The following is a 72,089-nucleotide window of genomic DNA, read 5'->3' as shown; positions in this document are numbered from 1 at the left end:
TGGCCAGCCTAGCTGCCACAGCCAGCAGATTTTTTTGGGAGATGTTTGTAAACAACCCTAGATTTTGTCTTTTAGTCGACTTTGTTCAGTTTATATGTTGTAAATATTTCTAAACTGTATTTTGGGATCCCAAGTGTTAAACTCTTATGATTTTCAATGAAATGAATTTACTTCTAAAAGTTCTTCCTCTGTTTATGGCTTAGTTACACTGTTTGATCTAAAACCTCGATTAGCGAGTTAAATGCACGTTTTAAACTCACTTAGTAACGACTCTAAGGAAGTAGGGCGTTACACCGGGTCACCATACCCATCAAAGTTCAGAAGCGTAGGCATCTTAAACTTGCTAGGAGTTTCTGCCATAGCTATCCTCTGGACGAAACGAGTGCCTTTTCTCCTATCATGGTCGATAAGATGTTCTTCCCCCGACCAGCTGCTGCACTGCCTGGTTGAGGGCATCTATCTGGGCATGCACGGCGCCAGGAATCATCGTGGCCTCTGGTCATACTCATCGTGCTGCTCGTGGCGATCGTTGAGTACATCTCTCAAATCCTCGTCTCTCCTCCGCTGCTCGCTAGCTCCGAGCCGGTTGAAGACGCTATTTTGCTTGGGCTGCCCCCCAGCGTCCTGTCTGTCGAGTTGGTTATCCCTAGGTGGCTTGCTTCGGCCTCCACCTCTCTCCTCATTCCTCCGATCGGAATTTGCTCTGCCTGAGTCGGCCTCGTTATAACCATGGCCATCTCTGAATCTGGATTGGCTATGGTGGGATCGACTGTTCCCTCGGTTGCCTTCCCGGGCTGGAACCTCTTGAGCATTAGAGGGTGGCCTGCGTTGGTTGGTAGGTCCCCGTGCATTATCATGCTGTGGGGGGCCTCGGACCGCAGAGCCTAACTCTGAGTTCCTCCTGTTACCAGGTGGACGCTGTCCTCTGCTCGGAGGGTTTGGCTCGTCGCCCCTGTGGCATCTAGGACTGCGAGGCGGCTGCCCGACCTTATTCTGCCTCTGCTGTGGGGGATTTCCGCGACCATCTTGGGATAGAGGCTGTGCCTCAGGGTCCATCAACGGGATATCGTCCTGAGGTGCCGGTGGATGCTCGGGCCTTTGTGGGTTCGAGGGTTGGATAGGTGGGCTAGGATTGGGACCCCTGTGGGGTGGCCCATTCGCAGGTTGATCAGGCTGCGAGGCATGTGCAGCCTAATTCCTAGCCAGTTGTAGGGCTGCCTTGAGGGCTGCTATGGCCTCCCTCTGGCGACGGTCCATCTCCGCCTGTCTTTCACTCAGCTCTAGGCGCTGCCGTTCAATTTCTTGTTGTTGCCGCGCCATGATTTCGGCAGCACTTTCTTGGCCGGCCCTCAGATTGGCTAGTTCCTCCTGCAATACCCCTAGGGTATTCTTCAGCGTTTCGGAGTCCATTTCTTCCTCATCAAATTCCAAATTTGGCTCATCATCAGCCACGTTTGGAGGAGGAGGAGGCGGCCGAGATGGTGCAGCGCCGGCTGCCTGTCCAGTTTTCTTGGTAGTTTTCGCTATTAATATTTCAACGATAATGTATCAAGCTCTCAATGAAAGCACCAGAATGTTGACCCAGAATTTGGCCAACTGACACGGAGTCAAATTTGCTTGATGTGGACAAACACGTTGGAAAGAATGTGATGACGAAATAATAAAGAACACAAGAGTTTATAGTGGTTCGGCCCCAGAATCTGGTAATAACCTACGTCCACTCGAATTATTATTGATATAGAATTCAAAGGAGTGATCAAAGAACTAGGGTTCAATGAGTTTCACCTACCTCTGAAGAACAAGACAATATATAAAATGATCAGAAAGCGAAAAAGAAGAAGCAGATCCTTTCCCTTGAGCTATCTTTCTCTATTTATAGGCTCAAGGAGGATTTACATTAATTTGTTACAGATATTGTTTCCTAGATAATCGGATACTCAGGAAATCATGGGAGATAATTTCGGATACTATCATAACTGCATAAGATCTTCTCCGCGTATAGCATGCGTACGACCAAGCTGGCCGTATGAAGAGATCGAACGTTTCGAAAATAGATGTCTTCCTGGTCGATAGTCGAGCACGACTTCTGCCAGATGTCAGCCATGTGTATTAAATGTTTTCCATGTCATTCATACCTGTTTTTTGGATAACAATACCGAAGACAATTTTTCGCACTAGGTACAGGCATTATGAGTTTTTGGTGATGTCATTTGGATTGACTAATGCCCCAGCAACATTTGTGGATCTGATGAACAGAATGTTCAAGGATTACCTGGATCAGTTTGTGATTGTCTTTATCGATGATATATTGATATACTCTCAGACAGAGACAGAGCACCAGCATTACCTCAGATTGGTATTACAATGGTTGAGAGAGCACAAGTTGTATGCGAAGTTCAAGAAGTACGAGTCTTGGTTGCCACGGGTGACTTTCTTGGGTCACATAGTCAGTAAAGATGGTATTAAGGTAGATCCAGCAAAGATTGAAGCGGTCAGAGATTGGCCAAGACCGAAGAACACTTCAGAGAAAAGAAGTTTCTTGGGTTTGGCAGATTATTACAAGCGCTTTGTGGAAGTGTTCTCCAAGGTTGCATCATCAATGACAGAGTTGACACGCAAGAATAAGAGATTTGTTTGGTCGGATAAGTGTGAAGACAATTTTCAGAAGCTCAAGGAGAGTTTGATCACCGCACCAGTTTTGAGCCTTCACTACTACAAAATCCCCATTTTGTGTCAGTCAAACGTGTCAATCAAAGTCGTTGACTAACACGATTGACTCAGTTTGAGCATTTGTGTCAGTTGGGAAATGACACAAATAAAAGGGCATTTGCGTCATTAATAAGACTGACGCTGTTAAAAATAGCATTTGTGTCAGTTTGTAATTGACGCAAACAAGTTCATTTGTGTTAGTTTTGCACTGACACAAATGAACTTGTTTGCGTCAGTTTAATGCTATTTTTAATTTTTTTTAATGTTTAACTAAATATGGGCCCATACCCTATCAGCCCAAAACCTTAATTCTAACATCTTTTTCCCTTCCTTTCTCTACCAGCCGCTCCTATGTCCTCTCTCTCTCTCTCTCTTAGCCTCTCCCTCTTGTGGTCTCTCTCCATGATCACTCTTTTTTTTCTCTCTCTCTCTCTCTCTCTCTCTCAGCCTTTCCCTCTAGTGGTCTCTCTCCATGGTCACTCTCTTTTTTGATTTCTCTCATCTCACTCTTTCCTTTGTTTTTTCAGCTTTGATGGTGGTGGGTTTCGATAGAGGCTTGACTAGGGACAAGGCTGGGTTTGAGGTTGTGAGGCTGGGGTTATGAGGCTCGGGTCGCGGGGCTGGGTGTGTGCGGGGGTTGGGAGTGCGCGGGGGTGTCGAGGGGCTGGGTTGCGGGGCTGTGAGCGTGCGGGGGTTGGATGTATGAGGGGGTGGGGGTTCGCGGGGCCGGGTGTGTGCGGGATGGGTGCGCGAAGTGGGGGCTGGGGTCGCGAGGCTGGGTGCGCACAAGGGTTGGGTCGCGGGGTTGAGTTGGGCTCGGCAGTTTGGTTCGTAGGTCTCTTTCTCTCTTTATCTCATTTTCATTTTTTTTTCTTTCTAATATCATTTCCATTGCAGGTGGTGGTCATGGTTATGGCTCATGATTTGGGTGGTTGTGGTGGGTGCTCGGTAGAGCTAATTAGTGGAGAAATTTTTCTGTTTTGTTTGTGTAAACTCTTGATATTTGAAAAAAAAATGTAAAAATTATGAGGTATTGAGACTTGTAATATTTATGGGAATATCTTATTTTTGTATAAATTGTCATTTTCTTAGAGTTTGTAAATTTTTTTTGTATTTTGTATTCAATCGATTTTGAGTTTGATATTGTATTTTTTTATATTATAAGTTTGGTTTTGAAATAAATAAATATAGTCTTGTTTGCTGGTGGTTTTTAAATTTTTTTTAATGTATCATTTGCGTCAATGCCCCATTGACGCAAATGCCAGCCTAGTTTGCGTCATGAGATTCCACGTCACATATAAAAATGACGCAAAAACTCAATTGTGGCTGTTAGAAATTGACGCAAATAACTTTTTTTGTTGTAGTGCTTCCTACAGATCAAGGTAAATTTGTGGTTTCTTGTGACGCTTCAAGACAGGGTCTGGGTTGTGTACTTATGTAGAATGGGAAGGTGAATGCCTATGCATCACGTCAGTTGAAGGATTATGAGAAGAGATATCCCACACATGATTTAGAGTTGGCAACGGTATTTTTTTCACTGAAGGTGTGGCGACATTACTAGTATGGTGAGAAGTGTGAGATATACACTGATCACAAGAGCCTGAAGTACTTTTTCACTCAGAAAGATCCGAGCATGAGGCAGAGACGTTGGTTGGAGCTAGTAAAGGATTATGATTGTGAGATCCACTAACACCCTGGAAAGGGCAACGTGGTAGTAGATTCCTTGAGCCGGAAGGGGCTGGGACAGATATATAATGCCAGACAGGTATCAAGGAAGTTGGCTGATGAGATGACTCGAGCGGGGATAGAGTTAGTGGTGGGCCGGTTGGCCAATATCACTTTACAGTCGACTCTCTTGGAGAGAATCAAGCAGAGACAATTGGATGATCCACAGTTGGGGCAGGTTAGGGAGAACGTCCTAGCTAGAGTAGCTAAGGACTATTCAGTGTCGAGTATGGGTTTACTAAGTTTTAAGGGTCGGATTTGTGTTTCGATGGACACCGAGATCAGACAAGAGATTCTGGATGAATCTCACACCACCCCATATTCTCTTCATCCAGGCACCACGAAGATGTACTAGGACCTGAGAGTTTTATATTGGTGGCCTAGGATGAAGAGGGATGTGACAGAGTATGTAGCGAGGTTCCTGACCTATTAGCAGGCCAAGGTTAAGCATCAGAGGCCGACAGAACTGTTACAGCCTCTGGATATCCCAGAGTGGAAGTGGGAAGATATTACGATGGATTTCGTGGTAGGCTTGCCCAGAACAGTGGGCCAGCATGATTCTATTTGGGTCATTATGGATCGATACATGAAGTCAGCTTATATTCTACCAGTGAGGACGAATTATAAAGTTGACCAATATGCAGATCTCTATGTGAGAGAGATGATTCACCTTTATGGGACGCCGAGGTCTATCGTGTCTGATAGGGATCCTATCTTTTCTTCCAAGTTTTGTGGGAGTTTGCAAAGGGCAATGGGTACACAACTGAAGTTCAACACAACTTATTATCCTTAGACCGATGGTCAGTCTGAGAGGACTATCCAAATATTGGAGGACATACTGATAGCGTGTGTATTGGAATTTGAAGGGTCCTGGAGTAAGTATTTGTCTCTTATAGAATTTTCTTATGACAACAGTTATCATTCTACCATCGAAGTGGCACCTTATGAGATGCTATATGGTAGGAAATGTAGATCGCCCATTCACTAGGATGAGATGTGTGAGAGGAAATATCTTGTTACGGATGCAGTCCAGAGGACCCTTGAGGCTATCGAGAAGATTAGAGCTCGAATGCTCGCTTCTCAGAGTAGGCAGAAGAGCTATTCTAACCTAAGACGAAGGAACGTGGAGTTCCAGGTGGGAGACTATGTATTCCTTAGGGTTTCACCTCTGAGAGGGGTGAAGAAGTTCTGGAAGAAGAGCAAGTTGAGCCCTAGATTTGTGGCACCGTTTGAGATCTTGGAGAGGATCGGGCAGGTGGCCTATAGGTTGGCCTCACCCCTGCATTGTCTAGCGTACATAATGTATTCCATATTTCCATGTTGAGGAAATATGTGTCAGATGGAACTCATGTACTGAGTTATGAGGACCTAGAATTGGAAGCAGACTTGTCTTATGAGGAACAACCACTTCAGATTCTTGACAGGAAGGACAAGGTCTTGAGGAACAATACTATACCTTTGGTTAAGGTATTATGGAGGAACAGCAGGGTCGAGGAAGCGACCTGGGAGCTGGAGGCAGATATGCGTGCTCAGTTTCCCGAGCTGTTCAGGTAAAATTTTGAGGACGAAATTTCTGTAAGGAGGGGATAGTTGTAACATCCCAAAATTACCTAATAAGGCTTAGGGCCTTGATTAGGGGGCCGAGATGACAACATATGAAATTACGTGTTTAATTTCTATACTAATTGTTAATATGTGGATTATGTGATAATATGATTAAATGCGCATATTTAGGGATGTTAAATATGTGTGTGGGCCGCCTCTTATTAGAAGGGTGACTTTGGTAATTTGGCTCGTTGTGGGCATAAATGTGTATTTATGTGCACATATGTGATATATGTGGAAGACCACATTATTATGTAGGTTTATTTGAACTATTTGACATGAGGCGATCCTAGGGAGCAAGTTAGCGGGAAAGTCACAACGGGACCCAATAATCGACTCAGGATGAGTCAAGGGGTATTTTGGGTTTTGGATAATTAATCGGGTTATCGAATTATGAAAATAATATTTTGAGATATATTTGAAGTTCGGGAGTTTAGGAGGGAATGTTGGGGAAATTTACCATTTTGCCATCAGGGACGTTTTTTGTAACGTCCTACTCCCTTAGAGTCGTTACTAAGTGAGTTTAAAACGTGCAATTAAGTCGCTAATCAAGGTTTTAGGTTAAAAGTGTGGCTAAACTGTAGTAAAATTCATTTAATTTGACAATGTAGTCATTCATTGAAATTATAAAGCGTTATACATTTGGGATCCCAAAAATAATGTTTAGAAAATACTTTACATCTCAAAATACATTTAAGGTCGACTAGGCGACAAATTAAGGTCTATACATTGCATTTTCCCAAAATAACCCTGGCCGTGGCAGCCAGGTAGGCCAAGCATGTACACGTTGCTTCACGCTCTCCGTACTCATGGTTAGTCGACCTTTCCCTTGCCTTTACCTACACCATAGAGCACCCATGAGCCGATGCCCAGAAAGAAAACTCAACACAAATAATAAACTTATGCATATCTATCAATGAGCATATAACAAAGTTGCCAACAGGCTAAACATATAGCGGCCATGCCATCCCAGGCGCTTTACCAGGCCCTGGGTTTGCAGTCTACACCGTGAGGATGACTCATGCATCTGTGAAGGGTCTCACCTTAGTGGTTTGCACTGTATGTGCTCAACGCCGTTCCCGGCCCTTGCCATACTCAGCCTTGCACTCCACGTGCTTAACACTGTTCCCGGCCCCTTGTCGTACCCGGCTTCCTACCATTCTTGGCCTTCACCATTCCTGACCTTTGCCGTTCATTCACAAGTATGCAATACATAACATAGAATCAAGAAATACTTAAACAAATACAGAACATAAATAATAGGGTTACGCCCTGCAATTCAATCACATAGGGTCGTGCCCTGCAATACAAACTATAGGGCCACGCCTTGCTCTACGGGTACAACAATTTTCTTACCTGTGTCCCGAGCTTCTTGAGCACCGAAATTTCAAGCACAGTCCTCTAACCCAAGCCTCGCTGAAAGCCTAGTCACAACACACAAGTAACACTCTTGTTACTAACCAATTCATAATTGTACCCTGGAACCAATCCCGTGCTCTCGGGACCTCATGTTTCTCCACACAAGGTGGTGACAGCGTCCCCTAAGCCCCCTGGGCCAAGGCCCTAAAAACACAAAATCCAACACCTTGAAAATGGCCTAGCACCATGGCACAGCCCTACAAGGGTCGCGACGCCCAACATGGGCTCCTTATCCAGACTCGTCCCAGCGCCGTGGCACAGAAGAACAGGGCAACGACGCTCATACGCGAACCCAAAAAACTAGGTTTTTCCTGAGCCAAAGCTTACCTAAATCGTTACTCAACTACACCCAAGTTCCAATTCGACCCAAAAATCCAAATGAACAACATCACAACACATGAACACCAAAAAACTAACTCATACACTCATCCAATCTCAAAATCACCTAGTGGTTTAAAACTCCACAGCACTTAAACCACACCAAAAAATTCACTTCAGAAATCAATGAAATTCTTACCTTGAGTAAAAATTCAACCCTGCGCTGCTTTCAAATCCAGTTCCAAGCTTAAATCACCAGACTCTTAAGCTTAACCTTGCCAAAACTTCATCCTAACAACCCACAAAATAAAACACAAATCATCTCCCAACCACATCATTTCCCAGCACAATTCAACCAAGAGCTGAATTAAAAACTTACCCTTGATGCTAACTAAGCCTCTGAACTCTTGAATTTCTGGCCTAAGATCCTTAAAAAAGTCAACACCATGGAGAGAGAGAGAACCGAATGGAAGAGAGAGCTGAGAGAAATTTGGTTCTTTTCCTTCCTTTTCTCTATTTTGCCTAAGTGTTTCTAGAGTCCCCAGCTCCCAACTGAGTATATCCACTTGCCAAAAGTCAAGATTTCCCCTCAAATTACTCTAAGTCCTCAAATACCACCAAGGGTAATTTAGTCATTTGCCAAATCTTGCTAATTCCTCGAGTGTTCCCATAAATCCTCGTTTAATCCCAACATGTCCAAATATTACAAAACTAATACCCATTACCCAATAAATCTCGAACACCTATTACATTCCCAAAATACCCCAAGGCTCCTCCCTAGCCGGGTATTCGACCCCGTTGTGACTTTCTAGCTAAACTGCTTCCTAGGACTGTCTCGGATCGTGCATCACAGATATATCACCACTCACTCATGGTGTCAATCACAATATTCATAAATATAGCATTTACGGCCTTCAGTGGGCTAAAATTACAAATATACCCCTGACAACCGAATGGGGCCCACATGCATATTTAATTCACCTAAACATGCCGTTCTAATCACATACTCATCAAATTCACATATTAACATAATAACTCAATTATTGCCCTCCAGACACGCTAATCAAGGCCCTAAGCCTTATTAGTAAATTTGGGACGCTACATTTTTGGTACCCCAAGCCTTGAGACTAGCCTAAGTTAGATAAGCTTAATTAATTAAAGACAAAAACAACAGATATACTAGGAACTACTACCAAAATCGACTTTTCTCTCTCTCCCTTTCTCACTCTTTGTTTCTCAAGTTATTCTCAAGGGTCTTCTTCTTCAACTGAGGTAAACATCTGAACTTCATTTAATGGTTTAATTTATATAGAATGCATGGTTTCTTGATGTGTTTTTGAATCTCTTAACTCAAGGATTGAATTGGAGTTTTGATGAGGTTTTAAGCTAGCTTTTTGTTGGGTTTTGCTACTAGGAACATATTAGAGTGTTTGTGATGATTTAGTCATGTTGTTGGGATGATTTTGGGTTAAATTGTATGAGATTTGGCTATTGAAATGGAAGTTTTTTTTGGTTCGAAGGGGTCGGGTCACGGCTATGTTCTTGGTGTGCTGTGGCCCTCTAGAGCAGATGGGAGCCAGGGAAGGAGGGCGGGTCGCGGCGCCACTATGGTTGGACTGCGACGCGTGTCTGCTGGTTGGGGACGCTGGGCCTTTGGTTGGAAGTGGGCCATGGCATATGGGCATAGGGCCGTGGCTCTTAAGGGGTTTTTGGACCCCTAGAAGGTTTTGTGCGCAGGAACTTAACCTTAGGGGCTCAGGATTGTTTCCACTACCCGATTTGGTGGAACCCGAAGTCCCGGAGGCTAGGACTTGGTCCGGAAGCCTTTGATCGCTCGATATTAATAGAATCCTATTTTATGGTTGTGACTTAGGCTATCGCTAAGGGCTCGAAATTAGGATCGCGCTCGAGGGCCGTTCTTATTTTCGCTTGCTTGGACCTAAGGTAAGAAAACTGCACCCAGAACGTGTTGCATGTGATTAGGGCTTGGCCCGTCTATTGTATATCAATGTGATTAGGGCTTGGGCCCCAGGATTGGTTATGTTAGGTTATTGTTTTCTATGCTTCTTGTTAGATGCCTAGGTGCTTATATTCGTTATGTGAATTCTATGGTTAGGGCAAGTGGCCTTGTTATATGAATGTGCTTAGTATTATGAAAATGGTTATCCAATGGGATTGTATGATTAGCATGAATATGTGCTTAATTTTCGGGATGTGCCTATCCACATCTGTTTCCTATAAGTAAGGTATGTAATTCTGGATTAGGGCTTGACTTATAAGTCAAGGACGGCAATAGCACGCTGTGCGTTGGTCGAGAGACATTGGCTTAAACTAGCAATGTACTATTACGTTGATCGACTCTAAGGTCGAAGATGAACCACAGGGGTTGGGCTAGCTCTATGGCTAGTGAGACAGAGCTAGGGGCGAGGCCCCAGGTGACTCTATGGTCATGTAGCTAGGGCATAGGCTCGAGGGTTGGCTTAAAAGCCAACTGGATAGGGCAACGGCCCCAGGTCGATCCAATGATCGTGTGATCGAACTAAATGACATTGGCTATGGATTAATGTTGTTGATTATTATTGAATAGTTATTTAAAGTTATATTCTTTATTATTGTACGTTTTGTTTTCTTGTTGAGCATCGGCTCACATGTGCTTTGTGGTGTAGGTAAGGGAAAGGGAAAGCTTGACCAGCCATGAGTTGGAGAGCTTTGGTGGCGACGTATACATATGCGGCTGCTCGACCATCACAACCGGGGATATCTCAGAGGAACTAGGGCTATTGCCCTGTTTTGTCGCTTAGGTTGACTGATGTAACTTATGATATGTAATTACTCTTTTAACAGTTGAGTTGTAATATTTTGGGATCCCATGTTATATAAAACATTTTGGAATAAAAGTCAATGGTTCTTTGACAAATTTTTTTAACCCTAACCCTTGTCACTAACCTTAGTTACACGTTTTAAGCCAAATGACCTGATTAGCAGGCCTGGCATAATCTTAAGTATACAGTGTAACTGTCCTTGGATTAGGAGGGTGTTACAATGTTAATTATGATTAATGGGATAGGTGGGAAAGGAAAATTATGCCATTGGGTGGATTTGAGAGATTAGAATGGCCCTAGGGCCAATTTGGTCATTTTGACCATTGGATATGTTTAACCAAAGGAAGGTTGTGGAATAGACTAAGGAAAAACAGAGTTATCTTCTCATCTCATCTCTCTCTCATTCTCGGGTTGGAATTTTGAAGCTAAACTAGAATATTAAACTTGAGGATTTAAGGCTTGAGAGTTTTGGATCGTAATCAGTAACTGAAAGGGGTTCAATTCGTAACTGAGGTAAGGTTTTCAGCTGGAAATCTCTGGTTTTACTCTGTTTTTAAGGTGGTTTGTAAGTTGAGAGTTTGATTGTATAATTGGGTATTTGATGGTGTTTTAGGTGTTGAGAGGCTTAGGTTTTATAGCTAGATTGGTGATAATGTGATTTTGATGTTTGGTTTTGGTATTAGGATATTTTGGTTGAAGATTTGACAGAGTTAGAATTGAATAAAATCCATGGGAGATGGGTTAGAGTGGTCAAGTTGCGATCAAATTCATGCAAGTTGTGACTTGAATGAACCCTAAAGCCTCATCTGGGCTCTATCTGGTAGGCGCGCTACGACCCTCAGGGGCAAGTCGCAACCCTCCCTTAGCACCCAGACAGGGGGCTCTCAATCTTGGGGGCGCGCTGTGGCCCTTGGGGCGAAGGTCGCAGCTCGCCTGTCCTTTTTGTGCCAGGTTGGGTTTTGTTTAATTTTAGGTGCGGGTTTCAAATTTCAAGGCTCGAGATTGAGTCTACTAACTGTTTTAGTAGGATTCGAGGTCCCGGAAGCTGGGTTTTAGTCCACGAACCTTTTATTACTCAGTTTATTGATGGGATTTTTTTATTTGGTTATGATTAGGTGACTGCTAAGGGGCCTAAGGACAGGATCGTTCTCAAGGGTCGTTCTTTATTTATTTTACGCTCGAACCTAAGGTATGAAAACTGCACCCAGTGTGTGACATACATGATTATTGATGAGGCATGTTGAATGCTATATATATGGAAATTGGTTGCATTGTAAATGCCTGGAAGGATTGATTACCTGTGAATGGCGCCGACTTATTAGTCAGAAATGTCAATGGTGTTTAGTACTGGTTGTGAAGCTCTGACTTATCAATCATCATCGGCAATGGTACTGAGCGCTGGTCGTATGGAATTGACCTATGAGTCAAGAGCGACATTAGCGTATTTAACGTAGGCCGAAATGGTTAGATCTAATCAACATGAGCATTAAATGCTTAATCGACCTATTGGTTGAAGAAAACTAAATCGCTTGGCTAGTCTATGACTAGTTACTCAGAGCCAGGGTCAAAAAGGTTCAGGTGACTTGATAGTCACATGGCTAAGGGTGCAAGACCCCAGAGAGACTCATTAGTCATCTATTCAGGGCCCAGGACCCCAGGATGCCTCATTAGTCATCTATTCAGGGTGCAGGACCCTAGAATGACTCATCAATCATCTATTGATGGCGCAGTACCCCAGGATTGACTTGTTAGTCATCATCTGATTAGATTTGTAGCTCCAAAATGATTTTGTTACACCCAGATTTCGAGCCATAAGACTTGTGATCTTGAAAGCTGGATTCGTAATGAATGGGCTCGTAATGTCTGAAACGTGTCCGCAACCCAGGCACCGAGCCTGCGAAGCAGAGATGACTTCGAAGATGGTAGCCTCGAGATCCTCACAAGCTCGAAGGACAGACATCGAAGTATGTCTGTTCTCGGGATGGCCTCGGATCAGGGACTCCGAGCCTGACACAGGTATAAGCTCGAAGTCACATGATCTCGGGAAGATGCTATAGCTCGAAAGTCAATAAGAGACCTGGGTGAATATGGCATTGGCGATATAAGATAATAACTTTGAATATCTTAGTGAATCATCAATGAGAGACGCAGTCTACATTGATTGCTATAAATCCCCTATAATTAAGGGATATTAATTGTTCAGTTATGCGCCCCCTGATCTTCAGGGGACGTTTCCTTGTATATAGGATTACAGGCTTTTAATGCCATTAAATTTATTTGCATATAAAGAATAACTTCCCGAAATATGTGGGATAGTATTCCGAAACCTCCTCTATAAATAGAGAGGTTATGCACCATTGTAAATGACCGAATTTTTGTGATCTTAAGAGAGAACTCTGGAGAATTCATTCTTGAAGAATTTTCAGAGATCATCTTGAGTTTAATAACAAAGACTCGTGGACTAGGCAGAGTTAACTGCTGAACCACGTAAAAATCCCATTTGTGCTATCATATTTCTTTTGGCCATAACCAATTATTGTTTTCGTGCTATTGTTTCACTGTTGACGAAAAACGGCGTCAACATTTTGGTGCTTTCATTGAGAGCCTTAAGCATTCAGTCCCTGAACAAGTTATGGCCGCTAATAATCAGAACGTTCCTGAAGAAAATTATCCGAGACGTCCTGGGAAACAGCCGATGGAAAACCCAGATGTTGAAGAGAGAAGCGGATCCTCCGATTCTCGGGGACCACCTGCTCCACCAAGAGAAGAGGATATGTATTACAATCCTGAGCGATATGTTCCCATTGTGGAACTTGAGAACCGGCAGTTGAAACAGTAGTTGGCAGAAGCCAACAAGCGGAATGAGGAGTTTGCAAGGATAGCTGCCGAGGCGCAGGCGGCTCAGCCCCCGCCTCCGCGCGAAAATCAAACCCCTCCTCTGAGGGACGTGCATGTTCCTCCCCGTAGACCCCGTGGGCGTCCACGGAAGAATGCTGACACAAGAAGGCTGGAGCAACCTCCTGCACCTATAGATCAGTCAGCCCCTTCTAGGCCCCAGAGAAGTACTCGGGCTAGGGCCCCGGTTAATCCACCTGCGGAAGTACCTGTGGGAACTGAGAATAATCGAGCCCCTGCAGAGACTCAGTCCCTGGGAGCGCACCCAATGCAACCAACCCATCTCGGGCAAACTCCGGACCATCTAGGCCACGAAATGGGTGGCAGCCACCGTCACCCATACGGTTCCCTCCATCGCCTATAAGATATCCTTCACCTCCTCGCAGGAATGCTCAACCAGTTCGTGATCAGGACGAAAGGCGTGCGGGGAAAAGACAAGGAAACAGGGAAGCTTTCCAGGAGCGGAGAGGTCCCCTATCTGAAAGAAGTCAAACATCTCGGTCTCGCATGGCAGAAACGAGGCGGCATGGAAAAGACCCATCTCGAAATAACCATACGAAAAGTTTTACTAGTGATGACTCTGGAGATACCAAATCGGTAAGCATGCACGATCGAGGTCGATAGAATACTGGGAGCCGCAGGAATCGCTCCGACCTACGAGAACACTTGAATCAAAGTCGGGGTAATATTAACCCGATAAACCCGGACCTGAGGGATCGCTTGAATAGGCGTATAGACCCCCTACGGAGGCACGAGCTTGGAATTGTGATCGACGACAACCGATTCCAGACAGTACCCCTCGCGGACCCAGTCCAGGAAAGAATTGATCAGTTGGAAAAGGCCTTTAGGCTTTTGGAAAACGAGCAAGGTCAGGATCGATATGAAGATTCTGATGAGGAGCTTGAACCGTTTGCTCCCCATATTTCTAACACTCCATTTCCCTAAGGATTTCGGATCCCTCACATCCCAACGTTTGAGGGAAAGTCCGACCCATACAACCAGTTGAGTACGTTCAACACCATAATGAGAGCAAGCAATGTGGGTTACGAGCTCAGTTCCGTGTTATTTCCAGCATTATTGACAGGACCAGCCAAAAGCTGGTTCGAAAAATATAAAAGACACTCAATAACTTCTTGGGAGCAGCTGTCTAAATACTTCAAGAAGCAGTTCAGAGCCATGATGGGGGTTAGACCTGAGGCGTCAATCCTGACTAACGTTCGGCAGCAGCCAGGAGAAACATTGAAAAGTTACCTTACAAGGTTCAACTTGGAAGTTGCCCGAGCTCGGAACGTGGATGACAGCGGTCACCTAATGGCTGTCCAAGCTGGAGTTATGCCAGGGAGTGCTCTCTGGGACGACATGCAGAGGAAACCTGTGAGGTCCCTAACCGAGTTTAACAAACGGGCACAGAGGTTTGTCAATGTAGAGGAAGCGAGGTTGACACTTAATGTGACTTTCTAGCCCGCAACTACAACAATAAACGTAAACTCTGCCTCAACCTCGGCGGACCCACCAGCTTCAAAGCTTGCCGCGGAAAACCCATCCAAGAGAAAAAAGAACGAAGGGAGTAACCCCGAGGCCGACGGAGGAAAGAAAAAGAAGGGGGAAAGATATTTCTCTGTGTACAGAGTGTACACCGAGCTCAACGAGTCTCGGGAAAACATATACCTGGCTAATGAAAACCAGGTTCCTTTCAGGCGTTCAGACCCAATGAGAAATCAGAAGTCCAAGAGGAACTCTAGCAAATATTGCCGATTTCACAGAGACACCGGGCATACTACCGATGAATGTCGACAGCTGAAAGACGAGATCGAAGGATTGATCTCGAGGGGTTACTTCAGACAATATGTCAAGAACCAAAGTACTAAGCAAGCGACTGCGAGCCAGAGAACAGCCGCGCCGCAGCCCACACAGAACAAAAATTCCCGAGCTAGGGAAGAGGATAGGCCCCCATCGATAGATGGAGAAGACGTGATAACCATCTCGGGAGGGCCTCATCCCGCGGGCATGGGCGGAAATGCCCAAAAGAGATACGTTAACGAGCTGAAGACTGGGGATGGCTCTCCATATGAACCTGAACCTAGAGCTCCAAAAAGTCAAAGGGTTGAATCTCAACCAATAACATTCACTGAGGAAGACGCGTCCCATGTTCAGTTTCCTCACCATGATCCGCTGGTCATCACTCTCCAGCTGGCAAACAAAAGGGTCCACCGATAACTCATAGACAATGGGAGCTCAGTTAACATTCTCTATAAAGAAACCCTTGAAAAGATGGGACTCTCCCTTCGTGACCTGAAAACTTGTGCGACTACGCTATATGGCTTTTCAGGAGAAGGAACCGCCTGCATGGGGTCCATCGAACTCCCCGTGACCTTGGGAGACTACCTAGTCTCAACAACCAAGATGATGGAGTTCGTGGTAGTAGACCTGCCTTCGGCCTACAACGTGCTGCTCGGAAGACTCGCCCTGGTTGGGCTGGGGACAGTCTCGTCCGTGAGGCATCTGGCCGTTAAGTTCCCGACCCCTAGTGGCGTCGGAACATTGAAGGGAGATCAGTTAGCTGGGATGGAATGCTACAACATTTCCTTAAGAGGAAAGAAACAGACGAGCGCACAGGCACTCGTCATTATTCAGAATAAAGACGGGACGGTCTTAGAGATTGATGAAGGGATCGATCCAAGGGTTGAGGAGAAAGTTGACCTCGAACCCTTAGAAGAGCTCGAAGAGATTCAGCTCGAGGAGTCAGATCCTTCGAAAAAGGTAAAGGTTGGAAAACACCTCCAGGAAGAGACAAAATAGCAACTAATTTTATTTTTAAAGAAAAACCAGGACGTCTTCGCATGGTCACATTCAGACATGGTAGGGATAAGTCCGAATATAGCAAGCCACGCACTAAATATAGACAAAAGCTTCCCTCCGAAGCAACAAAAGCAAAGACAGCTGGATGACGGCAGCAATAAGGCACTAAAGGAGGAGATCGATAGGTTAAAAGCAAACTAATTCATTAGGGATGCTTTTTACCCTGACTGGGTAGCCAATCCGGTGTTGGTCCCAAAGCCTAATGGGATGTGGCGAACCTGTATTAACTATTTAGACCTCAACAAAGCTTGCTCGAAGGACTGTTTTCCATTACCGAGGATTGACCAGCTCATGGATACCACGGCGGGGCATGGACTGATGTCGTTCATGGATGCCTATTCTGGATATAACCAGATTCCCATGCATGCCCCCGACCAGGAACATACGAGCTTCATCACGGATAAGGGGCTATACTGCTATAATGTCAAGCCATTCGGGCTCAAAAATGCTGGGGCCACATACCAGCGGCTCATGAATATGATGTTTTCAGAACAAATAGGGAACAACATGGAGGTTTATGTTGACGACATGCTTGTCAAGTCTCAACTTAACAAATACCATGTTGATGACCTCGAAGAGTGCTTTGGCGTGCTCCGGAAGTATAACATGAAACTGAACCCTCATAAGTGCACCTTCGGCATATCTTCAGGAAAATTCCTGGGATTTATCGTGAACGCTCGTGGAATAGAAGCCAACCCTGGCAAGATCCAGGCCCTGATTGATATGCCCTCACCTCGAAGACACAAGGATGTTCAAAGTTTGACCGGCAGGATGGCGGCCCTAAGTAGGTTCATATCAAAACCTACGGACTGTTGTCTTCTGTTTTTCAACCTTTTGAGGGGAGGTAAGAAATTTGAATGGACGGAGGAGTGCGAGCTGGCGTTCCAGGAACTTAAAAAGCACCTCGCAGAACCCCCCATCTTATCAAAACCTGTTACGGGAGAAGTACTCTACCTATACCTTTCCACCACCGAACACGCAATAAGTGCAGTGCTCGTGCGAGAAGAAGAGAAGGTACAGGGACCCGTCTATTACATCAGAAAAATGTTACTGGGGGCAGAGTCGAGATACCCCTTGATGGAGAAGTTGGCTCTCAGCTTAATTCATTCATCTCATAAACTTTGACCTTACTTTCAGGCACACCCCATCCATGTGCTAACCGATCAACCACTTAGGAAAATCCTGTCTAAACCGGAGGCTTCAGGTCGACTTCTTAAATGGGCAGTAGAGCTAGGACAGTTCGAGATCACATTCCACCCGAGGACAACCATTAGGGCACAGGCATTGGCAGACTTTATAGTGGAATGTACTGGCATGGCCAACGACGAGGTTATAACCCTGGCCCACGAGCTGTGGAAACTTTACGTCGATGGCTCATCTAATGAAAATGGATCGGGGGCAGGGGTCATTTTGATTACCCCCACAGGGAGCAGATTTCATTACGCCTTAAGATTCAGCTTCAAAGCATCGAATAACGAGGCCGAATATGAAGCTTTATTGGCGGGACTTCGCATAGCCAAAGAGCTCAAAGCTAAAGCAATACATTGCTACAGTGAATCCTAGCTTGTGGTTAATCAAATCTTGGGAGAATACCAGGCTCGTGGTACGAAAATGGCAGCTTATTTAGAGAAGGCAAAATCCGCATTGGAACATTTCGAGTTTTACGCAATCGAACAGGTTCCTCGAGAGAAGAACGCAAATGCAGATGCCTTAGCTCGGCTTGCTACTTCCACCGAGAATGATGAACTAAACGTTGTGCCCATAGAACACCGTTCAGCACCTAGCATTAACGATTCGGAGGAGGAAGATGTGTGTATGATTGAGTCCGAGCCTACTTGGATGACCCCGATAGTTGAATATCTCGAGACCGGCGTCCTTCCAAAAGATCGGAACCAGGCTTGAAAGTTAATGTATCAACTTCCCCGTTACACCATTTTGGACGGAAAGCTATATAGAAGGGGGTATTCCATGCCATTACTACGGTGCGTAACTCCACCCGAAGCCAAGAAAATCATCGAAGAAATTCATGAAGGGTTCTGTGGAGACCATACCGGGGGGCATAGCCTGTTAAAAAAAAAATCATACTCCAAGGATATTTCCAGCCTACCATTAAATCAGATTCTTTCGAGTACGTAAAGAAATGCGACAAATGCCAGAGATTCACCACGATTCCTCAAGCTCCACCATCCGAGCTGACCATGTTGACTTCCCCATGGCCATTCGCGATATGGGGAATCGTCCTCATAGGCTCTCTCCCAACTGGCAAGGGCGGTGTTAAATATGCTGTAGTCACCGTGGATTACTTCACAAAGTGGACGGAGGCTGAACCGTTGGCAACGATAACTTCCAAAAAGGTCCTTGACTTCGTGGTAAAAAACATCGTATGCTGATATGTGATGCCGAGGAAGATTGTATCCGACAACGGAACCCAGTTCGATAGCGACTTGTTTACCAACTTTTGTGAGAAGAATGGAATAATAAAGAGTTTTTCGTTAGTGGCTCATCCTCAGGCGAATGGCCAGGTCAAAGCTGTAAACAAAACTCTCAAGAGTTCGCTAAAGAAAAAGTTGGAGGAAGAAAAGGGACGATGGCTCGAAGAATTGCCCCAAGTCCTATGGGGATATAGGACTACAACTCGAACATCAATGGGACATACCCCTTTCTCGGTAGCATACGGTTGCGAAGCTATGCTGCCTATCGAGGTCGAAATCCCAACAATAGGAACTCACATTTATGACCAAAGCTCGAACCACACTCAGCTCGAAGAAACCTTAGACTTGATTGAAGAAAAAAGAAATGAAGCTCAGTTGAGGAACGTTGCCTACCAACAATGAGCTACTAGGTACTTCAACAAGAGGGTTCAAGATCGAAAGTTCGGTGTGGGAGACCTGGTGTTAAGATGCGTATTTTTGGCAACACGAGATCCAACAGCTGGTGTGCTCGGGCCAAATTGGGAAGGACCATACCAGATAGAGTCAGTCATCCGGTCCAGTGTTTACAAACTAGCGAGATTGGATGGGAGCTTGGTACTGCGAGCATGGAATGACGAACACCTAAGACCTTACTACCAATTGTATAGGAAGGATGTCGCCTGTAACCATGATTATTTATTAGTATTATTTTGTTTACTTTTGAATTCCATCAAATAAAGATCTATTTCGTTTAATATGTTATATTTCTCTTTATTTTTGCAATCTCTCTTAATTTAATAACCTATGGTCACACTCATAGGATATTAAGGGGGCATCATTGGTATATATACCATCAGCTTGAAAAATAAAAATAACATGCATGAAATACATGCAAGCGTTTGGAGATAACCAAATGCGCTAGTTCGGACGGTTTGGATATAACTAAGCTGTTAAAAACGTACAAGTGTTTGGATGTAACCAAATGCGCGAGCTAGGATAATTTGGATATAACCAAATTATTAAAAACATACAAGTGAATGGATTACAAACCAATCACAACCTTAAAGGGTTTGGAACAAACCAGCTAGAACTAATCGACGATAAGTTGGAACCTAACCTACTTTGAGATAAGTCGAGATCGAGGCTGGAATATCTTATGAATAAATAGTTTCGAACTCATCACCGAGGAAGAGAAAAAGTAACTAAACAGTAAGATATAACTAAACCGTTTGCATTACACACCATACAAGTACTTTCGAGTTCATGGTTAAAGTAATATCCGACCTTGATAAACAACGAGATCGGAAGCGGATAGTTCGAGCAAACGATGCATGAATGCATTGAGTCTCGAGCCTAAATCCAAACTATGTTTGTATGAATAAATAAACATATACGATTCTTTAATATAAAATGTGCAAAATATTTCGAGCTAAGAAATGTAAAGCATATGTATTAAAGAAAAATTGTATCAGCCCTACGGACATAAATTAAAGTAATTACAATGATAAAGGGACGCAGCCCTGAGGTGAGGTTCAGGAAGGAGCCCTTGGCCTTCTTAGCATCAATGGCACTAGACCCCCCAGGACGAATAGCATGACTATCCTTCTGGGCAGCCTCCCAAGCAGCCTCCCGAGCAGCTTCACTCGCCTCAAGACGGGCATTCCACCGCTCTACATACTTCGCCTCAAGAGGACCCAGGAAGCTAGTGTCGAGGTCGGCATTGTCAACCCAAATTTTGTACATGGCCTGGTCGACCGCCTTTTCCTTCTGCTCTTTGAACTCGTCAAGGAGGCGGGCCTTCTTGCTTTCCATGATGTTTAAAGTGGCAGCTTTCTCCTCCTCGAGTTTAGCATTAGCCTTCTCCAGCTCCGCAAGATGAGTCTTCCCCTGTTCGAGCTCGGCCTTCACCTTCTCAAGCTCGGTCTTCGAGTCCTTGAGTTCATCAGCCATCTTAAGCTGGAGATCTCTCGACTCTTGGGCCAGAGTCATGCTCGTATGCACCTCGTTGGTCAGCTTATAATTAAGCTGTGCTGAAACGACGAGGGCCTGAAACACAAAGGATGAATTAGGTCACGAGCCAAGACGTAAACAATTAAAGGAGAGTTGCGAAAATTACAGCGGCAGTAAGTTCAATACTCTTATCATACAGAGTATTACAGTCTGGGGCCTTGTGCACAAGATCCCAGTGGTCAACGCCGAAGCCTGAAAAACTCTGACCCACTCGAGAGAGAACGCCTGAGCTAAGCACAGCCCCTTGGGTCCCAGCAGCACCGTTAAGCACGAACTCTTCAACATGAGGTCGGGCCGTCGACAGTAGGACCTTGGAGATGGAGGGTTTCTTCGGAGGCCGGCCGATTGTAATTTGAGTTTCGGCTGGAGGAAGCAAGGTGGGCGCGGTCGAAACAGATGCATCGACCTAGACAGTCGGCTCCTCGGCTGTTCTTGCAGTAGCCTGAGCCGTTGGGATCTTCTCGGTGCGTCTGGGGACCTTGGATGGCCGATCGGACCTCCGCGAGGCTCTGGGGCGCTTACTCTTTTGAGCTCCAGCTCCCTCGTCACTGAAAAGCACAGCGTCAAGGTCGGGATCCATAGCCCCTGCACAGTTCCAATGGAAGTTAAACACAATGCTAATAAACTTGCAAGTTAAAAAAAAAAAAACCAAGTAAAGAAAGACCTAACTAGAACTCTCCCCCGAGCTTGAGCTCGGAGACCACGAAATTCCCCCATCTTCAGAAAAGGCGGGGGGAGTACCTTCCCTATATGTGGACGTCAACCTCGAAAGGTCCCTATAGTCATTGGTCCCATATTGGACGACTATCCCGTCCCACACCTCGTTCAGACTGTACATAGTGTCATACTTCCCGAGCCAACTATCAAACCTATGAACTCGGTCATCTACCCAAGTCCATATATAGAGGTGGTCCCTATCATCCGGGCATAAAACTAACCTATCGGGTTTGTGTTTTAATAAGGTGGGGGACCACATTTTCGAGCTAAGGATGACTGTACCTTGATCATCTGAGCCCGAGCTCAAAGCTTTGTCATTGGCCTCGTTCCCCGACTGTGGGCTCCGCCGACGAACCGGAGGCGGGGGCCTCACCTCTCTCCTCGGAGGGAGGATGCCAGTTGGCAGTGGCACGAGCTCCTAGAGGTGGTACTTTTTATTGGACCAATCCGAGGTGGACTGGCCATCTCCCAAAAGCCCGCATGCTCGGAGCTTACTCTCATGCAAAAGATATGAGAGAGACCTCCTGCCATAAGGGAGTTGGAGCAGAGTCTCTCTATGCTCCTTCATCGCGTCGTCGGGAGTAGGACGGTGAAAGTTGGCTGGAAAATAAGACACATTTCAACTAAGTATGAACCTACAAAAAAAAGTCCGAGCACAGAGATAAAGAAGGTTGGGATACTTACGGATCCGTCTGAATGGGTAATATCAAGATGGGGACAGGCCATCTGTCCAGAAGAAGGCCTTCTTAAAGTTAGGTGGATGGTTAGGAAGGTCCTCAAACACCATTTTCTCTTTGGGGTAGCTCGATAGATAGTAGAAGCCGTCTCCTCCCCGAGCTCAGGAGGGATTGCTTTTCAGACAGAAGAGATACAAAATCTCCTGTGGTGAAGGTCCTTTCCACTTCAACTCGTGGTATAACGACCTCAGGGCAGACAGAACCCTGTAAGAATTGGTGTTGAGCTGGAATGGAGCCAGCCCAACAAAGTCCGTGAAGTCCTTGAAGAATGACTTCAAAAGCAGTAGTGCTCCTGCCCTCATATGCTCTTGGCTCCAAGCCGCGTACCTCAGCTTGTTATAAGGGTTTCCATCTCCTGGGACACGACAGCTTCGCTCACCGGAGGTAGGAGCTCGACACCTTAGGGTGCTTGACAGCCTGAGACCGTGAAAGGCCAGGATATCAGTTACCTGGTTTATCGAGGTAACCGAGCTCCAGTAGTGCTGGGCCTCGAAGAAATCCCTCCTCGGTTGTGAGGTAGAAGGCTCACCTATCAGCGAGAATTGGAACTCTCCCGGACTGTACGCGATAATGACTTTTAATTTAGGGTCGAGGGGGAGCGGCTTGGGTCCTGAATCAGATTCCAGATAAAGGGCCTCACGAAGGGTTCTCCTCTTCCTTTCTATGACCTCAACGATTTGGCGCCAATAGTGAGCTCGGGTCTCCTCCTGTTCGCGCGCGAGATCGTATTCGTGAACCAGACGTTGATTTCGAGCAAACAGCGACTCTGGGCTCAGGGTTTTTGGCGAGTAAGGAATTTCCAGCAACGACCCCCACCATCTTTCCAGATTCTGTGACATCTAGCGAGAAAGAAAAAATGGTGAGGGCCATGCATGCAAGGGTTCAAGAATAGCGAGCTTGACAGGACAAGCTCGGAGAATGCTTGGGTATGAAACGTGCTCGATACTGAAAACTCGTTTAAAGAGTCGAAACGTGTATACTACGAGTAAAAGGAGGAGAGTGGATAAATTGTTTGAAAATCCTGAAATATCATGGAAAAAGGGTGACGGTTATTCAGAAATGGTAATCTTGGGTATCGTGCGTTCTTTAAAACCAAGATTTTGTACCCGATATCTTGGAGTGCAAGATATGTCTTTTAAATTTTGAAACCCAGAAAAAAGAGACCTTGTTCTACACCAAAACTGGATTTAGAACCAGGGATTTAAACCTAGCATGGAGACTTAAACGTGAAAGCCTATCGGTCAAAAGTTTCCTAGCGTGAAAAACTAAGAAAATAAACTAGTGCATTCCCAGAAATAAAAGAACAACGCAGACAGAAACCGGCATAAAGGAAAATAAAAAGATCATCAGATACTTACACAATGATGGCGATTGCAGAGAAATCATTGATTGAAGGAGAGGCTGCAGGTATGACCTTACAGTCTCGAGCAAACTTGTAATGCCTCAGACTCCCTAATGTGGTTTAATGGTTGGATTAGTAGGCCGGGAGGGTCATAATTGTTTAATCATGCCATTAAATGTGTTTATGCATGTTTATGAGAATTATATTATAATATAATGTTAATTGTATGCGTGTCGATGATATGTGTTGAGACCACATTATGATGTGGGTTTGCTCGAGCTATTCGACATGAGACGATCTTAGAATATTGATTAGCGGTTTAGTCACAACATGTTTAAGTGTCGGGACTTGGGTTGAGTCTCGGGGTGATTTTGGTGATTAGAGCGTTACCGGGTAATAAAGGGTAACGGGTTGTGAATTATTGGTGTTTGAGATTATCGAGAATAGCGGGAATTGGAGAGCGTTAATTATGATTAACGAGATAGGAGGAAAATACCAAATATGCCCTTGGGAGTCTTTAGAAACTATTAATTGACCTAGGGGTAAAATGGACATTTCACCCCTAGGATAGATATAACCTTAGACAGCTGAAGAAGGAAGTGGAAAAAATAGAGTATGCAAAAGAGTTCTCCCGTACCTTCTTCTCTTCACCTTTCTTTGTGGTTTTTGAACCAATTTTGAGGATTCAAGCTTGGGAAGCAAGCCTTGGGAGTTTGGGAGTGTGTTCCACCATTGAAGACCATCATAAGCCGAGCTTTGGGTAAGTTTCTAACCATGGTTTTCTTTGGTTTCCCCTGTTCTGGTTTTATTTTGCAGCTGAGATTTCTAGGGTGAATTCATGGTTTTATTGGGAGTTTTGGCTAGGGTTCCCATGCTTGTGATGTTTGGGGTGTGTTAGAATGGTTTTTGGGATCATTTGGCATCAAGAATAGGATTTGGAAGCTTGGAAATCGAGTTAGAATCGAAGGAGTTGAAGAAGGTCGGTTCAGGGGAGATTGGGTCTGGAGGTAGCGCTACAGCGCCCACCTTAGGGCGCTATAGCGCTCCTCAGGAGGCTTTCTGGCACTTGGGTGTTTCTGAGTGTAGTGCTGGGGCCCTAGGGGTTGAGCGCTGTAGCGCTACCCTGTTCCTTCTAAGTCCCGTTTTGAGTGTTTTTAAGGGTTTTTGACTTGGGGTTTCAATCCTTAAGGCCCGGGATCGAATCTACTCACCATGTGGGCATGTTTCGAGGTCCCGAGGGTGGTGCTTAGGTTAAGACCCTATAATTGTGGATTCTCATTAATGGAGGTTATAATTGGTTGTGATTAGGTAACCGCTAAGGAACTAAAAGATCGATCGTTCTCAGGGGTCGTCCTTATCATACTTCTCGCTCGAACCTAAGGTAAGGAAACAGTGTATGAATACAGTTGCACCCCGTATAGGTGTATGACATGCTTGGTTTGCTATTGAAGCGTGTTGATTGATATATGTGGACATGGATTGCATACTAAATGCTAGTGAACACTGATTACCTGTTTGAGACACTGAGTAGTCAGGGACCGACTCTAAAGTCAATGATCACGCATTGAATGGCTCTATGGCATTAATGCGGGACCGACCTTAAGGTCGAAGAACTTATAAGCGCTTTCCTGGTCTACGAACAGATGTCTATAGCCAAGGTGTATGACCCTGGTGACCGCTAGTCACGTGGCTAGGGGACGTTGTCCATAGTTTCGACTCTAGGGTCGAGAGGAAGGTTATGTTGGTGACTAATCACCATGCACCTGTCCTGATCAAACTTATGAAAGAACTTCTTATCAGTTAACCCCTGGTGACCCTATCGTCACATGGCTAGAGGGAGCGATGCTCATTATTGTGACTTTTGGCTATTGTCACCTACTCGCTTGGACTATTAGTCCTGAATGGTTATTATGATCGTTGTTGATATTATATCATGCTTTGTTGTGTTTTCTTGCTGGGCCTTGGCTCATGGGTTTTGTGGTGATGGTAAAGGGAAAGAGAAGCTCACCCAACCCTGAGTGGAGAGCTTGGGCAATGTTGTGTACATACAGGGCCGCTTGACCGCCACGGTCAAGGAGTTCTCAGAGGAACTAGGGGTTTACCCTATTTTTGCCGCTTAGGCCGGCGGGGGTTGTAAATTTGAAACTGTAGCGACTCTTTTGTATTATGGACATCTTGTAAACATTTTAAAAGGCTCATGAGCAGTTTGTTTACTTAATGAAATGCATCCTTTCCTTTTTACTGGTTTTCCACCTTAACCTGATAATAACACCTAGATCACGTTTTTAACCAAAGGACTCGGGTAACGGGTCAAATTTCCGGTTCACTGTTCACCGTAACTGTTCTGGGGTAACCAGGGCGTTACAAAACTGGTGGTCCTTTATTTCTTCTGCTGCGAGAACATGCACAAGCAAGAAGCTCTCTGAGATGGCTTCTGGTTTCGTCCCTTCTCTTTTATTTCTAATGCGTGTAAAATAAGAGGAAGAAGAAGACCTTGTATATATAGAGGGAAAAAAGTGGTAAAAAGGATTAGTCTGAGCCATTGGCTAGAATCCTCATAATATTCAACGGTCAGGGATTGATGACATGATGGTACCGAAAAGATGGCAGGCGAACGATCGTGGGCGGATTTCCAAGGTACTCGAGTACCTTGAATGAGCAATACCCAACTGACGCGTGTCCATTTTCAAGTGTGTGACGGTGCGGTTCCCGAAGAAAGTAGTTCAAAAGTTTCCTTCTCATAGGATTCGAACAAATACTTTTGAGGGGGCAAAATGTTACACCCAGATTTCGAGCCATAAGAATTGTGATCTCGAAAGTTGGATTTGTAATGAATGGGCCTGTAATGTCTGGAACGTGTCTGCCACCCAGGCACCGAGCCTGCGAAGCAAAGACGACTTTGAAGATGGTAGCCTCGAGATCCTCACAAGCTTGAAGGACAGACATCGAAGTATGTTTGTTCTCGGGATGGCCTCGAATCAGGGATCCCGAGCCTGACATAGGTATAAGCTCGAAGTCACATGATCTCGGGAAGATGCTATAGCTCGAAAGTCAATAAGAGACCTGGGTGAATATGGCATTGGCGATATAAGATAATAACTTTGAATATCTTAGTGAATCATCAATGAGAGACGCGGTCTACATTGATTGCTATAAATCCCCTATAATAAAGGGATATTAATTGTTCAGTTATATGCCCCCTGATCTTCAGGGGACGTTTCCTTGTATATAGGATTACAGGCTTTTAATGCCATTAAATTTATTTGCATATAAAGAATAACTTCCCGAAATATGTGGGATAGTGTTCTGAAACCTCCTCTATAAATAGAGAGGTTATGCACCATTGTAAATGACCGAATTTTTGTGATCTTAAGAGAAAACTCTGGAGAATTCATTCTTGAAGAATTTTCAGAGATCATCTTGAGTTTAATAACAAAGACTCATGGACTAGGCAGAGTTAACTGCTGAACCACGTAAAAATCCCATGTGTGTTATCATATGTCTTTTGGCCATAACCAATTATTGTTTTCGTGCTCTTGTTTCACTGTTGACGAAAAACGACGTCAACCGATTTCATGATTATATATTTATATTGTATACATGCAGTAATAAGTTTCCTTGCTGTGCCTTGGCTCACGGGTGCTATGTGGTGCAGGTAAAAGGAAAGAAAGTCTTACCTAGCCTTGAGTGGAGAGCTTATGTGGTGACCACAGCCAAGGTGTTTCTCAGGGGAACTAGGGTTAAACCCTATTTTTTCCGCTTAGGTCAGCGGATTGTAACTTTTGAACTGTAATGACCATTATGGATTGTAAACAACTTTGTAATCACTTTTATAGGATCCCATGTACAACTTAATGTTTTTAGTAAAATATATCCATTCCATCTGACCGAGATTTTCACCCTGGCCCATTAATAACAATTAGATGCACGTTTATGGCCTAATGACTCATTTAGCGAGTTAAGCGCTATTTAAAGTACACAATGTGATGATCTTGGCTAACCAAGGAATTAATACTTAGTATCAGAATGTGCCAAGGTTTATGGTTCCTGTAGATTGCCTGGGCATGTACACTTGCCACTGAAGACAAGCTCGACTCATGGTTCGGTAACTATTTATGCGGTTATTTGTTTAACTGCTTAAATAGAATATAAATGCTTACATGTATGCATGAGTTACACTAATAGGGATGTCCCTTGACTGCTGCATGATGAGCAAGAACGTGCTTATTAGCACTGATATTGCTAGAACATGCTTATTAGCATCGTTAATTGTTAACTGTTAAATGTTTGAATGTTAACTGCTATGTTTATAAATCAACATGTTTGTTTGCATGACTGTGGAACATGGATGAGTTCTGTTGAATCTTGGACCGTGAGGCCGCAAAAGGTTTAGTTATCACTACCTAATTGTCTGTACTGATTATTGCAGCAAGGTATACGTTGAAAGTATGCTTGCAAGACAGGTAGACTCATCAGCTGGTCAGGAAGATCAGTTTTAGAATAATAGATAGATTCAGGAAAATGACAAGAGTCAGATCCCTCAGACATCTCCTGATAAGTGGCAGCAGATGCTTGTTGATTTATAAGCCAGAGTAATGAGGCAAGAAGAAGAAATTTGCCTCCTGAGACAACAACAGGTTCCTGCAGGAATGTTTTGCCAGAGGCACCATTTGTAGCGGTGCCAACAGTTGAGCAGTCATCAGAGGCTGAGAATAAATGGGAACTTCTTTATGAAAGGTTCAGGAAACAACACCCTCCAGTTTTTGAGGGCAGTGCAGATCCAGCTAAAGTTAAGCAATGGATGAGCATGATTACCACCATCCTTGACTTTATGAGGTGTCTGGTAATGAGAGGGTGGCCTGTGCCACATATATGTTTTGAGAAGATGCCTGAATTTGGTGGGAAGTGATATCCCAAACTAGAAATGTTAATGCCCTGAGTTGGAAAGAGTTTCAGACTCTGCTCAATGAGAAGTACTATAATGATGCTATTAGGGCTGCAAAAGTTGAAGAGTTTAGCAAGTTATTTCAAGGAAGTCTGTCAATGACTGAGTATGCTTTAAAGTTTGACAGGATGGCAAAGTTTGCAATGGAATTGGTACCCACTGATAGGACCAGAAGGGAGAGGTTTCTAGAGGGGCTACAACCTAGGATAGTCTGTGATGTTTGTATTTCCACTGTGTCTGGAGTTACTACTTATGCACAGGTGGTTGAGAAGGCACTCACAGCTGAGAGCACAGAGAACAAGATCTAGCGGGACAATGCAACCATGAGAGACATTAGGAGGGTGGGACCTCCATATATGGGTACAGGTAGGGGTAGAGGCCCCAGTGATCGGAAGAGGAAGGCTTCTGATGCCTTCCTAGCTCCAGGCCCTGATAGGAGGCCACATGCTATTACAATGGGCCTCCAGGGCGGCAATGAGGTCTGGAGGACTTTTCCTGAGTGTCCTAGGTGCAAGAGAAGCCATCTAGGGGAGTGTCAGGCAAGATCTTGCTTTTAATACGGAGTAGTGGGACATTTGAAGAAAGATTTCCCTAGAACAAAGAAGGAAGAACCAAGAAAGGTGGATAGCTCGGCCCTAGCTTGAGTGTTCGCATTGACTCAGGTAGAAGGTGAGGCTTTTCCCTCAGTAGTTATAGGTCAGCTTTTTAGTGCAGGAACCCCGTATACTGTTTTGATTGATTCTGGTGCTACACATTCTTTTGTTGCTAGTAGAATTATTGATAAATTGTGTAGACCATCTGATTATTCTGCTGTGGGTTTCAGAACTTTATTACCCACTGAGGAGTTAGTAGTATCCAAAAGAAGTGTTAGATCATTGCCAGTGATAGTGGAGGGCAGAGAGTTATCAGTTTATTTGATGGAGTTGGTTATGACCGACTTTGACATGATTCTGGCTATGGATTGGTTAGTGAAGTATGGGGAAACCATAGATTGCAGAAGCAAGATGGTAACCTTTGAGCCTGAAGGTGAGGATCCTTTTGTGTTTGTTGGCACTGTGCATGGACCCCGTATACCTATGATATCTATTTTGAGGGATAGAGATCTATTGCAAGGAGGTAGCATATGATTCTTAGTCAGTGCGGTTGATACCACTTATGTCATGCTAGTGGAACCAGAGGAGACCAGACTAGTCTGTGAGTTTCTGGATGTGTTTCCAGAAGATTTACCAGGGTTTCTACCACACAGAGAGATTGAATTTGTGATTGAATTGGCATCGAGGACGAAGATAGTGTCTAGAGCACCTTACAGAATGGCCCCAGCAGAATTAAAAGAACTGAAGGTACAACTGTAGGAGTTGTTAGACTTAGGTTTTATCAGACCTAGTTTCTCACCGTGGGATGCACTAGTTTCGTTTGTGAAGAAGAAAGATGGTTCTCTGAGGATGTGTATTGATTATAGAGAACTGAATAAGTTAACAATCAAGAACAAGTATCCTCTGCCAAGGATAGATGACCTGTTTGATCAATTGTAAGGTAAAAGGGTATTCTCAAATATAGACCTTCGATCTGGTGATCATCAGCTGAGGTTCAAGGAGGGGGATATACCAAAGACTGCCTTTTGCACCAGATATGGGCATTGTGAGTTTTTGGTCATGTCCTTTGGGTTGACTAATGCCTCATCTTCTTTTATGGATTTGATGAACAGAGTGTTCAAGGATTATATGGACCAATTTGTGATCGTCTTCATCGATGATATTCTGGTTTATTCTCCGACAGAGTCAGAACATGAGCAACATCTGAGGTTGGTTCTACAGAGACTGAGGGAACACATATTGTTTGCAAAATTCAAGAAGTGTGAATTCTGGTTATCTCAGGTTACTTTCCTTGGGTACATTGTCAGTAAGGAGGGGATTAAGGTGGACCCAGCCAAGATTGAGGTGGTCAGGGATTGGCCAAGGCCAAAGAGTGCTTAAGAGGATTAGAAGTTTCCTTGGAATGGTAGGTTATTATAGGTGTTTCGTGGAAGGATTCTCAAAGATTGCCACTTCATTGATTGAACTGACACGCAAGAATAAGAGATTTGTGTGGTCAGAAAAGTGTGAGAACAAGTTCCGGGAATTGAAGCATAGGTTGATTACAACTCCAGTTCTGAGTCTTCAAACAGATCAAGAGAAGTTTGTGATATAATGTGATGCCTCACATTAAGGTTTGGCTTGTTTTCTTATGCAGTCAAGGAAGGTGATTGCTTATTCCTCACGTCAATTGAAAGAATATGAACCTAGGTACCCCACTCATGATTTAGATTTGGTGGTTGTGGTCTTTGCATTAAAAGTATGGAGACATTATCTTTATGGTGAGAAGTGTGAGATCGACACTGACCACAAGAGCCTAAAGTACTTCTTCACACAGAAAGATCTGAACATGAGACAAAGACATTGGCTGAAGTTAGTGAAAGATTATGATTGTGAAATCTTGTATCATCTAGGGAAGGACAACGTGGTAGCAGATGCTTTAAGCCGGAAGGGTCTGGGACAGATTTTCAGTGCGAGGTTGATATCCAGAGAGTTTGCAGAGGATATGACTAGAGCTGGCATAGAGTTGCTGATAGGCCAATGGGCCAACATTATGCTACAATCTACGCTATTGAAGAGAATAAAGGAAGGTTAGTTGAGTGATCCACAACTGACCAAGATTAGAGAGGATATTTTAGCTGGAGTGTCCAGAGATTATATAGTGTCAGAGATGGGCTTGCTGAGATACACAAATCAGATATGTGTTTCGATGGACATTGCTATGAGGTGAGAGATTCTAGATGAATCTCATAGTACGCCTTACTATTTGCATCCATGCACCACAAAGATGTATCAGGATGTGAGATCGTTGTATTGGTGGCCTGAGATTAAGAGGGATGTGGCAGATTATGTGGCTAAGTTCTTGACATGTCAACAAGTCAAGGCTGAGCATCAGACGCCAGCAGGGCTATTACAACCTCTGGACATTTCAGAGTGGAAATGGGAGGACATCACGATGGATTTTGTGGTGGGATTACCCAGGACTGTGGGTCAACATGATTCGGTGTGGGTTATCGTGGATCGATACACCAAATCAACTCACTTCTTACATGTGAGGACCACTTATACAGTTGACCAGTACACAGATCTTTATGTGAGGGTGATTGTGTGCCTTCATGGGGCATCGAGGTCGATTGTGTCAGATAGAGACCCCACATTCACTTCCAAGTTCTGGGGAAGTTTACATACGACCATGGGTACACAGTTGAAGTTCAGTATTGCTTATCATCCTCAGATAGATGGACAATTTGAGAGGTTGATTAAGATATTAGAAGACATGCTGCGAGCATGTGTGCTAGACTTTGGTGGATCCTGGAGTAAGTATCTACCTTTGATAGAGTTTTCCTACACCAATAGCTATCAATCAACCATTGGGGTGGCTTCTTATGAGATGTTGTATGAAATGGTAGGAAATGTAGATCTCCCATTCATTGGGATGAGAAAGGAGAAATGAGATACTTGGGTCCTGAGGCAGTTCAGAGGACCAATGAAGCCATTGAGAAGATTAGAGACCGGATGCTCGCTTCTCAAAGCAGACATAAAAGTTATGCTGATCCCAAACGCAGGAACGTGGAGTTCTAGATGGGAGACTATGTCTTCCTTAGAGTCTAGCCATGGAAAGGGGTGAGAAGATTTGGGAAGAAGAGCAAGTTGAGCCCTAGATTTGTAGGTTTATTTGAGATCCTGGAGAGGATTGGTCAGGTGGCCAATAGGTTGGCCTTACCACCAGCATTGTCGGCCGTGCAGAACGTATTTCATATTTCAACTCTTTGGAGGTATGTATCAGATGTTACTCATGTGTTCAGTTACGAGGATCTGGAGCTTGAGGCAGATCTCTCCTATAAGGAACAACCAGTCTAGATACTAGAAAGGAAAGATAAGGTCCTAAGGAATAAAACTATACCTATGGTTAAGGTATTATGTAAGAACAACAAGGTCGAGGAAGCGACCTGGGAGCTGGAGTCAGATATGCAGAGTCAGTATCTCGAGCTGTTCAGGTAAATTTCGAGGACGGAATTTCTGTAAGGAAGGGATTGTTGTAATGTGGCTTAGTGCTTGGATTAGGGGACCAGGAGGGTCATAATTGGTTTAATATGCGATTATGTGATTATATGCATGATTATGTAAGTTATATTATTATATGAAGATAATTGCATGCATGTGGGCCCACTTCTTATAAAAAGGCCATTTTCGTAATTTTGGCCCGTTGAGGGCATATTTGTATATTTATGTGCATGTATGTGGTATATGGGTGAGACCGCATTGTTATGTGGATATGTTTGAGTTATTCAGTATGAGACGATCCTATAAAGCAAGTTAGCGGTTTGGTCATAACGGGGTTAATTACTGGGCTCGGGGTGAGCCTAGGGGTAATTTGATGCTTAGTACATTATCGGGAATGAGCGAGTAATGGGATATGATTTATTAATTATTTGAGGATACTGAGAATAATGGGAATTGGAGGACGTTAATTATGATTAACGGGATAGGTGGGAAAGAACAATTATGCCCTTGAGTGGCTTTGAGAGATTAGAATGGCCCTAGGGGCAATTTGGTCATTTTGACCATGGGATATGTTTAATCAAAGTAAGGCTGTGGAATAGACTAAGGTAAAACATAGTTCTCTTCTCATCTCTCTCAGGTTGGAATTTTGAAGTTAAACTAGAAGATTAAACTTGAGGTTTTAAGGCTTGAGAGTTTTGGATCGTAATCAGTAACTGAAAGGGGTTCAATTCGTAACTGAGGTAAGGTGTAATGACCAAACTATTTCTAAGACCTTGAACCATTAAAACTACTAGACATAGCTACTATTTTGATACAAACATAAGAAATAACATGCCTTTATTGAAAATCCAAAATATAAGAAATAGCATGTCTTTATTAAAAATGTAAAATAAAATGTGATATGATATGGTATGAGACCCCATTGTTTACAAAACATAAAACATAGCTTTGAAAACAAGTTCAAAAAAAAAAAAAAATCTGAATGCGGAATTACAAAAAAGACATATTTCAAAAGACTAAAATAAACGTCATCCTCGATCGACACGCAGCCCATCCATTCAATTCATCCTCAACACACATGCCATGCTACCAAGAATCCTTCCGCCTCCATAATCATTTTCCTGCATCATACTAAAATAAAGGGATGAGCCTAATGCCCAGCAAGGAAAATCTACTAAAAACAAAACATACATCGTAAACATAAGCATAAGACTACATCAAATACTATAAAAGACCATAAGACTATCTAAAACATATATCATATATCATAAGCATACACTATAAACCATATGGCTACAAAAACATCTATTACAATGGCCATCATACATCTTGGGGCTTGCTAGCTAGGTAATCATATGCCCATAATTCTACAGGGCTAGTTATCTAAACAAGTCATATAAATTTATGGGGCTTGTTATCTAAACAAATCATATGCCCAAGGAATATACTATTGGGACTTGTTATCTAAACAAATTATATGCTTGTTATCTAAATAAAACATATACCCAAGAACTAAAACATATCATACATATACATATCATAACATAACATATAAGCACATAAAATCTATCCTATTTTCCTTACAAACCCCAGGATATGAGAACAAGGACGGGATTTGGAACACTCCTAAAGCCAACAATACAAATGGTGAGTATTTCTAAAGAATAAAGAATGAATGTGGAAACTAAACCATCAAGAAGAAACTTACCAAGAAAGAACTTAAGTTTCAAGAACCTAATCAAGAACCAATAACGAAAGTTAGGATCTGAATAAAAGGAACTAAAGAAAACTAAAGTGTATTAAAGAATTGGACTTAAAGAATAGGAGTACTTTAGTTGACCTTATGGATTGGTCTAACTTCAATACCGAAATATACTAAACCTCACTTCCCAAGTATTTTATAAAGCTTAAGAATGACAAAGCTTTTTCCCAACTCAAGTGTTTATCACTCTATGGTAGTACTAGCACCTTGGAGTCTGATCACAACTGAAGAGTGAGGAGAAAGGCTGGGTTCTAAGTCCTATTTATAGAGTTCTAGGAATACAAATCTTCTTTTTGGCTTTGAATAAAAATAATGAATTTAATTGCAAATATTTGAATATTCTTCAGTCAAAGGATTAGGACTCAGTCAAATCATTTAGAGGGAAGTCTAAGGAGTCAAAGCTTGTTTTAAAAATTAAAAACAAAAATAAAAAAAATAGAATCCTAACTTCTAACTTCCTAAATCTCGTAACTCTAAACTCACTTGTAGTAAAATCAACATAACTGAAGCTGTAGGTCTTTTATTTAAACCATCTTTATACCGTTAGAAAGCTAATTCAATTATCTACAACTTTCTAGAAATACTATTTTTCAAAATTCGTAATATAACTGGATCAAAAATAGGTCATAAGTTACAGTACCTAAAGTTACGAGAAAATCTATTTAATTATCTAAATAACAACCTAATCCACAAATTTCTTAACTAACTATAAAATAACAAACTCTAATTCCCTAATAATCATGCTTATGACAAGTGTCATATTCTTATTGGCTCTATCTAAACCTTAGGTTATAATAAATAATACGCCTAGGACCAGCAATATTAATCAAACCTTATGTTATAATTAATATTCTTAAACTATAAGTTAAACTTATAAAATTCATAACTATTGTTATGAGTTTCCAACAAAGTCCCGACTTGAACCAAAATCCATGGAATCTAACATACTACAAAGTACAAACTACTACTACTACTACTGCTACTACTACTACTGATATTGCTACTGCTGCTGCTACTGCTGTTGCTACTGCTACTGCTACTGCCACTGCTACTGCTACTGCTACTGCTACTACTATTGTTGCTACTGCTGCTGCTACTGCTGCTGCTACTGCTACTGCTGCTATTGTTGCTACTGCTACTACTGCTACTACTACTACTACTACTACTACTACTGCTGCTACTACTACTACTGCTACTACTGCTACTACTGCTGCTACTACTGCTACTAGTGCTACTACTGCTGCTGCTACTAGTACTGCTACTGCTGCTGCTACTACTACTACTGCTACTGCTACTACTACTGCTACTGCTACTGCTCCTACTGCTACTGCTACTACTCCTACTACTACTGCTACTACTACTGCTGCTACTGCTGCTACTACTACTGCTACTACTACTACTACTACTGCTACTACTGCTGTTAATACTGCTACTAGTGCTACTACTGCTCCTACTGCTGCTGCTGCTGCTACTAGTACTACTACTGTTACTGCTGCTGCTACTAGTACTACTACTGTTACTGCTACTGCTGCTGCTGCTACTACTACTACTGATACTGCTCCTACTATTGCTACTGCTACTGCTACTACTACTGCTCCTACTGCTACTACTACTGCTACTGCTACTGCTACTGCTATTGCAACTGCTGCTACTGCTACTGCTACTGCTGCTGCTGCTACTGCTACTGCTACTTCTACTGCTACTGCTACTGCTACTACTGTTGCTGCTACTAGTGCTACTACTGCTGCTGCTACTAGTGCTACTACTGCTGCTGCTGCTCCTACTACTACTACTACTACTACTACTACTACTACTACTACTACTACTACTACTACTACTATCTAGCTAGTTGAGTAAATATTTTGAGACTCTACATAAGATTTTCAGCTGGAAATTTTTGGTTTTACTTTTTTTTTTAAGGTGGTTTGTAAGTTAAGAGTTTGATTGTGTAATTGGGTATTTGATGGTGTTTTAGGTGTTGAGATGCTTAGGTTTTATAACTAGATTGGTGATAATGTGATTTTGATGTTTGGTTTTAATATTGGGATTGTTTGGTTGAAGATTTGGCTGAGTCAGAATTGAAGAAAATGTAGGGGAGTTGGGTTTGCGAGGTCAAGTCACGATTTGGGTGAACCCCAGAGCCTCCCCTGGGCTTTTTCAGGCAGGCGCGCCACGACCCTCAAGGGCAAGTTGAGGCCCACACCTGGCACCCAGACAGGGGGCTCTTTATCTTGGGGTCGTGGTGCGGCCCTTGGGGGTAGGTCACGACCCGCCTTTCCTCTTTTTGCTAGGTAGGGTTTTTGTTTAGTTTTAGGCGCAAGTTTCATATGTCAAGGCACGAGATCGATTCTACTAACCGTTTTAGTAGGATTGGCGGTCCCGGGAGCAGGGTTTTAGTCCATGAACCTTTTATTACCCAGTTTATTGATGAGATTACATATTTGGTTATGATTAGGTGACCGCTAAGGGACCTAAGGACAGGATCGTTCTCAAGGGTGGTTCTTTATTTATTTTACGCTCGAACCTAAGGTAAGAAAACTGCACCTAGTATGTGACATACATGATTATTGATGAGGCATGTTGAGTGCTATATATATGGACATTGGTTGCATTGTAAATGCCTAGCAGGATTGCTTACTTGTGAATGGCGTCGACTTATTAGTCAGAAACGACAATGGTGTTTATACTGGTCGTGAAGCTCAGACTTATCAGTCATCATCGGCAATGGTACTGAGTGTTGGTCGTATGGAATTGACTTGTGAGTCAAGAGTGGCATTAGCGTATTTAATGCAGGGCGAAATGATTACATCTAATACACATGAGCATTAAAGGCTTGACTGACCTGTTGGTCGAAGAAAACTAAATCGCTTGGCTAGTCTATGACTATTTACTCAGAGCGAGGGCCAAAAAGGTTCAGGTGACTTGATAGTCACATGGCTTAGGACGCAAGGCCCCAGAGAGACTCATTAGTCATCTATTCAGGGCCCAGGACCCCAGGATGCCTCATTAGTCATCTATTCAAGGTGCAAGACCCCAGAATGACTCATCAGTCATCTATTCATGGCGCAGGACCCCAGGATTGACTTGTTAGTCATCATCTTATTAGATTTGAAGCCCCAGAATGATTTCATGATCATTTATTTATATTGTATACATGCAATAATAAGTTTTCTTGCTAAACCTTGGCTCATGGGTGCTATGTGGTGCAGGTAAAGGGAAAGAAAAGCTTACCCAGCCTTGAGTGGAGAGCTTAGGTGGCGACCACAGCCAAGGTGTTTTTCAGGGAAACTAGGGGTTAACCCTATTGTTTCCGCTTAGGTCGGCAGATTGTAACTTTTGAACTGTAATGACGATTTTGGATTGTAAACAACTTTGTAATCACTTTTATGGGATCCCATGTACAACTTAATGTTTTTAGTAAAATATATCCATTCCTTTTAACCGAGTTTTTCACCTTGGCCCATTAATAACAATTAGATGCACGTTTATGGCCTATTGACTCGTTTAGCGAGTTCGACACTATGTAAAGTACACACTGTGATAGTCTTGGCTAACCAGGGCGTTACAACGGTCATTCTCCCGATTCCCGCTAATTCCTCAAGTGTTCCTACCATTTACCAATTGATCCCATTGTGTCCAATTAATTACCAAATACTTGTTCATTACTCAATCAATTCCAAAATATTCTCTAAATTCCAAAAATACCCATAGGCTCCCCCGAACCGGGTATTAAACTCCGCTGTGACTATTTCGCTAATCCACTCACTGGGATTGTCTCGAGCCATATACTACAAATATATCCACATAATAATGTGGTCTCAACCATTTATCACATACAATCACATTTATGCCCTCAACATGCCAAAATTACAAATATGCCATTATAAATAGTAAAGGACCCACGTGCATATCTAATACTTATAAACATGCATATTGTAATGCCCCAAATTTCCTAATAAGGTTTAGGACCTTGATTAGGAGGCCGGGATGGCCATAATTGATTTATTGTGTTATTAAATGATAAGATGCATGTTTAGGAGTATTAAATATGCATGTGAACCCATTTCTGACTAATTGGGTGATTTTCATATTTTGGCCATTTCGGGCATATTTGGCATATATGTGATATGTGTGTGGTGCTTTATTATTAATTGGTTATGCTAGGGTTACTCAACACAAGACGATCCTAGGAGGTAAGCTAATGGGAAATTCACAACGAGATTTATTCTTGACTTGGAGTGAGTCAAGGGGTATTTAGAGCATTACCGAGTTATTGGGTAATGGGAATTAATATTTGGTGATAAATTGGGAGTTAGTAAGATCAGGGGGAAATTTTGGAGGTTTTGACTATTTTGCCCCCGGGGATGTTTTCGGGATCCCGAGCGTTAGGATTTGTTTGAGGCTACTTAAGCTTGAAGTAACCTTTTATGAAATAAAAAGAACGTTCTGTACGTTCTCTCTCCCTCTAAGTTCCACTTTCGTCTCCCGATCGCATTTTCGAAGGAAACTTGAGTTCTAGGACTCGGATTCAAGCGAGGATCGAGGCATAGCGATCCTAGGGAAGATTAGAAGCTTATTAGCCGGAGGATTTAGTTGGGAAAAAACTCAATCAGAGGTAATTCAAGTTTTAAGTTAGTGACTTACCCAACAGTCACTCATCTGTTTAAGCTAGTGACTACCCATCAGTCACTCATCTGTTTAAGATAATGACTACACATCAGTCACTCATCTGATTAAAGCCATTGCAGGAAAGCCCAGGTAACAGTTTCGTTACACGGCTATGGACATCAAGCCCCATAGTGACTTGCTTGTCAGTCACTCAGTATGGTTAACAGTACCTCCAAGTGATATTCACTCATCTATTCAGAGCTATGAGCTCTGTATGATCATTCTGATCATCATTTGCATGGCTTTGGGTATTGAGCCCCGTAGTGACTTGCTTGTTGGTCACTTAGTATGGTTTACCAGAACCTCAAGTGTTGAAATACTCATATGATTAGGATTGACTTGATAGTCATCCAATCAGAAGGGCAGGATTTCTTATCCTCGATTCCCCAACATTGTTTGAATTTATTTGCATGCTTTGAATAAAGCTATGTTTGCTAGGCATGCCAGATATGATTTGATATCATTATATGACTATTCATGAGCATATTGAGTTTTCTTGCTGGGCTTCGGCTCACGAGTGCTATGTGGTGCAGGTAAAGGCAAAAGAAAGCTGGACCATCCTTGAGTTGGAGAGCTTAGGTGACGATGTGTACATATGCAGCTGCTCGACCACCACAGCCGAGGTTTGAAGGAGATGAACTAGGGTTAAACCCTGTTTTTCCGCTTAGATTGCTGGTTGTAAATATTTTGTTGTAATAAACCTTTAAAATTATGTTATATCTTAACCAAAATTTTTAATCCCTAAACCGCTAATCATACTTAGTTACACGATTTTGGCCAAATGACTCGATTAGCGAGTTTAGCACTGTTTATAAGGCACACCGTAACGGTCCCTGGAGTTTAGGGCATTACAATTTGGTATTAGAGCCTATCAAGGTTTATGGCTTCTTGAAGACAAGCTGGGCATGTACACTCGTCACTGAAGATAGCTTCACTCAGGTAATGGTAACTATTTCTGTAGTTATGTGCATACCTGCTTAAATAGAATGTAAATGCTTTACTTGGACATTGTATTAGGGAGCATGATATTTTGATAGAGCCTGGCTCTTGACTAAATGATTATATGCTCTGTGAATATATATATATATATATATATATGAATGTGATCATATGATTACCTGCTCCATGAATATATAATTGTAATATTTGCATGCTGGAGTTGGAGGCATGGTGTGAATGTTTGAAGAGCAGGGATTATAATTGATGTATGAATGGCGTGGGCATGTTTTTAGCACTGCAAGTGGTTTGAGATTGTGGAGTGGAAAGATTGATTCCGTGGGGGAAACTCTTGATATGCTCATCATGATTAATGGGTCAAGTTATTGACTGCAGATTCAAACAGCAGGTTTATAGCCAAGGCAGATAATGATGTCTGATGGTACTTATATAAAGGTTGGGAATTATAGCCCGGGTATCAGTTCTTCATCTGCTCATATAAATTTTCAGCAGATATTCACAGATTTGCAATTAAGATTGCAGAGGCATGAGGAAGAGATCAGGTGTCTGAAGCAACAGCGGAACCTGTCAGGGAACTCTTCTTCCTTGGTTATGCCAGGAGTGGCATCAACTTTTGCTCAGCCTAGGGTTGAGAACAGATGGGAATTTCTTTGTGGAAGATTCCAGGAATATTACCCTCCAGTCTTCGAGGGAGGCCTAGATCCATTCAGAGCTGTGTAATGGATAGGCATGATCAGTTCCATTCTTGATAGTATGGGGCTGGTAGGTCACGATAGGGTGGCTTGTGCGACATTTGTTTTGCGAGATGATGCCTAGACGTGGTGGGAAGTAGTATCCCAGACATGAGACACATCTGTGATGGATTGGAAATAGTTTAGGCAGCTGTTCAACGAAAGATATTATTGTGATGCAGCTAAGACTGCTAAGTTGAATGAGTTTGTGAATCTCGTTCAGGGAAATGCATCAATAACTGAGTATGTTAACATATTTGATGGGTTGGCCAAGTTTGCTTTAGACATGGTACCGACAAATGTGGCTCGGAAGGAAAGGTTTGTTCAAGGATTGAATCGTGGAATAGCTCAGGGCATTAGAGTTGCCTCAGTGCATGAATTCTCCACCTATGCTCATGTGGTAGAGAAGGCTGTTGCTGTTGAGAGCATTAGAAATGAGAAGAAGAGTGCTAGGGAGCACGGAGCTCGAATAGTGGTACCTCCACTTATTGGAGCAAGTAAGAATTAAAGCTGGAAGAAAATTTATCCAACATGCACTCGGTGCAAGAGGCGTCACCTGGAAGATTGCCGAGCAAAGGCATATTTTGCATGTGATATGGTTAGGCATATCCTGAAGAATTGCCCAAGGCAAAGAGAGGATGAAAAAAAGGGGATGGACAGCTCGACTCTAGCTCGAGTGTTTATTCCGAGGCAGTCAGAGTCTGAGATTGAGACTAGTTCCTCAGGGGTGGCAGATCAGTTTTCTAGTTATGATTTTTGAGTTATGCTGACTGGTTTTGGTGCCATGCTGTTCTCTTGTTTGTTTCTTATTGGGAAGCATAAAGATGTTATGCAAATTACATGGTTATGTTGTGATGGGAAGTAATCACGGTACTGTTCCCGTATAGCTGACTCAAGCTCCCAGGTCGCTTCCTTGGCCTTGCTATTCCTCCATAATACTTTGACTAGAGGAATCGCCTTGTTCCTTAGAACCTTATCCTTCCTATCTAGGATATGCACTGGTCACTCCTCATACAATAAATCGGTCTGTAACTCTAGATTCTCGTATGTCAACACATGAGTCGTATCTGAGACGTATTTTCGAAGCATAGAGATGTGGAATACGTCGTGAACTCCTTATAACGATGTTGGCTGGGCCAATCTATAGGCTACCTGATAAACGAGTTTTAGGCTCGTTTATGGTCCTAGTTTTTAGGCTATTTTTCATTAGTTAGAATTATTTTAGTTCAGAATTATGCTTGTTTGTTCTTGTTTCAGGGTTATTAATGTTAAGTGATGCAAATATTGGAAAGGAGCGAAAATGGAATGAAATCGAGACGGATTTGTGACTTTTGGTGGTTCTGTAAGTAGCGCTTCTGACTTTAGCGCTACAGCGCTACCAAAAGAGCGCTACAGCGCTGGTGCCCCGATTTCCCCCATTTCGGCTCTGAGTTTAGCGCTACAGCGCTGGGGTCGCGATTTCTGATATACCTGGTTATTTTTTATGGGCAATTCAGTCTTTTCCAGAGGGAACTTTTAGTAGGTTTTTTTGGAATCATATAGGCGACTGAAAGAGGGCTGAACGGAGGGAGAGGACGACGGCTGGAGTAAGAACACCATATTGAAGGATTCGTCCCTGAGTTTTTCATCCTTTTATGTTAATTTTCATGTTTGTAATTGAACTATTATATGGCTAGAATGAATATCATAGGCTAAATTTTCTTTTAGGGCTTTTATGTGAATCTTTTGGAAACCCTTGTTATGGTTTAATGCAAAACTGATATTCTTCTTCATCTCTTTCAATTCCTTGCAATCTATGTTAATTGTGCGATTATTGATTGATCACCTCTAATTGTTATTTTATGAATCAAATTGAAATCTGAAAAGTGAAATTTGATATGCTTTGATTGTTTGGAAGCAAATTTAATTTAGAACGAAAGTATCTAGATTATTTGCCTATTTTCTGAGTTGCGTGGCTAATGCCTTCTACATGATTCAACTTACCATAGAAATATAGGAAGTTGTCATTTAGATTGAATTTCATAAGTCCTGACCAGATTATGAATTGTTTCTGCAACTTATTCTTGAATAGGGAGAAAGGGATATAGATGTTTGCATTAGGAAATAAGAGGGTGGAAAATAGAGGATCATAATTGTCCTAATTGTATTTTCTTTGTTAATTTGTTTAATTCTTCATTGTGCTTCGTTAGTATTTTTCTTAGTTTAAAATTTCTAAAAATTGTTTAATCAAATAGAATTAAAAGATTAATTGATTGGTAATTGATAAATCAGTCCTTGAGGACGATACTTGGTTTTTACCATTTTATTACGAACTGCGACTGTGTGCACTTGCATAGCATAAATATCGCAACAAGTTTTTGGCGCCGTTGCCGGGGATTTTTCCCGCCTGTCACGCGGGTGACCCGGGTTCGATCCCCGGCAACGGCGCCAAAAACTTGTTGCGAAATTTATGCTGTGTAAGTGCACACAGTCGCAGTTCATTAGGCCTCTCAGGTTGAGGCATTGATTGTTGAGGCCTAGGCCGTTGTGATGACGAAGCTTGATGCATAGGTGGCTGAGGCATGTTATTCTGAAATTGGCCCTGAAATTGAGGTTGTTGGCCTTGATTATTCTTCCACGAAAAATTGGGATGATTTCGCCACCCAGGATTGTAAATATTGTAGAATGGGTTATTTAGTGGCCTTTGAAAATTTCCCACAGCTTGAACTTGAGCATGATTGAACTTGAGCATGATCCACTGGGGTGTTATTATTCATACAGATAGGGCACTGATCGACAGAATGAGCACCACCACACATTTCACACCTCACTGCCATCTGAACCGCGTTAACAGATACACTGCTCTGTTGCAACTGCTTTGTCAAAGAGGCTACTTGCGCTGTTAAAGCAGTGATTGCATCCAACTCATGCACCCCAGCTACCTTTCTAACTCCTGATGATCTTTCCTCAGACCACTGATGGTTGTTTGTAGCCATGTCCTCCAGCAGCTCATAAGCACCAGTTGCGCTCTTGCTCATAAAAGTGCCACCCGCTGCAGCATCAATAATGGTTCTGGTTGTTGGACATAAACCATTGTAGAAATTCTGTACTAGCATCCACTGTTCAATGCCATGATGAGGACATCTTCTCAGGAGTTCTATAAACCGTTCCCAAGCTTCGTACAGTGATTCTCCGTCATTCTGGCAAATGTTATTTATCTCTCCCCTCAATTTAGCAGCTTTGGACGGAGGGAAGAATTTGGACAAAAATTTCTGAGCTAGATCTTGCCAGGTGACAATAGAATTTGGCTGCAGCGAATTCAGCCAGCTTTTAGCTCTGTCCCTCAGAGAAAATGGGAAAATCCTAAGCTTGATAGCGTCATCACTCACCCCATTATATCTGAAGGTTCCACACAACTCCAGAAAATTGGACAAATGGGTGTGAGGATCTTCAGAAGGCAACCCATTGAATTGCACAGAGGACTGCACCATTTGTAGAATAGCAGGCTTGATTTCGAAGTTGTTGGCCTCTACAGCTGGTGGGCGTATACTATTTTGTACTCCCGTCAGAGTGGGCAGTACATAATCTCTCAGGCTCCTCTCAGCATTGTTCTGAGCCTGACCCCCTTGTACAACTCCAGGAATTAGAACATTCCTGCCATCCCCTTCATTCTGTGCCATCTTCACAGATTTCTGGGTCTCCCTCTTGTTCTTTCTGAGTTGCTTGCAAGACTTTTCAATCTCAGGATTCAGAGGAACAAGTGTGTCTTTTCCTTTTCTGTCACGCATATACCAAAAATCACCTGAGATAGACAAATTAAGCAACTAAACAGATTAGAAACAAGAAAAATTAAAATCAAATTAGAATAAAAATTAATTAGACTGATATTGATAATTATTTTCAGTCCCCGGCAACGGCGCCAAAAACTTGTTGCGATATTTATGCTATGCAAGTGCACACAGTTGCAGTTCGTAATAAAATGGTAAAAACCAAGTATCGTCCTCAAGGACTGATTTATCAATTACCAATCAATTAATCTTTTAATTCTATTTGATTAAACAATTTTTAGAAATTTTAAACTAAGAAAAATACTAACGAAGCACAATGAAGAATTAAACAAATTAACAAAGAAAATACAATTAGGACAATTATGATCCTCTATTTTCCACCCTCTTATTTCCTAATGCAAACATCTATATCCCTTTCTCCCTATTCAAGAATAAGTTGCAGAAACAATTCATAATCTGGTCAGGACTTATGAAATTCAATCTAAATGACAACTTCCTATATTTCTAGGGTAAATTGAATCATGTAGAAGGCATTAGCCACGCAACTCAGAAAATAGGCAAATAATCTAGATACTTTCGTTCTAAATTAAATTTGCTTCCAAACAATCAAAGCATATCAAATTTCACTTTTCAAATTTCAATTTGATTCATAAAATAGCAATTAGAGGTGATCAATCAATAATCGCACAATTAACATAGATTGCAAGGAATTGAAAGAGATGAAGAAGAATATCAGTTTTGCATTAAACCATAACAAAGGTTTCCAAAAGATTCACATAAAAGCCCTAAAAGAAAATTTAGCCTATGATATTCATTCTAGCTATATAATAGTTCAATTACAAACATGAAAATTAACAGAAAAAGATGAAAAACTCAGGGACGAATCCTCCAATATGGTGTTCTTACTCCAGCCGTCGTCCTCTCCCTCCGTTGAGCCCTCTTTCAGTCGCCTATATGATTCCAAAAAAACCTACTAAAAGTTCCCTCTAGAAAAGACTGAATTGCCCATAAAAAATAACCAGGTATATCAGAAATCGCGACCCCAGCGCTGTAGCGCTAAACTCAGAGCCGAAATGGGGGAAATCGGGGCACCAGCGCTGTAGCGCTCTTTTGGTAGCACTGTAGCGCTAAAGTCAGAAACCACCTTTCTGTAAGCTGCGTCCAAGCGCTGTAGCGCTAAAGTCAGTGCCGAGCCTCTTCAAGATTTCTTCCTAGCGCTACGGCGCTCCCAAGGTAGCGCTGTAGCGCTACTTACAGAACCACCAAAAGTCACAAATCCGTCTCGATTTCATTCCATTTTCCCTCCTTTCCAATATTTGCATCACTTAACATTAATAACCCTGAAACAAGAACAAACGAGCAAAATTCCGAACTAAAATAATCCTAACTAATGAAAAATAGCCTAAATACTAGGACCATAAACGAGCCTAAAACTCGTTTATCACTACCCGCCCGATCTTCTCCAGGATCTCAAAAGGTCCTATGAATCTAGGGCTCAGCTTGCCCTTTTTCCCAAACCTCCTCACCCCTTGCAACGGTGAAACTCGAAAAAACATGTGGTCCTCTACTTGGAACTCAACGTCCCTACGCTTAGGATCAGCGTAGCTTTTTTGTTTGCTCTGCGAAGCGAGAATTTGACCTCGGATCTTCTCAATAGCTTCGTTAGTCTTCTGAACCCTCTTCGGTCCCAAATACCTTCTCTCACCCAACTCACCCCAATGAATGGGTGATCTACATCTCCTCCCATACAACATCTCGTAAGGAGCTACTCCAATCGTTGATTGATAACTAATGTTGTATGAAAACTCAATCAACGGGAGGTACTTATTCCAAGACCCCTTGAAGTCCAATACACACGCTCTAAGCATGTCTTCCAATACCTGAATTGTTGTCTCAGACTGTCCATCTGTCTGAGGATGAAAGGTTGTATTGAATTTCAACTAAGTCCCCATAGCCTTCTGCAAACCACCCCAAAACTTGGAGGTGAATATGGGTTCCCGGTCTGATACTATAGATTTAGGAACCCCATGGAGATGTACAATCTCCTTAACATATAACTTAGCATACTGATCTACAGTATAGGTCATCCTCACTGGTAGAAAGTGAGCTAACTTGGTGTACCTGTCTACTATCACCCTGTAATGACCCAACTACTCTAGACTTTGGACCATTAATGACTACTATACATAGACACTTATTTTTAATAAAACTTACAAGTAAAATAATCATAACTTCATTAAAAACTTGTGAAACAAATGTTAAACTACATAAAATTTAAAGTAGGGTATGAGATCCCATTGTTTGTAAAAGAAAAACATAACATAATTGTAAATAAAATGGATTACATAATAAAGTGTGGAAAATACATATAAAACCATAATTAAAGAGACTTCATCCTCGAATCGAACTCTTGGCCCTTCGATTCCATTCTGCCTCAATACACATCCCCAAGCTTCCAAGAACCTTTCCCGCCATCAAAACTATTTTCATGCACATAAAGACATAAAGGAGTGAGCCTAATGCCCAGCAAGGAAAATCTAACACATATCATAATGCAACATAAAACATATCATAAACATATGTCACACATACTATAATGGCCATTATTACTTGGGGTCCCATAAACAAAAGAAGTCATATGCCCATTGGATTTGTGGGGCTTGCTAGCTAAGCAAGTCATATGCCCATAAATTTATTGGGGCTTGTTAGTTGTACAGGTCATATGCCCAAGTCTACAAACATACACAAATCATAAGTTAACATAACACATAAATCATAAGATAACATATGGCCTAACACATAATATCCTATCCTATTTTCCTTACCAAAAGTACCGGGATATGAGAACAAGTTTGGGACTTTGGAACACTCCTATAAACCATAAATGAAAGGGTGGGTATACTAAAGAGAAAGGGATGAAAGTGATGAAAGAACTATACCATCAAAATATACTTACCAAGAATCTTATGTTCAAGATTTTAGATTTCCTATCCAAGAATAAAGAATAAAGTTAGGGTGTTGAGTAGAAAACTATAAGAACTTAAAGAAAACGATACCAAAATGAACTAGAGTTTGGAATACCTTGAATGCTTCTATGACCAATCTAAACCTTGAACCGAAATGAGTTATAAACCTTACTTCCCAAGTGTTTGGTAAGCTTATAATCCCCAACCTAAGTGTTTACACTCTCAAAAATAACCTAGCAGCTTGCAGCCTTTGAACTTGGCTTGATGAATGAATAAATGGCTGGGTACTAGATCCTATTTATAGAGTTCAAGAATGAAAAGATCTTCATTTAACTTGAATAAAATAATGGCTTTTTAAGTGAAAAATATTTGAATTATTGTTCAGCAGAGACTGAAGACTCGGTCAGAAAGATGCTGGACTTATCAAGAGGTTACAGATTAAAATGGGAACATTTTCAAAAATATTCAAAAGTATATCAAAGGAGCCGATATATCGCCCCTTGTAGACGATATATCGCCTGGGCCAGCATGCCCGAGGCTCGTCGAGGTGCTCGTGCGAAGTTACGTGTTTTTTGTATCCCCGTGCGAAGTTACTGCGATATACGTTGAATATTTAAACACGAAATTGCACATTTTAAGCTTAATTTGAATTGAGTAAACAGCCTTGACTAAGTCCTCTAACGTTTTCAAAGCTGCTGACAGACCCTAGGATATTCAAATATTACTCTTAATAAACTTATTCCTCAAAAATACTTAATTATCATTAAACATACACATGACAAGTGTTACTTTCTTATTGGGTCTATCTAAACCTTATAATATAATAAATATTACCATTAATATCAGTCATATTAATCAAACCTTAGGTTAAAATTAATATTCTTAAACTATAGGCTAAACTTAGAAAATCTACAATTGTTACTACGAGTGTCCAATTAAATCCCGGTCTGAACCAAAATCCACAATCATAAAACTACTACTACTATTGCTATTATCTAACTAGCTAAGTAAAGTTCTCGGACTCTACACACCCACACCGAGTCATGCAGCCCCACTATCCTTGGTAAACCTCCCACAAAATCCATGGTAATGTCTTCCAATTTCCACTCGGGAATACCCAAAGGCTGTAGCAACCCCGCTGGTCGCTGATGCTCAATCTTCATCTATTGACAGGTTAAACACTTGGCCACATACTCAACTACGTCCTTCTATATCCCAGACCACCAATATAAAGTTTGTGGATCCTGATACATCGTCGTGGTGCCTGGATGGAGTGAGTATGGTGTACTATAAGATTCATCAAGTATCTCTCATCTGATACCCATATCCATCGGAACACATATTCAATCCTTGTACCGTAGTAAACCAATCTCTAAAATGGAATAATCCTTAGCCACTCCAGCTAGGACATTCCCTCTAACCTCCTGCAATTGTGTATCATCCATCTGACCCTCTCTTATCCTCTCTAGAAGGGTCGACTGTAAGGTAATATTGGCCAATCGGTCCACAACCTTGCTCTAGCCATCTCCCTTGCCATCTCCTTTGATATCAGTTTAGTGCTAAATAACTATCACGGACCCCTCCGACTCAATGCATCTGCCACTACATTGGCTTTTCCTGGGTGGTAAAGGATATCATAATCATAGTGCTCTACCAATTCCAACCAACGTCTCTGCCTCATATTCAAATCCTTCTGGGAGAAGAAGTACTTCAAACTCTTATGGTCAGTGTATATCTCGCACTTCTCTCCATACAAGTAATGTCGCCAATCTTTCAGTGCGAATACCACCGCTGTCAACTCCAGATCATGGGTAGGATACCGCTGCTCATACTCCTTCAACTGCTGTGATGCATAGGCAACAACCTTTTCATTCTGCATTAACATGCATCCCAACCCCAACCTCGACGCCTCAATCGTGGCCGGATCCCAACTCCACCAACAATATGTCCAAGGAATGTCACTTCTAGTAACCAGAACTCGCACTTCTTAAACTTAGCATACAACTGATGCTCTCTCAATCTCTGTAATACCTGTCAGAGATGATGCTCATGCTCTACCTCTGAACTAGAGTAAACCAAGATGTCATCAATGAAGACAATCACAAACTGATCTAAGAAGTCCTTGAATACCATGTTCATCAAATCCATAAATACTGCTGGGACATTGGTCAGACCAAACAACATGATCAAGAACTTATAATGCCCATACCTCGTTTGGAAGGTCGTCTTCGGAATATCCTCATCCTTGTTCCTCAGCTGATTATAACCAGATCAAAGATCAATCTTCGAGAATACCGTCTTTCCCTGCAGTTGGTCGAGCAGGTCATCGATCCTTGGTAAGGGGTACTTGTTCTTGATGGTCAACTTGTTCAACTCCCTGTAGTCTATACACATTCTCAGAGTTCCTTCCTTCTTCTTCACAAATAAAACTGGAGCACCCAATGGCGAGAAGCTAGGTCTGATAAACCCCAAATCAACTGTATCTTCAACTCCTTCAGTTCTGCCGGAGCCATTCTATATGGTGCCATCGACACTGATTCTTTACCTGACGCTAACTCGATGACGAACTGAATCTCCCTGTGCGGTGGCAGTTCTGGTAAGTCCTCAAGAAACACATCCAAGAGCTCACGTACCAATTTGGTCTCACCCAGCCCCACTGGTATAACTCTAGTGGTATCCACCACACTAGTTAGATAACCTGCACAACCTACTTGTAATAGGTCCCTAGCCCTCAATGCTGATATCATGGGTATGCAGGGTCCATGCATAACACCCACGAAAACAAATGGATCCTCAACCTCAGGCTCAAAGGTCACCATCTTCTTCCTGCAATCTATAGTGGCCTCATATCTGACTAGCCAATCCAAAATCATTCATACTCAACTAAGTCTAATCTACTGATAATTCCCTACCATCAACCATCACTGGCAGTGCTCTAATCCATCTACTAAAAACTACCAGTTCCCCTGTAGGCAGTTGAGAATACCAAAATTCCACTTAAATGAGGCCTCCACCTCGTGACCCTCAAAATATAGGTTTAGGATGGAAATAGTCTCACCCACACGCCCCTGCATCTTGCGCCAAGGGGACACGCAGACACCGTCTCGCCCACACGCACCGGCGTCTCACGCACAGGGTCTTGCGGGTACCGCCTCGCCCACACGCCCCTGCGTCTCGCGCCAAGGGGCCTCGCGGACATTGTCTCGCCCACATGCCCCTGCGTCTCCTGCCAAGGGGCCTCGCGGACATTGTCTAGCCCACAAGCCCCTGCGTTTCACACTAACGGGCCTTGCGAACATCATCTCGCCCACACGCTCTTGCGTCTCACGCTAAGGGGCCTCGCAGACACCGTCTCGCCCACATGCTCCTACGTCTCGTGCCAAGGGGCCTCGCAGACACCGCCTCGCACCATGGCCTCCGCCTCACGTCAATGGCCTCACCCTCACACCCTTAAATCTAGCGAGGCTCTCACCTTCCACGCTCCTTGGAGTTGTAACTTTCATGAGGTCCCGAAAATACTTCAATATATAAAGGGTAAGAGAATATGATGCATTGTGAGGTTGAAAACCCGCGCATGACCTGAAGAGCACATACGTGTGAGGAATGCGCACACAAGTGGTGAACCTTGTTCATTCCAAGTACGAAAGACGTAAGTGTTAGGAACGAATTTCCTAATACGCAGCAGAATGGTGGTGGGGTTGGCCCAGTGTACAACAAAAATTTTGTAACATATTTAAACTACCTTTAAATATGCAGATCCATTAATATACACACATTAATCATAAGAAATTTAAGGATAGAATTCATACCTCTTGAAGCCTATTGTCCTTGCTATCTTTTCGTATTTAGAACGATCTTCCTATCCAAGCCGCTCCCAGGTACTCACACTAAGATCTTCCAAAGCGTTCTCTACACCTGAAGAAGTGTGTGGGCACTTAGAGAATGAAGGATAGTTTATTTGTGATTCTACTTGATGTACTCAACACATGAGATCAAGAGAATAGGCCTGAGAATTGGTTCTTTATTTTTCAGGGAGAGAAAACTATCGCTCAATTTTTCACAGAGTGAATCTTCTGAGTTGTCTTAGATATCTCAGATATCTAAATATTTTTTTATTAGTCATACTTAAAAGAAAATATTGAAATTTAAAAAATAAATTTGTAACCAACTTACAATTTACTTTTTAATTAATTAATTATTATATTAATGAAACAATCCAAAAACTAATTTTTGAATTATCCATTAATTAATTAAATAAATAAAATTGAAAATCATATTCTTGAAAAATAGCCCTACACGCCACACACAGTCCATGGACTGTGTGTGCACATGTATCATCCCTATTTATAAGGATGATAGTTTTTTTTAATTTTTATTTAATTATTTATTCAAACTACTTTGTCAGATAAGATCTAACAACCTGATAACTAATTCAAATTTGTATTCAAATTTAAATTAATTATCAAATATAATTAATTATTTGAATAAATATTAATCTTTTAAATTCAAATCCAATTTGAACTTATTAGACTATTATCTCCCTCTCAAATAAATGTATTTAATTAATTCTACCAATTAATCAAATCCAATATTTTCGAAAATAATGATTTAATTTATTATAATTTCGAAAATTATAATTACTTAATTATTTAATTAAATTTCAAAATTAATTTAATTATTTAATATAATTTCAAAAATTATACAATAATTAAATATTAATTAATTTTGTTAACTACAACTAATTTGTAATTAATTAATTAATCACTATTATCATATAATTGCATATTTGGCCTAAAGAACAAATTTCTTCTCAAATATGTCTTTAAACTATTTTTCCCTTCATATCAACTCTTACCTTGAATAGTGTTGATAGAGCCGCTATGAGGACCTATGGACCTATAATTTCAAGCTCCAATAAATTTGGGATTATTAATTAAACTCGTTAATTAAATATTCTTAATTTATTAATATCATGATTATTCCACTATAAATATGAGACTGCGCTATTGTAATTATAGATATTTCATTTACTGGGTACTTTATAATTATAAAGCGTCCATTGATGTAATCATTGCATACAACTTGACCCTCTAATAATGGTTCATAATTAATCAGGAATAAAATTACCATTTTACCATTTTAATTATCTCTTGTTTCCTAAAGAACCATTGACTTTACTAGTGAAGGTTAATTCATAACTAAATTATGAATTTGAGCTCAATAACCTTTCAGTCCCAAAAGTCAACCCTTAAGAGAACCATCATTCAATCTCTTGCGAGAAGGCATAGATTCCATATCTTTATACTATGTCCCCAGCCATCTACATTAATGAGTTGCCAAAACAAAAGTTTCTAGCATGATCATTCTAACAGACCCTAAGAAGTGAATCAAAGAACTCATATAACAAAAACATGACTTTATAGTAACTTCAGGATTAAGATCTATTTGTATATGATCATCAGTTGATATATTTAATTAATCCTTCAAAACGATATTTAACTAAGTATTAATAAACATATCTGGTCCAATTCTATATATTCTCTAATATATAAAGCACTTCCACTAAAGTGTCCTACCACACTAGTGATCCGGATCTAGATCACATGTATTCATAATACTAGTGGACCATACTTGCAATAATTAATCTAAAGATTCCATAACTTTATTTTACTGCGAACTATTCAAGTTCATTTATCTCAAACACAATCCTCCCGTACCAATACGTGTTTGAGATCACATATATAAACTTAGGAATTTTCCTGATATTTACATAATATTATCATAGAATAATATAGTCCATAAAATATATGCATAACAAATTATTTATTTCATAAAACAATGTCTACTACATATGCTTTCAGGGCACATTTCCAACAGTAAGGAGGTATGACCTTGAAAACCCCAAATAACAGACCCTAACTCCATGTCAGACAAGTAGTGGTCATATGCGCAAGATACCTGACGTGGTCCTTCCCAACAAACTTCTGACATTGGTACTAAATGTATAGTGGAGGTACAACCAGGTACTAGAATTGAGGTGCACCCGCAAATCCTTGGTGTGTACTGGAGCCGTCCACCACGATCTCGGCACCACTACCATCTGTAGGCTGCATATGTAGGGTCGTGTCCCCAGGGACCACCATGTACAGTGAGCCAATAATTCTCTACTATAAATATGACCTCCCTTCACCTTAGAAGGGGGTCGAATTTTTGGAGAATTTTGTAACCAGTTATTGCTAATGAAAACAGATATTCAACATTCTCTCTATTTTTCACTCGAGAATTCTAGCATTTACATTTTGTGTTCTTGAAATCATAAGGAAGTTTGCTTGAAGTTTAGTCAGTTTAAGTTCACTTCTTTTACAACTCAAAAAGTTCTTAATCTAACTTAGTTGATGAGTTCTTACCGTCAATAGCAGTATAGTCCCAAACCCCGCAGTATAAGACTCACTAGGTCTACACAATCTATCAATTACCTTACTAGAAATAAACAAATGTGTAGCACCAGAGTCAATCAATACAGTATATGAAGAGCCAACGCATGAAAGCTGACCTGTCACTACCGAGGGACTTGCCTCGGCTTCTGCCTGCGTCAAGGTGAACACTTGAGCTAAATTCAAGCTGTCCACCTTCTTGGTTCCTCTTTCTTCGATGTTGGGCAATCTTTCTTGAGGTGTCCAACCACCCTGCATAGGTAACAAGCCTTTCCCCAACATTTGCCCGGATGGCGCTTCCTGCATCTCGTGCAGTTTGGATAACTTCTCCATGTCTTACCGCCTCCCTAGCAGCCACCCTGAGCATGCCGATCCTTCCTACCAGGAAAAATAGTGGTCGAGGTGTCAGGGGTCTTCCTTTTCAGATCACCGGGGCCTTTGCCCCTACCAGACCATGTATATGGAGGCACTGCCCTGTGAACATCTCGTCTCGCAGCGTTCTCCCTCCAGATCTTATTCTCTGCCTCATCAGCGGTAAGAGCCTTCTCAACAGCCTGGGCATAAGTTGTTTGCCCAGGTATTGATGTGATCCTCACATCCTGGGCTACCATAGCATTAAGCTCTCAAATGAACCCGTCCTGTCTTGCTGCATCTGTAGGCACTAAGTCAGTTGCAAACTTTGCCAGCCTATCAAACTTCAGAGCATACTCAGTAACTGTCATGTTGCCCTGTACCAACCCCATAAACTCATTCACCTTCGCTTCCCTGATGGCAATGTTTTAATAATTCTGGTTGAACAGATCTCAGAACCCATCCCAACTCAAAGTGGAAACATCCTAAGTCTGTGATTCTACCTCCCACCAAATGCATGCATCCTCTCAAAGCATATAGGTGGCATAGGCCACCCTATAATTATCTTCTGCCCTCATAAAATCCAGGATGGAGGTGATCATACCCATCCTATGTTCAGCCTTCAGTGGATCTGGTCCTCCCTCAAAGGTTGGAGGATGCTGTCTCTTGACTGTACAATTTGTGCCACAGCAGGTGGCACAATAGGTGCAGCACTCCCTGATGGAGCTTGCTGTCTTAAAAGATGAATATGTTATTCCTGACTTTGTAACCTGGCTTGCATATCATCAAGTATCTGCTGCCAGTTCTCAGGGACTGGTGGAGGGTTCTGGCCCTGCTCATCATCTCTAGCCTCGACCCCTATGTCGGCTAGTTGTATTGATCGCCTTGGACGCATAACTATCCAAGTCTCTCTGCAATCAACAGCTCGGCAGTCAAGCAATGATGATAGGTTAACATTCTTTCCATGGTCCATCATCGATATTCAACAAACAATATGCAATCAGGATGCAAACAAGCATTTAAACATTTATTCACATACAGTAGCAATGATAATATGCAAGCCTTAACATATTCACATAGTAGTCAAAGGCCAGGCCCTATCAGTATCTCATACTCCCTATTAATCATGTAATAGAGCATTTATATTTCATTTAAACATGTAATCACACACACATATATATATAGTTACCAAACCCTGAGTCGAGCTTGCCTTTAGCGGCGAGTGTACATGCCCAGCCAATCTTCAGAAACCCTTAAACCTAGACGACTCTGATACCAAGTTGTAATGTCCTAGATAACTAGGACCATTACACTATGTATTTTAAAATAGTGCAAGACTTGCTAATCAAGTCATTTGAACATAAATGTGATTCTAAAGTCAACTAACAAGTTAGGGTTGAAAGATTTTGATCATAAACGATTAATTTTCATTAAAACAAATGTTTGGAAGATGGGATCCCAAAAACAGGGTATAAGTGGTAAATACAACTTTAAAAAACTGGTACAACAAAAGCCAGTCTAATGGCAAAGTACAATTTAGAGCTCTATCCCTGTAACTTTCCCTCGGCCGTGGTGGTCGAGCCGCTGAACTCCGCCCCCAGAGCTCTCAAACTCATGGTTGGTCCGGTTTCCCTTTGCCTTTACCTGCACCACATAACACTCGTGAGCCAAGGCCCAGCAAGAAAACCATAAACAACAAACACATATAGCAGTTGTAGCAATTAATCAACTTTAATCCATTTACTTCAATTATTCAGCAGAGTACAAGCATTAAGCTAAACAAGGGTAAACATGTATTTTCAAGCATACATTTCAATCGACAATAAAAAAGTTCAGGGTCAGCACCCTTAGGGCGAGCCCTCTGTTTAACTAGCTGACCCCAACTCGCTTAGGCCGAGCTGCGTTCAATATGCGTATCATCAGCCCCGACACCCTTGGGTCGTACGCTCATATAATGCATAACAATCATACAGTCACACAATACGTACATTCCATTACTGGGAGCCTCAGTCCCGTTCACAACCACATGGGTGCAGTTTCTTACCTTGAATCTCGAGCAATAAATAAAGAGCGGTCCCGAGCACGATCCTCAGTCATGAGCCTTAGCGATAATCCTATTCACAATAACAATGGGTAACTATCAATCTTTAATTCAAATAAATGTTTAGGGAAAAAATATTAGCCTCCAGGCCCTCGAATTCTACTAAATCGGGTAGTAGAATTCGTCCCGAGCGCCTATGTTTGAATCCCCGAGCCTAAATCCTTGTTTGCCCTTAATTTCCCATTTAGGGCCGCGACCCACCCCTTAGACAGAGGCCTAGCCCTCCCAACTGGAGGGCACATGCCACGACTTGCAACCCTCCCGGTTGCGACGCGCCTGGCGAACAGAGGCATCCAACCCCTTAAAACAAGCGGGTCGCGACCCAAGGCCCCAAACCCATAATTTCCTTCTCTTTCTCAGCGTTTTTCTCTGCTAAATCTGTAAATTTTAACCTTAATTATACTCCCAGGCGCAAACCAAGTCTAGAAGCAAGTCTAGGTCTCTTAATCATATATCTTAAGCACAAAAGATCAAAGGAAACTCTACTGAAACTACCATCCAACCATCAACAATTCATCACTTAGAAACCTAATCCAACTAATCTTATAAACCTGAATTCTTAACAGAAACCAGACAAAATTCCTTACCTTAATGATGTTGTTGTTGTTCTTGAACTGTCCCTTAGAGTCTTGACCTCAGTTTTCCCAAATCCTCAAGCTGAATTCCCTGGTTCTATCTTTTAGTTCATCAAAATTCCTTTAAACACAATAGATGAAGAATGAATCATGTATGAGAGAGAGAAAGTTGAGAAGGGAATAGACTTGGGTGGTTTCTAGCTAAGTCTAGACTTCCTACTGAGTCTATCTCTTAACTCAAAAAGACCAAACTACCCCTTGCATTACTTAACCTTCTAACGATTTCTAAGGGTACAACGGTCAATCTCCCGATTCCTGCTAATTTTTCAAGTGTTCCTACCATTTACCAATTAATCCCGTCGTGTCCAATTAATTACCAAATACTTGTTCATTACTCAATCATTCCCAAAATGTTCTGTAAATTCCCAAAATACCCCTAGGCTCCCTCGAGCTGGGTATTAAACCCTGCTGTGACTATTTTGCTAATCCGCTCACTGGTATCATCTCGAGCCATATACTACAAATATATCCACATAATAATGTGGTCTCAACCATTTATCACATATAATCACATTTATACCCTCAACGGGACAAAATTATAAATATGCCCTTACAAACAGTAAATGGTCCACATGCATATCTAATACTCATAAACATGCATATAATATATCCACATAATTATATAAATCATGCATGCCACATTGTCACGCATTTAATCAATTAAACACACATATATCCAATTATGCTCTCCTGGCATGCTAATCAAGGCACTAAACCCTATTAGCATTTTTGGGTCGTTACAATAGGAAACCATAACAAAAATACCCTACCCACTATATACATGTCCATTTGATCCTAATATTTTCCTTAGTTCCAAAAATACCCTTGTCATTTGTTTCCCACTTTCTCTCTCTACTCTCTCAGACTCTCTCTATTCTCCCACTCACTCTTTCGGTCCCAAAACCAAAATCCCCAAAATTCCCAAAATCTCTCACTCTCCTTTTGCATTCATTGTCGAATCTGTGGGCATTATCTTCCATGACCACGACTGCACCTCAGTGGCAAGAAATCTCGACTGGAGTAGGCGTGTAGGCGAGGAAACCCAAGAGATCGACGAAACAACCCCAAAATAGAAAAATGTGAGGGATTTACCTGTTTATTCTGCAATAAATTGTCTGGGCCTGGCTTATTTGTTAATTTTTTGTTCATATGATAGATTGGGGCTGGGGAATGAAGAAATCTGAGTTTTCTTCGAGATTTTTATTCACCTCGATAGAAATCGATAGGCCTCGATAGTATATGTTAGGTTATGGGTTTGATTGTGCCTCGATAGGCCTCGATAGAATTAGGCATACTCATATTTTTTGCATCTGCCTCGATAGGCCTAAATATAGTTAGATATGTTCTGAATTTGCATTGCCTCGATAGAATTAGGTGTTTTATGATTTTGCATGGGCTATCGAGGCCTATCAAGGCAATGCAAAATCAGAATATATCTAACTCTGTCGAGGCTTATCGAGGTCTATTGAGGCATATCGGGGCAATGAAACATTAGAATATATCTAACTTGATCAAGGCCTATCAAGACAGATGCAAAAAATCAGAGTATGCCTAATTTTATCGAGGCCTATTATGGCCAAATCAAACCCAGAACCTAACATATACTATCGAGGCCTATCGATTTCTATCGAGGTGAATAAAAATCTCGGAAAAAAAACCCAGATTTCTACATTCCCCAGCTCCGATCTGTCCTATGAATAAAAAATTAACAAATAAATCAGGCCTAGACAATTTATTACAGAATAAACAAGTAAATCCCTCACATTTTTCTATTTCGGGGTTGTTTCATCGATCCCTTGGGTTTTCTCGCCTACCTGCCCACTCCGATTGAGATTTCTTGCCACTGATGTACGGTCGTGGTCGTGGAAGACAATGCCCATAGATTCGACAGTGAATGCGAAAGGAGAGTGAGAGATTTTGGGGATTTTGGTTTCGGGAACGAGAGAGTGAGGGAGAGAATAGAGAGAGTCCGAGAAAGTAGAGAGAGAAAGTTGGAAACAAATGACAAGGGTATTTTTGGAACTAAGGAAAATATTATGATCAAATGGACATATATATGGTGGGTAGGGTATTTTTGTTATGGTGCCCTATTTAATGCATCAGTAGTCAAATTTCCCTTTCTCTTCTCTCCTCTACCATGCATCTTTAATCAAATGTCACATCGATCTCTTTATGGCATATATATGGATAGTTCCCGCCATATGGCATTATAGTATCTCCAATGGAGAGCTATAAAAATATTGAATTGAATGGAGAGTTATAAAAGTGGTATATTGTCTTTCAATGGTGATGTAAAATGTATGTTAAATTTGATATATGTTAAAAATTGTGCTAAATTTGATGCAAAATATAGTATGAGTTGAATTTAGCCCATAATAAATATCACATTTTTTATTTATTCTTTTACCACTAATTAATATTATTTATATTAATTTAAAGCTTTAAAACTTTTTACTTATTTATTTAATAATTTCTTTTAATATACTTTCAATAAAAAGTAAATGATTTTGTTGACTTTCAAAATTAATTTACATCAAATGCATTGGAGCACAATTACAAAAATTGAACCAAATATAATATTGGCTCTCTTTCTTAGCCAAATTTAGCATAAAGTGACAAAAGAATTAAAAAAAAATGGTGACATTTATTGCAGTCCAATTTTAGCTCATGATATATTTTGTTCAAATTTTGGCATAAAACTTACACCATCAATTGGAGATGGTCTAATGAGAGCATCTCCAATGGAGTGCCAAATTGGTGATGCGTTTCTAAAATATAGCTCACTTTACAAAAAACATGCTCCAATGGTGGGCAAAAAGTTGTGCCAAATTTGACACGCAATATAGCACGGTGCATATTTTGCATCACTATAAATGTTACATTTTTTTTATTTACTATTATGTCATTTATATTATTTTCGTAATATTTTTATTTATTTGCATTAAATCCTATATTTTTTACCTTATTATTTTATTATTATCTTATACTATTAACAATAAAATATTAATAAAAATGATTACTTTTTGTATATTTTCAATAAATATCAAATTAGCATTAATGAAATGTTAAATTTTACAACAGTTTTTACAATTGTGCATTTGAGCATAATACTAAAAATTGTGTTTAATATATAATATATTGACTTTTTGTGCCAAATATAGCACACTATTTACATCTCTCATTGGAGATGGTCTGATGATGCAAAATGTGTGCCAAATTGGGCACAAAATATATCATGAGCTAAATTTGGACTACAATAAATGTCACCATTTTTTAAATTCTTTTGTCACTAATTAATGTTGATTATATTAATTTAAAGATTTTCCACTTTTATTTATTTATTCAATAATTTTTTCATATACTTTCAATAAAAATTAAAAAACTTTGTTGACTTTTTAAGTTAATATGCACCAAATGAATTGGAGGACAATTAAAATATGGCCGTATGACTTTTTTTTTACGGAATAAGCATGTTCATTAAACTAATAACCAAAGATGGGAACCACAAGAGGGGAACCCTCCCCTTGGAGAAAATTTCCAATTGTGCTAGAGGTTCTAGCCTCCTTTGCCATTCCATCTGCTTTAACATCGTCTTTTCTGCTAACATACATAACATTACAATAACTAAAACTATTAATAATATCAACGATATCCGCATAAACACTCCAAAAACTCCATTCGGGCTCGAAACCATCCCCATTGACTCATTTTTGGGCCAAATTTGACAAAAAATGTATACTATCCATTGGAGATGGTCTTAGTAAGTGAATGACCAATCACACCCTTTTTTTCTTGCTTATTCCTCTCTCTCTCTCTCTCTCTCTCTCTCTCTCTCTCTCTCTCTCTCTATATATATATATATATATATTTCTCTTTGTGTGTAAAATAGTCATTTCACCATTGTATTTCGTGCATGGGCTTAGTTGGTTGGACTTATTAGAATTTACTTTTTATTTTTTGAAGCTCAAAAAGCAATTTTCAAGCTAGTTGAGTTTCCAATGCATTTTGGTTTTTAGCTATTTGAGAAGAAGTTAATCTCAGCGACAGTTTCTTAAGGAAGAACTTTTTAGGAAGCTAAAAGTCATAAGTAAAAGTCCAGCTAACCAAACCCCATATATCGTTCATCCCCACACTTAGAATTATAGCTGAAGTTGGGAAGGAGACACCGTACATCTATATAATAATGTATTATGCATTGTATGCCACTTTGGTTAATTGTACAGGTTGAGAAAGTTAACAATGGTGGGTTTCCTAGTTTTGGGGTCTTTGTCTTCTTCATCGTCGACAAAGAGAATCATGCATGCATAATATGAATTTAATAAGTGTTTTTTCCCTTTCAAAAGTGAACCCATGAACTTGTTAATTTTTCCATTATGGGTTTAAAAAATGTACTGGTAAATTAATAACTATTAGCTAATGAATGATTTGTGTTAGAATTTAAAGGACCTCTTTCTCTTGCCGTCTATTGTCATTCCTACTTGGCCAACCAATCCATACCCAATAACACGTCAAATTCTTTCATTGCTGATTCTATCAGGTCTACAGGCCACTCTCTATTATACGCCTCTATTAGTAATGGTCTAATTCCACCTCTAGAGGCTACGGATTCTCAACAGGCCAAAACTAAAACAATTAACAATTCATGATCCAAAAACATTCAACACTCCAAGAAACTCATTGAAATGCCAACACTCCCTTAGCTAATATAATCCTAGTAGCCTCCAATTCCCAGCCACAAGCTTCCGAATCCCACCAAAGATGACTTCTAGGCTTGGAATTCAAGAACCTCTTAGTTCACCAAATTACCAAAATACCCCTAGGCGCACCCCGAGTTGGGTATTTAATCTCTGTTGTGACTTTTCTGCTTCTTTGCTCAAAAGGACCGTCTCGAGTTGAATATCTCAAATATATCCACATAATAATGTTGTCCCGATCATATAGTACATATAATTATACCCTCAACGGGTCAAAATTACGAAAATGCCCATTCCTAGCATAAGCATTCCTATAAGCGCATTTAATACACCCTAACATGCATAACCAGTCATATCATAATATAACTCATATAATTCACATAATCACATATTTACTCAATTAATTAACACATAATTATTTTACATGCCCTCCCTGCACACTAATTGAAGCACTAAGCCTCATTAGGAATTTTGGGACGTTACATATTTTCTCCTCTACAATCAATAGATTGACCTTCCCAAGATGATCCAAAACCTTACCATTTTTGAATAAGAGATCACCCTAATTTTTTCATTGCTCCTTCCCTTATCACAGGTCAAGAATATTTCCAATCTTGGAAACGAGCTGCCTCAATCTCCATCGGTGCCAAGAACAAAACTTCCTTCATTGATGGTTTTCTTCCCCAACCCTCTGCCAATGACCCCAATCACTTAGATTGGGAGCAGTTCAATAACATGGTCATGGCTTGGCTTCTTTAGTTGGTTTCCCAAGAAATTGGAGCAAGCATCATGTACAAACACTACACCAAAATAGCTCTTTTGTGTCAGTCAAACGCGTCAGACCGAGAATCAACATTTGTGGTAGTTGACCATTGACACAAATGCAGGGGCATTTGTGTTAATGGTACACTGACGCTGTTAATTGGCAATTTTGTGTCAGTGGCCAACTGATGCCGTTAACGTCACTGTTTGAGTCAGTTGGCAACTGACGATAACAGCGTGTTTGCGTTAGTTGGGCACTGACGCAAACAGTTAAACAAAACGTACATTTTGCTTAACCGTTTGCGTCAGTGCCCCACTGACGCAAACAAGCTGTTACTGTCAGTTTTGCACTGACACAAACGGTCCACCCAGTAATAAATCCCAACCATCATCCCTGAGCCCCTCATTCTCCCAAATTCAAAAACTTAGGTTTTCTCCCAACAACCAGTGGCGCCTCCGACTTTCTTGACCCATTTTGGTGAGTTGTTTTTATTTTTTTTTTAATTTTAAGGTTAAATTGATGAATATAATATGTTTATGAACCTTATACATAGATTTTTTTTTAATTTTTTGTATAGATTTTTTATTTTGAAGATTATTGTTTGAAAAACCAAAACCCAAAAACCCTTCTCTTGATTTTTTTTCTCTGATTGGGTTCGCAAGGGTCATGGGGGATGGCTGGGATCACGAGGGTTGAGAGGGTAGCTGGTTGGGGACTGGGTACACGGGGGCTGGGGTCACATAGGGTGGCTGGGGGCTAGGAACATGGGGTCGGGGTTCATAACATATATATATATATATATTTAATATAGCATTTGCGTCAGTGCCCAACTGTCACAAACATGCCATTTATGGCAGTTTTCCACTGACGCAAACGCCACAAATTCCATGTTTGTGATAGTTGGGCACTGACACAAATGTCAGGCTAGTTTGCGTCATAGGATTTCGCATCAGTTTCAAAACTGACATACAAAAATCCATTGTGGCAGTTAGGAACCGTCATAAATGACCATTTTTGTAGTAGTGAAAGATCGGGCTGTTGATATGTGGAATGATCTCCTTGGCAGATTCAATCAATGCAATGGACCATGGATTTTCTAACTCAAGACCTCTGTTCAAAGTAACAAAAAAGGTGATAACAATGTCAACACTTACTTTACCCAACTCACTGCTTTCTGGGATGAGCTTCAAAAATATTTTCCTTGCACTCCTTGCACTTGTGGTTGTTCTTGTGCAGTCATGTCTAAACATCTTGATTACTGCATAAGAGATCAAATCATCCAATTCCTAACCGGTCTCAATGAGTCATATAGTCAGACTCAGGCTCAAATATTGTTGTATGATCCCCTTCCTTCACTTCAGAAGGTATTTTCTATGGTTGTCCAAGAAGAAAGACAAAGATCGCTAGGTCTCAACCCTGCTCCCATCATTGTTGCAGCCCCTGTTTCATAATTTGCTCTTACTCAAACCACATATTCAAGAACCAAGAAGCCACGCCATTCTTTCTCTTAGCGCCACAAACCGGACCACTTGGTTGAGAAATGCTACTTCCTCCATGGATTCCCACCCGGATATGGTGCCAAAAGAAAGTTTGAAGAAATTTCCAAGCCTACGGTGAATCATGCTCAAGCTTCATCTTCTTCAGCTCCCGCTGGCTTGCTCAACTCACAATGCCAGTTGAGCCAACAAATCATATCATTATTGAGTCAACAACTTCAACATTCCTTCTATAAGTAATCCCACTCAACCTTCAACTTCTCAAGTTTCTAGTATCCATCTCTATCCCTCTACTTGCATTATGGACAGTGGTGCTACTCACCATGTGTGCCATAACCTTAGTTGCTTTTCTTCATTCGATGATACATTAGTTGATAATGTTGTCACTCTTCCTAATGGCCATCAAATTAGGATCAACAAATCTGGCACTCTAAAGCTAAATGCTTACATGACATTGCTCAATGTTCATTACATACCTGAGTTTCGATTCAACTTAGTCTCGGTTAATGCCTTTCTTAGAGACACCAATTTTTCAATTTTTTTCACATCTTCTTGTGTTTTCTTCAAGTTCCTTTTCATAATTCAAAAATTTGGTTTGCTAAAAGACATGGCAACCTTTACTTACTTGAACAAGACAACAAGTTCACTCATTCGTATTGTTCTACTGTTACTCATAAATCTTGCACCAGTGAAGACCAATGGCATTATCGCCTAGGTTATCCATCAATGTTAACAACAAATTCTATGAATAAAAGTGTCTCTTTTTCTACTCACAAGTCACATACTCAGCATTGTTCAATTTGCCATTTAGCTAAACAAAAGTGCTTACCTTTCACTTCTCCTAATAACATGGTTGTTTATGCTTTTGATTTATTTCATGTAGATATTTGGGGTTCTTTTCATGTTCTTAACATAGAAGGCTACAAGTAATTACTTACTATTGTAGATGATCATACTATATATACATGGATTTTTTTAGTTAAGGAAAAATCTGATGCTTAAACTATTATACCACAATTTTTTTCTTATGTTTCTACTCAATATTCATCTATAATAAAAAGTATTCGTACTGAGAATGCTAAAGAACTAAAACTCTATAGTTTTTGTTATGATTGATTAAATACAAATGATAAGTGTTAAAATACAAGCAAGGTCACTTAGTAGAATTCACATAATGAAGATGTGAATTTGAATTTCAATTGTAGGCACTTATAAAATGCAAATTTGGGTCCAAAGTGATACATGAGAGTATCTAAAGGTTCCCAAAAAATTTAGGTGGCATTTGTATCCTTTTTGGGACCTTTGGAAGTGTCCAAAGTCAGAGAGGGTGGTGATACGTCGCCACCGAAGAGGCGAGACATCGCCTGCATGCAAGCGACGCATCGCCTGCTGTATTATGTGAAATATCATAAATACTCTAAATGACGTGTTTTCAAGTTTAATTTTATTGGTTGGACATAATGATGGTGCCTAATGTATATATGGGTCAAAATAGTGATTTAGAAGACTTAATCACTCTCTCCAATCTCTCTCTATCCTCTCTCTCTCTCTAGCTCCAAGAATCTCTAGTTTTCTCCAAGAACTCTCCAAGAAAGTGTTTGACTTAGAGAGTTGAAGGCTTGTTAATTCTCAATCCTCATTTCCTTAAGAGAAGGCCTTAAGCATCAATGGTGGCTGAGAAATAGAGTATTAGGACAGTGTTGATGGTGAGAAGTCATCAACGATGTTAGGACGGAAAACTCAAAGGTTAGTAAGAAGATAGCTAAATAAGAACTTAGAACATACTTAAGGAAAAATAAATGTAGATCAACAATGGAGTAAACATTCATATATTTCTTAATAGCCTGAGTATACAATGAATTTTCCAACCCCTTAGTTTGAGGGGTGGAATTCTATTTATAGCTTGGCTCTAATGGCCTTGGATATAAAGTGGTCACAAGGGACAAGAAGTTACTTGGATATGCTATCATGGTAGTGGCACAGATCGTGGTGGAGCAGAGGGTTGTGGTGTCGATGCTGATAAATGGTCAGAAGCATGCAGGTCATGCCACCATGAATCGTACTAATTCGTACCACCACTACTTGTTGGATATGGATGTCAGAGTCACGCATGTATCTTCCTCAGGGTCGTACCTCTCGTATCCGTATGTGTGTCTTGTACCTAATATTCCTTCTTACATTTCCAAGACACATCTTTTCTTCCAACTCCCTTGTATCTCGCTAAGTGTGGGAAAGCTTGCACGCCATCTTGAGTAACATACCTAGCTACCTTCACCAATTCCAACTTGATACCAAATGATGGTTGGGCCCTTACTAGTTCCCCTCATATGACGAGCCAAGGCGCCTTTCACGGGTCTCCATCTAGGCAAGACACGGGGTCTCGCATGGACCCTTGAGTGTAAGGCACATCGTCTCACATGAAGAGGCTTATGGGCCTATGGTGAGGCATGCGTTGTCAAGCGGCATGTGTCTTTATGCGCAAGGCGTAGGGTGTGGCCAAGGAGGTCTCCACGAGATCCAGGCACGAGGTGCTGGGCGTGACTGAGGCAATCTCCGCGAGACCCAGGCGCGAGGCGTTAGGCGCGGCCAAGACATTCTCTGCGAGACCCAGGCGCGAGGCGCTAGGTGCGGTCGAGGCAGTCTTCGCAAGACTTAGGCAGTCTCCGCTAGATCCAAGCATGATGCGCTGGGCGTGGCCGAGGTAGTCTCTGTGAGACTCAGGCGCGAGGCGCTGGGCATGGATGAGGCAGTCTTCGCGAGGCGTTGGGCATGGCCGAGGCAGTCTCCATGAGACCCAAGCGAGAGGAGCTGGGCGCGGCCAAGGCAATCTCCACGAGACCCAGGCACGAGGCGCTGGGTGTGGCTGCGGTGGTCTTCGCGAGAACCTGGCACGAGGCACTTGATGCCTTGTGTGATATTCTTGCAATGCGGGTGGGCCTTACTGGGCTTTAGACTTGATTGCTTTGGACCTTTTACCGATGTGGAATTCTTGCCTCCCATTGGCATGGAATGACTTCGTGAGGCCTAGGGCCTTGCAAATGTGTGGCCTCTTGGTGGCACGTAATAACCTTCTGCCTCTATCGCGTACTTGACGCCTTCAGTCCCCCTTAGCAGTTTACTCCAATAAGGGACCAGACCTTTTTTCCTAGAATTCCTCGACTATTTCTAAGACCTCAGACCATTAAAAACTACTAAGACATAGCTACTAATTTGAATACATACGTCAAGAAATAATAGAACTTTATTCAAAACCCAAAATATTGTACGAAATACAAAATAAGTTATGAAATATAAAATGTGGTATGGGATCCCATTGTTATAAAACATAAAACATAAACATTAAATTATTTGTTAAATACTAAGTGCAGAAATACATAACATAATTTAAAAGACTTTAAACAACGCCATCCTCGATCTTCTAGCAATCCATTCAGTCCATTCATCCTCAACACACATGCCAAGCTGCCACAAATCCTTCCCTCCTTCCATGTTCATTTTCCTACATCACTCAAAAAAGAAAGGAATGAGCCTAATGCCCAGCAAGGAAAATCTAAAAACATATGTCATAAATCATAAAACATAAGACTATATCATAAACATATACTATAAAACATATGACTATAAAAATGTATATCATATAGGACTACAATATTAATGGCCATTAACTCATTAACATGACATGTGATAAAACCATCTACGCCCTCTGTTTACTAATCGAGGTAGGTTAGATCACAACTATAGTATATGATAACCCATCTAGGTCCTCTGTCTACTAATCAAGGTAGGGTAAATCATAACTCTAAACCATGTAAATGATAAAAATTCGCGGGGCTTGCTATCTAAGCAAGTCATATGCCCAAGCGACTACAAAACATATAGCATATATCATATCATAGCATAAACATATCATAACATAAACATATAAACACATATAATCTAACCTATTTTCCGTACCAAAAACTGAGATATGGAGAAAAGAACGGGATTTGGAATACTCCTAAAACCAACAGTGAGAATTGTGAGTTTCTAAAGAGAAGGAGATGAAAAAAAGAACTAAACCATCCAAGTAGAAACTTACCGAAAACCTTAATGTTCAAGGAACTTAAACACCTAACCAAGAATTATAAACAAGAGTTAGGATCTGAAAGAAAATGGAAGAAAATAAAAGAACTATGAAGAACTGAACTTAAGGATAAGAATACCTTGAATGAACTTATGACTTTGATCTACACCTTGATACCAAAATAACACTATATCTTACTTCCCAAGTGTTTAGAAAAGCTTAGATTGGAAAAGATTTTATCCAAAAACCCAAGTGTTTCTCTCTATAGTAACCTTAGCAACTTGGAGGCTCTGAACAATGCTTGAATGATGAGTGAAATGGCTGAGTACTAGGTCATATTTATAGAGTTCAAGGAGTAAAACTAACCCCTTCTAGAATGAATAAATAAATGAATGTAAAATGAAAAATATTTGAATTTTTGCTCAACAGATGCCCAAAATTTGGTCAAAAATCGTTCAAGAGCAAGTCCAAGTGGTTAAGGCTATTTTTAAATTTAAATCCTCAAGATTCAAAAATTGACTCCCATGGGCGATATATCGCCTACCCTGGGCGATATATCGCATAGAGCTATATCGACGTGTTTTTCGTATCTCCCAAAGACGATATATCAGCCCTTATAGCTGCGATATATCAACATACGTTGATATATCAAACACGTATTTGCACTTTTTCAACATATTTTGAATTGATTAAACAGCTTTGACTGAGTAAAAATGTTATCCTAACAACTGCTGGAAGTATCTAGGGCTTCTGGATCTTTCTCTTAATTAAACTATTCATCAAAAATACTTAATTGCTTAATAAACATGCTTGTGACAAGTGTCACACTCTTATTAATTCTATCTAAACCTTAAGTTATAATAAACAATATTTCTAGGACCAACCATATTAATCAAACCTTATATTATAATTAATATTTCTAAACTATAGGTTAAACTTATAAAATCCATAACTATTGCTATGAGTTTCCAACTAAGTCCCGGCTTGAACCAAAATCCACGGAAACTAACATACGACAAGCTACTACTAGCAACTACTACTACTATCTAGTTAAGTAAAATTTTGATACACTACATTTCCTTGGTGGATTTTTGGCATCCACAGGGCGTTCCACAACATGTATAAGCCTTGGTTTGTGTTTGTTTACTCAACGGTATGTTCAAGGGATTTGCTCAAAGTGGTGATATGGCCTAGGGTTTTGAAGCTTCATCAAAGTTGAAGAACACCATTGTTCTACTTGGGTTTGCATGTTCTTTCTTAATCTTTTTTACGTCTCTGTCAACCCAAATTTTGTGTAGATTCTATTTCTTGTGGTGGTGTTATCTCACTTTCCCCCAACAATCTAATACTCTATAATCTGAGATATCATATCATTGAAGAATCTAACTCTCTTTCGCCATTGAGATTCATAACTCAAGACTTTGTTACATCAGATAGATTTGATGGGACTTATTTTGTTCATTGGCAAGACAAGATTATGTTCTTGCTCACTACTTTGAAAGTTTTCTATGTCTTGGATAAAGACCTAAAGGCCTTGGAAGATCCCAAGGAAGATGATACACAAGAAGTTGTCAAAGAAAGGAAGAAGTGTGAAGAAGATGAGTTGATTTGTTGGGGTCACATCCTTAATACCCTCTCTGATAGGCTCTATGATCTCTACACCAACACTAAGACCTCCAAGGAGATTTGGGAGGCCTTGGAAAAGAAGTAAAAAGTGGAAGAGGAAGGTACTAAGAATTTCCTTATTACTCAATATATGGAATTTAAATTTGGTGATGATAAACCCATTCTCCCTCAAATTCATGAGCTGCAAATTATTGTGAATAAATTGTCTACTCTTAAAATTGTATTTCTGAAACAATTTCTTGTGGGTGCCATTATAGCTAAGTTACCTCCTTCATGGAGAGGCTATAGGAAAAAGATGCTCCATAGAAATGAAGACATATCTTTGGAAGAAATTCTCAAACACTTGAGAATTGAGGAGGAATCTCGTTCTAGAGATATGAATGAAGAGAAGTTCAATGGAGAGACTTCTAAGGCCAATGTTGTGGCAAATCCTCCTAACAAGGGGAAAGGAAATGGCAAGAACAAGGGCGAGGATTAAAAATCCTTGGGGCCCAAGAAGAATGAGGGACAAATTAAAAGTTCCAAGGGACCTTGCTTTGTGTGTGGCAAGAATGGCCACTTTGCTAGAGATTATAGGTTCAAGATGAGCCATAATAATGAGGCAAAAGTCAACTTAGCCCAAGAGGAACTAGTGGCAACACTAAGTGAGGTTAATGCCATTCATGGAAAGGTTAGTGTAACATCCTAAATTACCTAATAAGGCTTATGACCTTGATTAGGGGGTCAAGATGGCAAATTATAGAAATTATGTGATTATGTGATATATATGTTATCATTATATGATTAAGTGAGTTATATTATAATATGAATTGATATGCATGTTTAGGTGTATTAAATATGCATGTGGGCCCATTTTGATTAAAATGACAATTTTTCGTAATTTGGCCGTTATGGGTATATTTGGCATATATGTGATATATGTGTGAGACCACATCATTATGTGGATATATTTGGGTTACTCAGCACGAGACGATCCTAGGCAGCAAGCTAATGGGAAAGTCACAATGGGATCCATATTTGACTCGGTGTGATTCAAGGGTATATTGGGTATTTAGTATATTACCGGGTTATTGGGTAATGGGAATAAATATTTGAGGATATATCGGGAGTTAGTGAGATCAAGAGGGAATTCTGGGGATTTTGACTATTTTACCCTCATGGGTGTTTTGGGACCCTAAGCCTTGGGTTTTACTTGAGGTTACTTAAGCTCGAAGTAACCTATCAGAAAGAAAAGTACGTTCAATATTCTCTCTCTCTCTCCCGTGCGCTTATTTAACGCCCGTTAGCGTTTTCGAAGGAAACTCGAGTTTTAGGACTCGGATTCAAGTAAGGTTAGAGTCATAACGATTCTAGGGAAGATTAGAAGCTTGATAGCCGGAGGATTTAAGTTTTGAGTTTCTTAAGTTTGATTGGATTTTTGTGTTTTCATGAGTTTTTTATTGAATTGTAATTTGGGTTTTGATGGTTTTGGGCTGCTGAGTTGTTTGGGAACTTTGTCTATGGGATTTAGCTATGTTTGGATAGGTTTATGGAGGGATTTCGCATGGGAAAAATGACGGAAAATATGAGTTTTCATGTTGAGTCGTGGCCTTGTTCTTGGGGCGTTGCGGCTCAAATCGGTCAAAGGAGAAGCAGGTGCCAAAGGGCTATTGGCATCACAATGCTTGCTAGGGCGCGCTGCAGTGCTAGCGCAGGCAGAGAAGAGGCTCGGGCCACGACTCAAATGTTTGGGGGCCGCGGCACTTAAGGGATTTTTTGCCTTGGGGAGGTTTTGAGTGCGGGAACTCAAACCTAAGGGCTCGGGATCGATCCTACTACCCGGTTCAGTAGGATTCAACATCCCTGAGGCTAGGACTGGGTCCAAAAGCATGTGTTTGCTCGTTATTGATGAGATTCTATATTATGATTATGACTAGGTTATCGCTAGGGGCTCGGAACTGGGATCGTGCTCGTGGGTCATTCATTGGTAACCTGTACTTGGACATAAGGTAAGAAAACTGCACCCAGTACGTGATACATGTGATACATGCGATACATGTGATTATGGCTTGGCCCGAATTATTGAACATGGATATGAATAGGGCATGATCGCCTGAGAATGTGCATGATTATGATTATGCATGTGATTGTTGATTAAGCATGCTGAATGTTTTGTACTTGGATATTTGATATATGATATATGCTGGTTTGCATTATCTAATTGAGCCAGGCTTGACTTATTAGTCAAGGACGAAAATAGCGTCGAATGCTGGTAAAAAAGCATTGACTTATTAGTCAAGGTCAACAATAGTGTCGAGCGCTGGTCGAAAAGCATTGACTTATTAGTCAAGGGTGGCAATAGCGCGTTGGCACTGGTCATTTTGGTTAAGTTAACCAAGAGCGCATCAACCGCTTGTTTGGCCCATTGGTCGTGGAAAACTCAGCGCCAGGTATGCTGGGCCAACTCCAAGGCTGATTATACAGAGGATAAGGCAATGGGCTTTGG

At 41.2% G+C, this 72,089-nt stretch overlaps 1 non-coding gene across 1 annotated transcript; it reads left to right on the top strand.

The window, feature by feature from the left end:
• The first annotated feature begins 43,813 nt into the window (after nucleotides 1-43,813).
• Nucleotides 43,814-43,920, top strand: LOC133792850 (small nucleolar RNA R71). Its single transcript, XR_009874322.1, has one exon. It is a non-coding gene; the product is annotated as a small nucleolar RNA R71 (small nucleolar RNA).
• The last annotated feature ends 28,169 nt before the right edge of the window (nucleotides 43,921-72,089 follow it).

This window comes from Humulus lupulus, chromosome 7 (genome assembly GCF_963169125.1).
Source record: "Humulus lupulus chromosome 7, drHumLupu1.1, whole genome shotgun sequence".
Lineage (NCBI taxonomy): Eukaryota > Viridiplantae > Streptophyta > Magnoliopsida > Rosales > Cannabaceae > Humulus > Humulus lupulus.
The sequence above is the reverse complement of the archived record's forward strand: the minus strand, read 5'-3'. Positions and strand labels throughout refer to the sequence as shown.